A 72,089-nucleotide genomic window follows, 5' to 3' on the forward strand; every position below is an offset into this window, starting at 1 on the left:
GCTATTATAATGGGGAAGAGACAAATATGAACGACATTCGAGGTGACATCGTGTGTACGAACACTCAGGCAGGGTGTGCAAGGAATTACACACTTCAAAGCGAAACCCAATAGCATGAATGGCAACGATGCTTCACTGCCAGGTGGACTCAACTCCTTATCTGTCTGCTTTGAAAGGGAGAAGTTCACTGTTGCATCTTATAATCCAGTGATCTCTGTCTCACAGACGGATGATACGCTGCCTTTAAAGAGAGTGAACCCTCGCACGGCGAAAGGACGCAATGGAGTACCTGGTAAGGCTCTGGAAACCTGAGCTGACCAATTCCCGGGTGATTTGAAGGACAATATCAAACTCTCACTTTTAGAGGAAGAAGTTTCCACGTTTTTTTCAAAATGGCAATAATTATACCAGTGCCTATGAGGAATAATGTGAGCAGCTTTAATGATTATTGCTCAGTAGTACTAATATCTACAGTAATGAAATGTTTAGAGAGGTTGCTCATGACCAAACCGAACTCCTGTCTCAGCAAGGACCTGGCCCCATTGCAATTTGCCTACTGCCGCAATAGGTCAACGGCAGATGCAATTTCAATGGCTCTTCGCACAGTTTTATAATTCCTGGACAACGCAAACGCATATGTCAGGATGAAGTTCATCGACTATTGTTCCGAATTCAATTCCATCATTCCCATAATTCTGATTGAGAAATTGCAGAGGCCTCTGTACCTCTTTTTGCAATTGGATCCTCAACTTCCTAACCGGAAGACCACAATCTGTGTGGATTGCTTATAGCATCTCCTTCACGCTGACGATCAACACTGGTGCACCTCAGCGGTGTGTGCTTAGTCCACTGATATACTCTCTATATGCTCAACTCTGTGTAACTAGCCTCAGCTGAGATGCCATCTATAAATTTGCTGATGATACCAAGATTGTTGAAAGAATCTCAGGTGTTGACAAATGTGCGTGCAGGAGTGAGATATGCTAACTAGTCGAGTGGTGTCGCAGCAACAACCTGGCACTCGTCGTCAGTAAGAAGAAAGAGCTGATTGTGGACTTCCAGAAGAGTAAGACGAAGGAACACATACCAATCCTCGTAAGTGGAGCAAGTGACCAGTTTCAAGTTCATGTATGTTAAGATCTCTGAAGATCTAGCCTGGTCCCAAAATACCCATGTAGTAACATAAAAGGCAAGACAGCAGCTGTACCTCAATAGGTGTTGGAAGAAATTTGTTATGTCAACAAAACCACTCAGCCTTCTATAGAAGTAGCATGGAGAGCATTCCTACAGTCTAAATCACTGTCTGGAATTGGGGTGCTACTGCACGGGACTGAAAGAAATTTCAGAGGATTGTAAATCTCGTCGGCCCCATCTTGGCTACTAATCAGGACATCTTCAAGTAGGGTTGTCTCAGAGAGGCAGCGTCCATTATTTTAGATCACCAGAGCCCTGGGCATGCCCGTTTCTCACATTTACCATCTGGTAGGATGCACAGAAGCCTGAAGGCGCACACTCAGCGATTCGTGAAAAGCTTGTTCCCCTCTGCCGTCCGATTCCTAATGGACATTGAACCCTTGGACACTTTTTAAACGCATTTGGAGACTTTTTAAATGTATAACACTTTTTAATATAATTTAATCTATTTAGTATACGTATACTCTATTTGATATGCTTATTTGTTATTATTTTTCTTCTTCTTTTTGTATTATGTATTGCATTGAATTGCTGCTGCTAAGTTAACAAATTTTACATCACATGCCGGTGATAATCAACCCGATTCTGAATCTGATAATAAGGATAATGACATACTTGTAGTGGGGAACTTCAATACGCAACGGTATTGGGAAAATCAGGTTGATGTTGAACCGCAAGGGAATGAATTTGTTGAATGTCTAGAGATGGCTTTTTCAGAAGCGTGTGCTTGAGCCTGCTCGGGAAAATGCTGTCTTTAGGGAGGGAGAAAGTCAAAAGAAAGTGTGGGATTTCTTCTTTTATTTTACCTCTAAGGCTAATAAAATGGATTCTCTGTACTGATAACTGCTGAGACAGTGGTTCTCTAAAGTAGCTTGTTTGGGTTATACTTGCTGGCAACTGGAATTGTATTCATTTGCTAAAAAATTTGGATACATATTATTCTTTATTGTGTGTACAAGCTATTGTTTTTCGCGGGCTTCGGGGAGAAGGCGCGATGGGGAGAGAGAGGAGACGCGAACAGAGAGATGCTGTGTAAGCTGGGCGAGGATCGGACCCCGAGCGGGAGCATTAGGCCCAGGGTCTTTGGCGAGGAGAGGAAACACGGACAGACACGAGTAGAGCGTTTCGTCGAGCACCGGGGGTGGTCCCATTCGAGCGTTGGCGGAGTTCGGAGGACACCGACTGTAGGAAGGGGGACCCGGTTCAGTAAGAGCTCCAACGATGTGAGCACAAACTGAATAAAAATAGAGGTGAACACGAGGAAATCTGCAGATGCTGGAAATTCAAGCAACACACAAAAAATGCTGGTGGAACACAGCAGGCCATGCAGCATCGATAGGGAGAAGCAATGTCGACGTTTCGGGCCGAGACCCATCATCAGTCCGATAGATGCTGCCTGGCCTGCTCTGTTCCACCAGCATTCTGTGTGTGCTGCTAATAATAGAGGTGCCTTTTTCTTTTTGTTAAACAGTTCTTATTTAGTTCCTTCACTATTTACATAGTCAAAGTAAGAGTTATAAAGGGTAAACATTTAATCGCATATGGTGTACTTTCTGTTATTTGACCTGGTGGGGTACCTCACACAGCATCAACACAAACTCAATTACACTGTTTAGCGGGACCGAAGGCTGCTCCCCCTAGACGAAAGGGATCTGAGCGAGCTTCAGGCTGCCAGGAGACTACATTGTGTGGGCCATCGCCCGGATTTCACAGATTCTGTGGAAGCTGTGTGATCACCCTTTTTAAATTATGTATGCTGTGTAGGCGGAAAGATAGTGTACCTCTGTGGGATTTCCGGCTATCACTGCATACGTGTTGGATGGAGTGGCTGTTTGTACACTGGAGGTCTTTGCTCTAGTTCAGACTAGCGCAGACAAGATGGTGGTGGGACTGCCAGTGTCTATTGGTGCCCCAGGTGAGAAGGGGCCATGAGCTGTCCATACTGTCATTAGAGAGAGGAAAGCGTGGTCTGATTCGGATTTATGTCTACGAATAAATGTCCCAGCTATGGCAGGCTCCGCCTGGTTTTTTGGGATAATGTCCACTCCTAAAGGGGCGGAGGCGTACGGAGGCGTACGGAGGAACGGATCTCGCAGTAGTTTGATGAGTTAAAGGGCTTCTTTGAAGGAGCGCGGCAGGGATTGGTTGAAAGTTTGAGTAGGCGGGCTGATGACGGTGTCAGAACTGTCAAGATCACTTAGTGACAGCTGCCAGCTATCTGAAAGCCGGGGAAATGCTTTTGGCTTGTTTGGAAGTAAAATGCAGCACCTGGGGGGGGGGGGGGGTTCATTTCGTACCTGTGTCAGGAGATTGGTGAAAAGTTTTCAGGGTATCTTCTCTGGCTAGGGGGGCAGATAAATTGCTTGCGGTACCAGCGAGATCAGTTAAGGTGATAAGCCCCTCCCTCAGCTGTTCAGCTGATCAGAGAGGGGTCGGGGAAATTAGTGAAGGCCCAGTGGGAGAACGGCTTGGGGTCTCTGGCGGAGCACGTTTCCAGTAATGTATCAAGGACCTCCCGAAAGGAAAATACATTTTTCCTGAAGGTTTAGAGGGACCACGCCCTCGGGTGTCGTTACGGATAGATAGAAGCTATGTTAAGGCCATCCTCGACACAGGTGCGCAGGGCAAGTTGCTGTACAGTTCGTTTTACAACCGGTATTTGAAGCAATTACCCTTGACGACATTATTGGCACTGGAGATTTGGGGTACCAATGCCGTTGATTATCCAGACGACGGTTATTAGTCAGTGAAACTAGAATTCTTGGAGGTTAATGTGTGGGTGTCAGAGGGTCGTGAATCGCTAATGTTAGTGTGTCCATACCCTGGTGCGACGGGCGGTGTTTCGATTCTGGAGGGGACCAACACCCCACTGGTGAGGAGACGCATAGGGACCTGCCAGGAGGAGGCGGATGAAAGCTGTTTGAGGGGCATTGTCTGTGCACCCATTGTGTCGAGCTGCTTGTGAGGACGTATGTAGCAGCATTGGGCCGGTACCGAATTTACACGAGAGCCGATGGTGGTACGGCCTTGGGGAAATATCTGAGGCTGAGACCTTGTAAGTGGACGCTCCGAAATACCACGAGGGAGGGTGAAGACACCTCGGTGATAGAGAGGTCGCAGCGACTGGACCCTGCAATTGAGCAAGACTGTGTGATTGGATTATAGGACTCTGAACAGGAGCACCGTCCCTGAACAGTATATGGTCCTGAAGGCCGAAGACGCGATGGTCTGTCTGAGTGGTGCAAAGTGGTTTAATGTGCCGGATCTGAGGAGTGGGTGTTTGTCAGATCCCGATGAGTGTGGCCAACAAGGACAAGACGGCCGTTATAGGTATCCAGGGATTCTTTCGGTCCAAAAAGATGCCACAGGGCATATCCGGAGCCCATGCAAACATTCCGCGGGGCATGGGGAACACCATTGGGGTCGTGGAAGTGTTTAGAGTTTTGGCGTAAGTGGATAATCGCCTAGGGTCAGGATTCGCCTTGGGGGTCTATGATGTGTGGCGAGTGCCGGTGCCCGGGTGTCAAAGAATCAACGAAGTAAAACTTTCTTTGGACGAGTGATAGGTCTAAAGAAGGACGCAGATCCTGAGTGTTTGGCACAGATAACAAATGGACCACGAGCCAAAAAGCGTATAAAGCAAGCTGTAGTCGCGCTGATACGCAACGAGTGAAAGCAACACCCTGAGTCGAGCAGGGTCTGTTTGACCTGTTTAATCTTTAAATTTGCGCGCTCTTAAGTGCCCGCTCCCAATATTCCCTGCTCTTTGAGGGGCGGAAGTGACGTCAGCTTCCAGGCCGAGGTCTGCCCCGCACTCAGAGCCCTCTTGGTTGCCGCTGGCTGCGGACCCGTCCGCTACTACTGGGACTGGTTCGATTGCCGCGTGGGTCGCTGCAGGGGTGGTCTGTGCGCGCCTCGGCGAACGAAAACATATTTGCTCTGATGTTGGTCCTTGGGCACGAAAGAGGGTGTTGTTCCGTGATGGGACGTCGGGACTGGGGCAAGTGTTCTAAGCTGCTCCCGGAGTTTAATTAGGACCTCCTAACCACGGGGTACTGGCACAAACATACCGGGAACTGTGAGCGGGGCACCCTAAACAAGTTTGGCCGATGATGCGGCCTGGTCCTCCTTGGGTGCCGTGTTGATGCCAAGCAGCACCCAGGGGTGTTCGTCAACACTGTCTAGCCGGAGGAGTGCCATTAGGACTGATTTCAAGTGCCTGTGGAAATGTTACCACTGCGGGTGGTAAGCAGTCGTTCGGTGGAGCTGGGTTCCGATGAGTTCCTTTAGATATTTACTCTCATTCTAAAGCTACGATCTCTCGTTTTGGAATTCACTACACCGAAAAGAAGCTATTCACGACCCAGTCGGACTCTATCATGAATATACACCTCTCCCCAAGGAAACTTACATATCAGGGAATAAAATGTCTTCGCCCATTCAACTATTTATTTCGAGGAGAATAGGATATAAAATAAAATATATAATGTTCAGACTTAAAAAATAATAATATTGTTATGTCCACATCAGGAGTAATCTGAGCAGTTCCGGTCCCCAGTGGGAATAAAGAACAACATAAGACAGGATAGGAAAATCCGCACACTATGCTGTTGCGACACTTTATGCTTTCCAATGCATGTATCCTGTCAGCAACATGTAAGCGTCTGAGGAACAAATATCTCCCCCATCCTCACCCCCGCTCCATGGTCGGTATTTCAGGAACCGATGTTTAAAATTCAATTACATCTTCAGATAGGATGCTTTCTTACACGGAGAGCGAATAATATCAGGAACGTCCTGCCAGTGGAGGTGGTAGCAGGAGCTCAAACTAGTTTAAACATGTACTGGATTCGTTTTTATTAGGTCATGCGGGGGTGGGGGGAGGGGAAGTAAGGTTTTATTGTACGAACAGGTAGAAATGTTTGCTGAAGTTTGTGATAGGGAAATTTGTGTTTCAGATTGTAGTGAGGATAAACTCCACCGTTCGCGTATCCAATAGTCTCGGGCAACCAATTTCGGCTCCTGACAACATCTGGCTTCGCTACTAAAGAGAACAGACGAAGGCAGGTTACGAGAGCCTTAACACTAGTCACTTCGGACAAGTGGCTCGTCAGCCGAGGTTGGTAGCTCATCTCGGAGGAAGGATGCTCTCAAACCTATGCTGTTTTGCGGCTATACTGACTTTGGAGCGGCTTTGGAACTAAGCCCCGACGGGAAATCCGGAGCTGGAGACCCTAGGGCAGTCTTAAATTGAGTTGAACGCTGAAGCCTCGTAACGGTCTCTGCCGTTCCTCTGCGTGATGGGCGGGGAGTGTGATGTGGTGGCTGCTACATGGGTAACAGCTTTGTAACCACAGCGTACTGTTATGCCTACTGGTTTGCATGATATGTAGTCAGCTGGCAGGCAACTTCACTGGTCACTCCTGGCCAACGGAGGGAATCTGAATTTATCGCTCATCTCTCTTCAGTCGCCTGTAGTAAAAGAACAAGTGGGTGTTTTTGGCTTTAGCTTTCCGCCCTTTCTTCAAACGCCTCGTCGTTTGCTTCAGTAATCACTACGATGAAGGATCTTGGCGTTTGCACAGATGACTAACAGCGGACTGATAAGCTTGAGTATATAGATATTAAGAAAGAGAATGTTCTGGAGCTTTTGAAAAGCATCAAGTTGGATTAGTCACCGGGACCGGACTAGATGAACCATAGGCTACTGTGTGAGGCGAGGGAGGAGATTGCTGAGCCTCTGGCGATGATCTTTGCATCATCAATGGGGACGAGAAAGGTTCCAGAGGATTGGAGGGTCGCGGCTTTATTTCCTTTATTCAAGAAAAGCGGAAGAAAGCCCAGGAAATTATAGGCCAGTGAATCTTACTTCAGTGAGTCAGGATTTATGAGCATTTGGAAAGGCATAATATGTTTAGGAATAGTCAGCATAGCTTTGTCAAAGGCAGGTAGTGCAATACGAACCTGATTGAATTTTTTGAGGATGTGACTAAACACATTGAATAAGGTGGAACAGTAAATTTAGTGTATGTGGATTTCAGCAAGGAATTTGATAAGATACACCGTGCAAGACTTATTGAGAAATTAGAAAGGCTTGGGATCCAAGGGGACATTGCTTTCTGGATCCAGAATTGGCTTGCCACGGAAAGCGAAGTGTGGTTGTAGACGGGTCATATTCTGCATGGAGGTCGGCGAACTGTGGTATGACTCAAGGATCTGTACTGGGACCCCTACTCTTCGTACTTTTTTTTATAAATGCCCGGCATGAGGAAGTGGAAGTATGGGTTAGTAAGTTTGCTGATGACACAAAGGTTGAAGTTGTCGTGGATAGTATGAAGGGCTGTCAGAGGTCACCGCGGGACACCAAACAAGGTTGAGTAGTGGCAGATGGAGTTCAACCCAGATAAGGGTGAGATAGTTCGTTTTAGCATTTCACGTATTGTGGTAGAATATATTACTAATGATAAGACCTGGCAGTGTGGAGGATCAGAGCGATTTTGGGGTCCGAACTCATAGGAAACTCAAATCAGCTGTGGTTAATAAGGAATACGGTGCATTGTCCTTCCTCATCCGTGGAATTGAGTTTAATAGCCGAGAGGTAATGTTGCAGCCATATAGGAACTTGGTCAGTCCGCACTTGGAGTACTGTGCTCAGTTCTGATCGCCTCACTACAGGAAAGGATGGGGAAACCATAGAAATGGTGCTGAGGAGAATTACAAGGATGCTCCCTGGGTTGCGGAGCATGCCTTATGAGAACAGTTTGAGTGAACTCGGCCTTTTCTCCTTGGATCGACGGAGGTTGAGAGATGACTTGATAAAAGGGTATAAGATGACGAGAGGTATTGATCGTTTGGATAGTCTGCGGCGTTTTGCCATGTCTGAAATGGCTAGCACGAGAGGGCATAGATTGAAGGTACTTTGAAGTAGGTACAGAGGCGATTCCAGTTTTAAGTTTTACTTTGCACAGAGTGGTGAGTTCATGGAATAGGCTGCCAGCGACAATAGTGAAGGCGAATACGATAGGGTCTTATAAGATACTCATGGATAGGTGCATGGAGCTTAGTAAAAATGAGGGCAATGGGTAACACTAGGTAAATTCTAAGGTATGGTCATGCGCGTCACAGATTTGTGGGCCGAAGGGGTTTAAGTTGTTTTAGCAGTAGATCCTAATTCGTACCAGGTGAAGATTACTGCGAAGGGCTCTGGGCCGAAACCACATCGCCCAGGTTCAATGCTCTTCTGTCCCATATATCATCACCCAGCCCGACGGCCGTCTGAAACATTTCTAATCAGCTCGGTGCCCAGAGCATTCCAAACTCGCACCCAGCCCAATTGTACGGGCCTCGAACTCCACCGGCCCAACCCCGAGCTCTCCTCTCCTAATAGCTCACTCCATCTGCATGGATTCTACAGCACAATATCGCTCGCCTCTTTAGTATTTGTAACAATAATTTAACACAGCTTCCATCAGATAAGGAGTTTTTACTGATTTTAGTCGTATTTCTTAACGTTCTTATTACCAGTGAGCTGTCTCATGTGCTCGGTAGCACCCCCTTAATCACAATCAACCTAAGGAATCTCCTGATTCTTGATATACCGATAAAATTCACTGTTACCAGAGGTTGTATACTAGTAATTGTACCAGGGTCCCTATATATATGAGGCCTTCGCTCTGCATCGAGGGGCTACGTTTTGGCAAATTATGTTGAATCTTTTTTTTTAATCGATTTGAGCATGGAAAACTGCCTATCCCCTCCGCTCCGCTTTGGGAACAGATGGAGTGCCGTTACTGCGGTCACATACCACCGACCAATGCACTTTAAGACAAACTCAAGAACAGTTTTTGTTTTAATTACAATCAGAGTCAGAAAATCGTTTAATGCCAACAGTAAAAGTAGTGGAATTTAACTTAGTAGCAGCATCATACTGCAATACATGACAATACAGAAACGATAATTCAATAAGTAGTGAGCAATTAAAAAATGTAGGGAGGTCGTGTTCATGAGTTTAATGTCCATTCAGAAATCTGATGGCAGAGGGGAATAAGTTGTTCCTGAACCGTTGCGTGTATGTCCTCAGGCTTCTGTACTTCCTTCCTGATGGTAGCAATGAGAAGAGAGCATGCCCTGGGTGGCTGGGGTCCTTAATGATGGAGACCCGTTACCATAATAGAGTTGACTAAAACTACAACTCTCTGTATCTTACTTCGATCCAGTGAACCAGCCAGCTACAACGTCTGTTCCCCGCATAGCAGTACATCTGCCGAAATTTGCGAGTATTATTTTCAATTTCAGAGCGACCGTGAGCATAAAACGTGAGGGAAATGCGGATGAAGATTATATCACCCTAATGATAAGACTACACGTCAGTCAAACATCGGAATACTCGGTCGAAGATTTCCATCATTAATGAAAATGTGTCATATCGACGGTAATTTGTCACATTCTTCCAGAGTTACTCTGAATGAGTAAGATCACCACAAAGTAATCGTGTACTCTGCAGTCAGGAATCCCGGTGATTCAGGAGCACTTCAAGTTGAAACTTTTCTCAACAAGCACTTCGGCACAACGAGAAGACGAGCATGCGTATCCGGGAAATGTCAGCGACACATCTAATGTTCTCAGTGAAGTATCGACCTGCAACCAGCTGGCACTAAGGTACTGGGTAAGTTTCACAGAATCTTCTCGCCATGGGCAATGGGGTCTATATCATGCTTTGCAGTGACATGACGCCAGAGGAACTGGTTCCTGCATACAGCCGCAGAATACCCCACAAGCATTTACTAACGGGGAATATAATGGTATAGACTCTCTCTCTCCTTCTCTCTCTCCATCTCACTCCCTGCATCTCTCCCTCTCCCTCTCCTCCCCCTCGCTTTCCCACTACCCATCACAACTTTAATACCCCTCCCCTCCCCCTCTCCTTTTCCCTCTTTTTTTAGATCCATTGAGGACCACGACATCTGACTGTTCACCCTTTGTGTTGCCTGCTCGGATTTATGCAATGAAATTCTTTTTGAACAGTTAACGACTCATGCTTTCGGCTGAAGCAAGAACGGCTCTGGAAAGACAAGACTGCGACTAATCCGTCCACTCCCAAGGTCGCTTATCGCATAGTCCACGTACATTGAACACGCTTCATCTTACTGATCCACCTGTTATGATCAGTGTTATAAGGAGCGGTAGCTGAAGGAGAGAGCGTTTTGTTTTCTAGAAATTAAAAAAATAGATAAGCACAATGATAGAAAGTTAAAAGTTTCAGACATTGCGAAACAGAATTGCACTGACTTTCTTCATTGAAACTGCTCATACCAACATCAAATGAAATTCCTAATTCTCCTCGAAGAGTTACAATGACATAATGAGTAAAACTTGTTGACACTGCGTTTTTGTTCAGTGGATTTGGTCTAATGTGGCCAATGGGAACGCTACTGATTTAATAGTGGTTCCGACTGGTGTAGAACATTTTAAATCAGTGCATGCAGGTAATTGGGACAATTTGTACAAATGTTCGCTGCTCAGGTTGAAAATGGAATATTTCGCAATTTACAAATTCATCAGAGTTTACTGCCCGGTTCTTGCAGCCCTCCGTGTTTCAGGTAACGTTACGTCTTTGTATTACGGTGGCGGCATCGCAGATTAACTGCATCTTGATGCCCAAGGTGCCTGTGCTGTCCAGTGCATCTTGTTCGGTTATTGGGCGATGAAAAGTCCTTCGGCATACATTTAGAATCTGAATGTAATTCGCGTTTAATTTGAATCGTTTGATTTTACATTGGGACATAATTGAATTATTTGATATATTTATATATAATAGTGTGATATTACCTAAGCATATATTACGACGAAATACTATTGACACAAATATTTGCAGAAATGTTTAAATGTCCTTACAAAATGGACAAACAGGAAAATATCACAGATACAATGCTAGCCGAACTCAATAGGTCAGGCAGCATCTACGGAGAAGAATAAATATTCGACGTTTCTTGTTACGATCATTCACGAGGACTACATCAGGATAGATCACAAAAAATATTGCTTCACATACCATCCTAACAGTGACAGCAATGAATCACCAGGTCCGTTCACCGAAGAGTCCACTCTGGGCTGTGATATCTCTCTCTGACCTCGGGCAGTCCCGTCACAATTGCGCACTTACTACCCTGAAAATTTACTGGAGGTTCGAGGAGACTCGATAACTCACAGGTATTAATTAGATCACGAAGTGTTATCAGCTGTTCTCCTCTGTCTCCACGTGAAATTGATTTTTTGTCTGCCGTCTTTACAAACTGAGGGAATTTAAAAAATATATCATCTCTACGCGATCCACCTTTTTTAGGTTTAAATGGCAAAGAAATATATAATCTGTGCTGTGTTTTACACAGAAATAATTTAATGGTAATATCAGTTCACACTGTTTTATAATTGTAACATAATTACATAACATGAGGACAAACTTCCAAGGTACCTCGGTATTGAATATTTCAGATGATTTACCTTGGTATGTTCCATCTGATGTTCAATCAGCAAACATGACTCTTTCTCATAGGTCCTCCCGGGAAACTGCAGTCATACAAATGAAACGTGATTTTTAAGAGCAATCGGTCTGTCAATTATTTACCTGTGTCTCCGAACAAGAATAGGTTTTCCCTCAAGGCAGCGAGTGCTGCCATTACTCCAAAATGTTGTCCTTTACGGCGAAACGTGTACTGAAGTGAGAGGTATAATGTGTATCTATAATAACCTTCCAGGTCATTAGCTGCTCCCTCTCTCATGCTCCTTTTATGTATTTAACCAACTATTTCTTGAATGTACGGAACTTACTGTCCGGTCATTAATTTTAAATTCATGATGAACGGGCATTGATTTTCCATGAGCATGTTCATGTCCCAAATTGTTTCACTGATTACGACTGTCTCGGCAAAGCTGTTTTTGCGGTACCCGTTCCCAACTTTGGTGTCCCGTCCTTCGTGGGGCACCTAACATTTTGAACGCCTCGCTAGTATCTCATTTCTTCTTGACGGAGAACGTAGAGTGTGGCATCTGACTTTAACTCTGATGATCGGTCAGTCTCTGTACTAGTTAGCCCTACGCGGTCAGAAGGCTTCCCCTGCCGTCTCCAAATATCTCCCGATTTACAATGAAATGCGCTCATGAGCTTTTTCCCTATGTAATTATTAATTATTTTCATTTAAAAGGATTTTTAAAACATAATCTCATTTAAAGAAGTTCGATTATATCATATGATCTGTAATTAAAACCAATCTCTCCAAAACCTGTGTCGTTGTCCGCAAGACGCCAGACAACTAGAGGCACGTCTTGATAACCTCGCCTGCAGTGGGATCCGGCACTTTGATCTCTACTTAACCAAGCCGCTTGAGGGCGCTCTGTTGTAAACCACAAGCTTTTCTTCTGATGGTTAACGTCGGTTTGTGAAACTGGCGAGATTTCAATTTTGCATTATAATGTAGTATCATGTTGGTCAGTATCCCAACTCGTTCAATACAAGTTAGACAGTTACTGTGACATAGGTTCCAGACCATGGCCCTATTGACTTACTCAGACTACACAAATAAATTCACAGTAACCATTCTTCTGTAACTTAATTCCTGTCTTACGACCCACACTGAACTGGGCGCTAAAAAGGCATAAGTGCCACCTAGCTGGAAGGAAGTGATAATCTCAGCTATACCGAAAGAAGGCAAGAATAAAATGGAATGTGGTCGTTTGGACCAATATCCGGTCTTAATGTAGATTATAGATTATTTACCTCCATCATGGCCAGATGATTAGAAAAGTTTCTACCCTTACTGATACAGGTGTTATACAACAACGCTAAACACAAGACAATATACGAAGGACACTTAACATTATGGATCATATGCAATAAAATAAATACGAAACAATAGTGATAAGCGTGGACGCGGAAAAGGCATTTGTTTCGATTAATTGGAATTTTTCTCTACAGAGTTTTCCATAGACCTGGTTTCCATGACACAATTATTAAAACTATACAGACACTATATGACAGCCCTACTGCTAGGATTGAAATCAATGAATATTTATCAAATAGTGTTACCCTAGAAAGGGGCTCAAGACAGGATTGTGCATGGCCACCGCAACTTTCCCTTTATATCTGGAACTATTAGCTCAATACATCAGACAAATTGAAGATATCAGGGGAATTACTAATAAAGAGACAGAGCATAATTTGGCTTGTTACGCGGATGACATTTTGATCTGTCTAGGGCAACCAACTTACTCTTTACCTAAATTGATGCAATCGCTTGAACAATATGGTCAATGATTATCAGGATACACGATCAACATAGATGAAACCCAATAACGTTCATATAAATAAGCAAAACGTTATCAAGATATATCTGGCACCAAATTTTCAAAATGTTTCATATTTATCTCTTAAATTAAAAGTATTTTTTTCTAATGGAATGCAGCCATAGATTTCATTCTTCCAACAATCTATACTTAAATATGTATCCGATTTCCAAGTAACTGCAATAGCCTTTTTGGCTACTGCTAAAGTTATTAAGAATTCCATGGAGCATGTGGAGAACTTTCAACAACCAGGCACTCTTCCTTTTTTTTTCTTTCTTACTTTCTCTTTTTTTTATAGGGAAGTTAGGGGGGAGGGGTTAAGGGGAGGGGGGAAGGGATATATACATTTTTTCCACACTTGTAATTAATTAAAAACGCAATTAAATATTTTTTTTTTAAAAAGATATATCTGTCAAGGTAAAAGACCTAGAGTTCGTCTCAAAACTTTACAATTAGCGAACAAAAAGGGGGTTGGGGCCTAACTTCTCTTAGAGATTATTATTTTGCAGCACGGTTGAGAGCTGTGATATGTTGATGCAACCCATCATATGGCAGTCAATGGAAAAAACATTCAGGAGAGGATACGTCCAATCCCCATACGGGGAATTTTGGCTGATAACAACTTGCAAAGTTACATAAATGCTGTTGATAACCCATGGGTGAAATCGACTCTTAAAACATGGAAAACTATTATAAAATAACATAAATTAGAGGGAGATTTTGTAATTCTTAAATAGTGTGCATATGACTCGGATTTTACGCCGAATATATTGGATGGTAGATTTAAGGACTGGACAGCTATATGAATAACAGTTCTTTGCAATATAATGTAAGAACGAATACTGTTCAGTATTGAAATGCTTAAAGAGAAACACTTATTAGAAAAAAAGATCGATCTTTATCGGTGTTTACAGATGCGACAATATATTAATAGGACGCTTAGAATGTAACCAAGGCAAGTACATGTTTGAAAGAGCTATTTAGAAAAAAAACCCAAATAATTCATATAACGGTAGTGGAATCATTTCAAACGTGTATAAAGGTTTGTCAAATCTTAAAACGCATTCCACTTCATACAGTAAAATGAAATGGGAGAAGGAAGGATGGATAATTATATCTGAGGAAGAATGGACAAAGGTATGGAGGTATCAATGGAAGTGCACCAGTTCACAGAAATGGAGGGATTTCGGATGGAAAAAAAAACTTGACAGGATATATTGATACACCGTCTCAGAAATCGCAGTTTGGTAGTAACCTCCCTGTTTGCTGGAGAAATTATGGAAATCAAAATGTAAACCATTATCATATATTCTGGGAATGCCCCGTTATCGAAGACGATTGGAAGACACAATGCCCTACAAGATATTTTAAAATGTGAAATACCCTTAGAAAGTGAGACAATATACTTTGGGTATATACCTCAAGAATGGTGGAAAAGAGATAAAAATTTAATGAATATACTGCTGGTGGCTGCTAAACAAAACCCAAAAACTCTTACTGGGAAATGGTTCTCGCAGGAGAGCCCAAACTTAAATGCATGTATGGAAATTACAATAGACATTTACAAAAAAGAGAAGATAAATGCATCTGTTAATCATAAGTTGGAACAATTTGATTCATGCTGGGAAAAATGGTTTAACTACATAACACCTCGTAGGCCTGATTTTATCCTCACAAATCAATGAATATGTAGTAAAAATACTGTCTACTTGCATATTGTTTTGTCCTTTCGCTTGTTCTTTCTATCCTCTCTTTTCTATATGTGTATACCTCTGATAAATATTATGTGGAGATTTGTTGCATATCTGACTATATGATATATGTGTACAATATCTGAAGTGAATCTTATGGAAATGTTTTTGATGGTGATCTTCAATAAAAATAAATTACAAAAAAACAAGTGAGTTCAGTGCTTGTGAATCATTTCAGTGTTGCAATGAGTGAAGTTATCAACAGAGCTTCAAAAGTGTAATGACACTTTTGACACTTCAGAAGTGTAATGATTGAAGTGTAATGACAGTTCCTGAAACTGTTGGAGTGGGACCTAAGGCTCCTGTACATCCTTTCTCATGGCAGGAGGGAGAAGAGGCCATGGCCTGGATAGTGTCGGTTTGCCTTGTTTTAATTTCTGTGTAATTTTGGTACACTCAGGAGTTGATGAATTTGGATTTTATATTGCAACTTTATAAAACTCTGGTATATATGGAAAATTGCAATCCGTTTTGGTCGCTGCAATTACAGGGAGAATGTTGAGGTTTTGCGTAGTGTAGGGTAGAGGCTCATCAGGATGCTGTCCGGTTTACAGTAAATGTCGAGCGGATGTCTCTATTAGTAGGTGAGCCAATAATCAGAACACTGAGCCTTAGCATATAAGCACACCCTCTTAGAACAGAGATGAGAAGGAATTACTTTCTTGTAGTTATGTTCAAATTGTCGGTCTGCTGCTGGACGTTGTTTCATACGCTCGCGTTCGCATACAACTCTGTGTCCAGTAAACTCGCTGTTGTAGGCAGGAGTGTGTGTGTGCGGCGATTCATCAGACGCTGGGCAGGACTCGTGCTGAGCCCTTGCGAACGTGTGTTGCGATGGTCCAGAACTGGGAGGTAGGGATCTGCTCGCGATTTGTCGCTCTTTGTGAGGATCCGCTTAGCTATTTTAACTGCTGATTCAGTTTTTCCGTCCGCTTTGCTATTTCCGGGACTGTTACACAAGTGCTCAAAATCACATTCTCGTGCAATTCTGTGAAACTCCGCTGACGTGAATTGGGGCCCATTATCACTAAGCACTTGTATTGGGCTACCGTATCTCGCCAAATGAGCTTTCAATTTGCGAATAACGGCTGCGCCGGTGTATCGCAAAGAAGATCTACCTCGAAGAAATTGCTGTAGTAATCAACGGTGACGAGGTACTCTTTTCCCTCGAATGTGAATAGGTCGGTACCTATCTTTTCCCACGGCTTAACAGGTGCCTCGTGACTCATAAGCAATTCTTTCTGCTGACTTATTTCATATGTGCGACAAACATCACATATAGCAATATATTGCTTGATGTCGCTGCTCATGCCTGGCATTCGCGTTCGCGTCTGAGGCATCCTTCTACGCCCAAGTGTGACGAATGAACTCTTTCCTTCATTTACCTTCGCTCACTTTGCGGTATGATGACACGCTCACCTTTAAGGATTAAGCTGTCTTGCACTGCGAGCTCATCCCTATAGCTATAGTAAATTGTCAGTTGCTCTGGTAGCGCGTTACGTTTGCTCGGCCATCCGCTGATGATTACGCATTTCTTCTTTCGCTGTTTCTCTGCGAATCTGCTCTAGACTCTCATCGAGGATTAGCAGGTGCGACAGCATTTGACTTCGTCGAAGCTATTCTCCTGGCTAGGAGTACCGCTAACTGCTCGCGATAGCGTATCCGCGAGATGTATGAACTTTCCTTGACAATAGGTGATGTCGAAATCATAGCTCTGCAGGCGAAGAAGCATTCCCTGCAGGCGCTTTGGTGCCGTCACCAACGGCTCCTTAACTATCAGTTTCAGCGGCTTGTGATAGCAGAGTCTTCTTGTGAAGCGGCCAAATCTGTATTGATGAAAACGTTCATGTGCGAAAACGATTGCCAGCACTTCCTTTTCGATCGTTGCGTAACGTGCTTCTGTGTCGGTTAGCGTTCTGCTTGCATATGCGATCGGACGCCTATTCTGGAGAATGGCTACCCCTAGGTTTTGTTGCTGGTGTCACATTGGATGGTTAGCTCTTCCTTAGAATTGTAGTATGCTAACACCGGTGCTTCGGATACCATCGCTTGATCTTGCAGAGTGCATTTTGCTGTTCAGCTGACCGCTCCCATGCTACACCTGGCTTTGTCAGCTGCCTTATTAGCTCAAGGGTATCTGAGAGACTTGGTAGAAAACGGCTCAGGTAGTTGACAAACCCGATCAATAGCTGCACTCCATGCACATTTGTGGGTGCTGGCATGTTATGAACGTCAGCGAAATTTTCAGCATCAGGCTGAAGACCCTCACTTGTGATGGGATGCACCAAAAGGGTATCCATGTCGTTATGAAAACAGATTTGATCTTGTTGAGCCTGATATGCTACACTGCACAACGCTGTAATAGCTGTTCAAGTTCACATCGTGATCGACGATTGCCTTTTCCTGCATTTCCCCTCTTCCGTACACCAGAATGTCGTCCGCGACGCAGATCACTCGCGGTAGCCCTTTCACAGCCTGATGCAGTCTGCGCTGGAAGATCTCTGATGAAACGCTCGTTCCGAACGGAAGTCTGAGCCATCTAAACCGCCCGAAAGGTGTGTTGAAGGTGTTGAGCACGCTTGATTCACTGTCCAATTTCATTTGCCAGAATGCAGAACTCATAGCAAACTTGCTGAAAGCCTTAGCCCGGTCAAGATCTGGCAAAATGCCCTCTTATCACCGGAAGGGTGTAGTGATCTCTCCACAGCTCTTTGTTCAATGGTCGAGAGTCAATGCATATACGAAGACTGCCGTTCTTCTTCTCTACAACCATTAACTGGCTAACTGACCTTGCAGGTTCATCGACTGGAACCATCACCTTGAGGCCTACCGGTTGATCAAGTTCATCTTTCACTTTCCGCTTCATAGCGTGAGGTAGACGTTGTGGGGGTAACACTGTGGGTTGAACTTCCTCATCTATCTGCAGGTGGCCTGCACCCGGAAGCTCCCCGAGAGCATCATCAAACTCCTCTGCATAGCGTTCTCCTGGTGAGCATTGTTTTTCTTTAAGTGTAGATGCACGCTCACTGCGAAAATTGCCATTGTTGACCGTAATCAGCTTCATTTGCTGGCTGGCCCTGTTTCACAGCAATCGTGTAAAGTCGACAGTGACCACGACAAATTCGACAGAATAGTTGCGGTTCGTCATGGTGTTACGCAATTTCACACTGTACATCCCTTCTGTATCCATAGTGGTTTTGTTCCACTTCTTCAGCTTTTTTTGTGCATTGTCTCAGTGTGTGATCTACTCCCTCCAAGTATTTGCGGGGTAAAATGTTAATGGTCGCCGCGCTGTCGACTTGGAAAACGATAGTCTTTCCATTGACGAGCATCTGTGCGACTAAGTCATCCTTTACCTTGAAACTGTTGACTACCAGTATGACACCGTCGATAAACTCGGTGCTGCTGTCACTTTCGGTTTGGTAATCGCTTTGTGCTCTCAAGCGATGCACGGGCTTCTGCTTGCATACCTTTGAAAAGTAATTACGAATGCAAAACACCACGCACACACATCTGTATGCTGGGCATTGTTGCTGGTCTCTCGCATGTTCCGCGCCACAGTACTTGCAAGGGTTCACTTTTCTTCTGTGGCTGTTCCACGTGCTTTTAGCTCTGACTCTACCACTAGCACTAGCCTTCTGTCCAGGATAATTTGAACCTTTCTTGTTAGAGCGTGGTTTAATCCCATGGGTATTAGCGGGCCTGCTATCTGCAGCTGTACTGAATGCCTGTAGGTGTGATTCGGACATTTCTGTGCTTTTACAGATGTCAATGCAGTTATTGAGCGATAGCTTTCTCTCTTGTAACAGACGTTTTCTGGTCTGAGAGTCGTTAATGCCCAGTACGATCTTGTCTCTCAGCAGATTGACATACAGGAGCAAAATTTACATGTCTATGCAAGAGATCTAATGCTAGCAAGAAACTATTCAAAAGTATCACCTTGTTCTTGCAGCCGCTTTTTGAACAAGTACCGTTCATATGTCTCATTTTTCTCACCGATAGCATATATGTCAAATGCAATTAAAATCTTTGTGAGGTCCTGGCTTGCAGCCTCATCCGCAAACACCAAACTGTTGTTGACCTCAATTCCTGACGGTCCAATTGCATACAAAAATAATGCCGCCTGGTATCCTGGAAGTTGTTTGTGCAGTTGTGCTACGACGCTGTAGTTAGTCCACATCTGCCGCCATGTCTTCCATCCGTCTGTCAGTCCGCGGTTGAAAGTCACGGCCAGTGGCGGGCGAATGTCGCTCTCTGGGGAAGGACTTCTGGCCTAACCATGGCTCCCTGGCATGGTGTCGTCGGCCGCGGGCGTTGGGCGCCGCTGAGATTCTGCTGTCTCATCTTTAGGCGTTGCTATTACTCCCGTCTCTATCTGAGGCCAGTTGCAGGTATCGGTTGATATTTTTTCTACTCTTACACTCACCCTCCGATGTTTCAGAGCTGCGCTATTATTATGCTGCCAAGTGCAAGATGCAAACATTGGACGCTGCGGTTGAGAAAAACAATTTTCTGGGCACCACCGCTGTCACCATGTTTCAAGACAGATATTTCAGATAAAAACAACGGCGCATGCGCACCAACTTTAGTCGTCTGCTCGTGTGCATGTACAAGTACATCATAACATTCAGCGACTTCAAGGGATATTCTTGTATCCATCTCTTGACTTGTGCTTTACAATAACCTTTTTACAGAATTGACTGTTCTAGTGGTTTTCTGTACTGTGTTCAAGGGAAATAGACAGAATTTAAATAAAAATGGAAAAGATGCCTTTCACTACGTTTCAATGTGCATGTGACAAATAACAATAATCTTTACTAAAGCAAGCAAGGGTTGAAGGCAGTAGACAGGAGTTCAACGTACATATATGTCACCACATAGAACCCTGCGATTAAATTTCTTGTTCGCTCAGCAAAGCTATAGAATAACAACTGTTATCTATTACACGTATAATAACTATAACAGAATCAGTGAAAAACCGGCGAACTAGCGCGCTTAACCAGAGTGAAGAAGGTAACAAACTGTGCGAATGTAAAAAGAAGATGCAGTAATTAAACAAGTAATACATATTGAGAATATGAAATGAGGTGTCCTTGAAAGTAATTTCATTGGTTGTAGTAACATTTCAAAGATGGGGCAAGTGAAGGCGAGTGAAGCTGACTGCTTTGGCTCAAAAGTAAATGTAAGCAGGCTGTTCATATTTTCTCAACCGCGGCCTCAGTATCTCTCACCACCAGGGTTCCTGAAACTTTCCAGCTTTACCTGTCCTTTGAAACAAATGCTAATGTTTGATCACCAACTCAAACTGCAGGTTACCCTTCCAACAGGAAGACTCCCAAAAGTCTTTGAAATTCTGTTTTTATTTGAATGTTGATATTGTTTTATGTTGAATGTTATAGTGTTCCCTGCACTATATTACATCTTCCATTTCATTGCCCATTCTCCCAATCTATCTGTCCTTCAGCAGAATCCTTGCTTCCTCAACACTACCTGTCCATCTATATTCGAATTGTCTGCAAACTTCACAACAAACCATTAATTCTGGTAACCAAATCATTGGCTTATACATAAAAGGAAGTGATCCAGCAGTTCCCAGAGCCAGTCACATCTGAGTTCATCCACCTTACCTGTCAAGAGACTTACACTGAAAAAAATGCAGTTTAAACCAATTGCCTTTCTTTAGCTTCGTCGGTGCTCCTGTCTATCCTTTTGATTAACTTTGCTGTCATTGTTAAAAGTATTGCATACTGCTCAGGGCCACCATTCTGAGCATCACTCGCAAATCTGCAGGATATTCGGCCCCCTCCAGTTCAGGAGCAATCCTTCTCTTGTGTACAAGTCTGCTAACTACAGAGGAAATTGCAGTGATCCAGCAACTTAAATCTTTCCCCCTGCCTAAGCCCCTCAGTCAAATATTCATCTGAAACATCATTGCATTTCTATCCTCATAAATATTTGTTGCAGGGTGTAATCCAAAGGTTACCGTTTTTGAAGTTGTGTTTTTTAAGTTCCTTCCTAATTCCATCTATTCACTGCGTACAAGCTCAACCCTCTTTTTACCATGTTATATGCAGCACGACCACTTGAGAATTTTCTCCAGCCGCTCTGACCCATTCCTGACTCTGGTACTCAAGAGGCAACACGCTATCCTGGGATATTTTTCACAGCCACAGAATCTTGAGTCTTCTCTCAAATGCTGTCCAGACTGATACCGTCCTCCCCTGTTGGGCATCTGAGACACTGTCAGTGTGACCTGAGAGGTCACACTAGTCATTTCCCGATCAGTATTCAAATGATACCTGAGAGGTCATCCTCCATCAGTACAAAGATCCCTGTGAAAGCCCCAACAATCTGTAATCTTGACCCATTCACTCAATAATCTGGAATTAATTCTATCCAGTCCTGTTAAGTCATCCACCTTCGTGTACTTTGAGAGTCCCAATCCTCTCAACAACTTGTTAGCAATGTGCGTGGAATATCAGCGTATACGTGCTGATACTTATTTCCCCCATCACTTTCAGTTTGGTGAATACTGACCTGAAATATTCATTTGTTGATGTGGTTACTTATTCCGGCTCCAGACATACTTTCACTCCTTCACCAGTAAGTTGTCTACATTCCTGCTTTCGCTGTAGTGCCCCTTTTGTTTTAGTGTATATACAAGTATACTGTCCAGCCTTGCTCAGCAAAATCATTCCCTCTCCCCTGCCAGCATTCAGAACTGCGGATTATCTGTTTAATTTGCATATTGCAGCATATTCATCGAAGGCATTGTCTAATTTCCACTTTCCAAACTTTCCTTATCGTTCTTTTTTTTTTCCTTTTTGACTGCATTTGCAATATCTCTGATCATGCAATGTTTTTAGATCTGGATTCTTGTGCTTTCCCCTCACATAAACCATTTGAATTTCGAACCACTCAGCTTTAAGGAACTCTCACAGGACAAGTGTGACTTACAAGTGAACGCAACGGCACTTTGTCTTCAATTGTAAGACAGGAAAATTCTCTTTTTCAAGTTGGCAGTGAAAAGGAAAACCTACAAGGAGGGAGAACAAAAACGAAGGTTAAAGGAAGGACGGGTTTTGATGGGAGCAGGAGTGGTTCATAGAGACGAAAATATACTACAAGGTCGACAGTTTTGTCAGAACCGGGTAGCAGGGGTTAAAGTTTCGCCTCAAACTTCAATTTAACAGGGCGGTTCGTCAGGCGCAAAAACGATTTCTCTGGGATGGAGAGGTCAGTGATGCCGTCGGGATCAGCTGTAAACAGCTGTTTTGTAACTCTAAGGCAAAACACACAAAATGGAAAAAGCGTAAACAATTGACAGGACTCTGATGAAAGGTCTCGGCCTGAAACGTCGAAAGGATATTCCTTTCCATATATGCTGCCTGGCCTAGCCGAGCCTTTCATCAGGACATGACTGCATGTGCGTTGTTTTGTATTTCGAGAAGATTCTGTCGTGTTTGTTTTGCCACTCTGATCATCACGATGTTTCCATTTACCCACAAATAGGGGATAGAATAGGGAGCATGAAGGCAACTGAATTATAAAACTTTACAGCATTTATTCTAATGTTTCATGAGTTTCAAAATCCGATTCAATGGGTATTTCACCGCATTCTTCAGCTCCTCTCGGAATTTGCTCTGAGTCAAGGCGTAAATACACGTGTTTGTGCAGGAACTGAGAATCTGCAGCAGGCCCGATGTCTTTACTGTGACGTAACGCGGATCCGTGAGAGAATAAAAAAAATCCTTTGAAATCCGTCTGTAGATATAAAATACCACTTGCGTTCCCCACAACAATACGAAAGTACCGGTTATGCTGAAGAGCAAAACGATGGATTTGCGTCGGTTCTCCATCTCCCGGTCTTTGTCATTCTCTCCACTCTTTTGTCCCCGGAGCCCCCTGCGGGCCCGACTGGCCACTAGAAAATGCCTGACAGTCTGAATATTGAACAGCAAAATCAGAATGAATGGGACACAAGGGGTTAAAATGAGGTGAAACATCTCAAATGCCGCCCAAGATGGAGAGTTTGTTTAGCTCAGTGTATAAGCACAATACCAGGGAACACCATCAATTATTTCTCCAGGCCCGTATATAAAGCCCCAGGGGACAGTCTCCAAAACAGGCCAGCACACCCACTGTCCCGATAACCACAGCCGCTGTTCTCTCGGTGCAATATTTTGTTTTCAACTTCTCACAGCAAATAGCCACAAATCGATCGACTGTGAAAGCGACAGTCAGCCAGACTGAGGCCGCAATGCTCGCATAAATAAACCATGTACGTAGTCTGCAGACAGGAGTGATTCGCACGAATGATCGGGGAAAATATATCTGAACAGTCACCCTCAGCAGCGGTTCCGAGATAACGACCAGGAGATCGGCCGCTGCCATTCCCACCAGGTAGCGAGTGACACATTTGGAGAGACCACATTTTCCCTGGGACAGGATCAGAATCGCCGGCAAGTTCGCTGGAAGAGAGAGAGGGAACAGCAATTTGAGAAAATACTGAGCAGAAGCCAATGCAACAGTTTGAGGACATCCTCTAATATTTCTATTTTATTGTTGCATTTAGCAGTGGGAAGGTCGAGGGAGGACGCAAAGCTGGCGGAAACAGAGAAGGAGTTTGCGCAGTAAAATAAAGTCAATATAATTTGAATACGGATTCCTTACTGATGAGCGAAATGTGAAGTGGCGGCGGAAAACTACAATTTGTAGCTACATTCTGAGGATCAGTACTGGATGGAACATTTTCTGCCGGCGCCTTTCACGTCTCGTCTGGATCAAGTGATTAAATCCGGAAGCTGATGGCGGGATTCTTCCATTAGACAATCATCAACTCCATGGCGATCCCTGTCAGCGACAGAACAGCCGAAGGACGGAACGAAAACAGGAAATGCTGGAAACACTCATCCAGGCAAAACAGTATAGGGAGACCCCTGACACGAGTGGTAACTGGTTTCTCTTTCCAGACAAGCTGTTTGGGATTTAGTGTTTCCAGCATTTCCCGAGATTGTTTCCTATACAGGCATTTGCCACCTCACTAACTTTACAACACAACATTGACTGATTCCAACAGATGCAGCGCAGTCTGACACAACCTCACAGACAGAGATGACACCTCCACTGAATCCGTCACAGAGAAGCAGGGGAGAGGAATTCAACGTCCAGCAGCAAACTCGGTGCCGTAGTCAGATGTCTGTAGATATAGTAGAAAACATTTCACAGTATTGATATCTATGAATCATCACGTCGGTTGTGTTAATTGACTCAGCATCGATTTCACTGAGTTGCCCATCATCTGTTTTATATTCAGTCATATCGCACACATTTACGAAAAGTCCTCAACAGTTTCGTGTTACAACACGGACCTCGTCACATTTGCTGAAGTGTTACTACAGTCGATGCTTAGATTGTTTCTCCGAAGTAGACAATGCAGGCTATCAACCAGCATAAACTCCACGGGCTACATAAACACAATATATGCAAATGATGTGCAGCTACTACAAGACCAAAAGCAGAGAGCCGAACATCTCATTATTCATCACAAACCGCTGGAAGAACGCTGCCTGACCCGCTCATCCCACAGAAATCAGCCGATTCGCTGAATTCTTGCAGCTGTTTGTTTTAGATAGAAATCCCAGCATCTGTATTCCCGGTGTTTCCACTCCATTCCTAAAATGTGGAAAACTAGGTCTGGAATGTGAGATTTTAAGGCAGCGGCAGAATCAATCACATCATTGGGATTAAACTTCAACAGCCTCCCACGTCAGCTGACACCGCGGCTTACCGGGAATTCCAAAGGCTGAAATAAAAGGATAGTAAACGGCTTCTATCCTCCAGATGACCGGATACACCATTTCAGTCTGAATCTGTGATTTCTGTTGCTCCTGCATTCACAGCTCCGGCAGACAGCTGATGCTTTCCAAGCGGCCCTGATTTATACAGAGGATCTGTCTCCAGAGATATGGTTACGCACCTCACTAACTTTCTTAGTTACAGTTGCGTGAACAAACACTTTAATTCAATACTATTGACTTTGTTGTAAATATTAAGGGGATTGGAGACAAATACATTAACATTTATTGGCATTACCTGAGCAGCGTCTTTGGTGGAAATAGGCTTGTAGATTTACTTTCAAAGACTGAGCTTTGTCATGAAGCAGCTACACTTAGATTTCATCTTTTTGTTGGCTAATCATTCATTTCTGAAAGGAAAAAAAGCGACACTAACCGATCCCGACCTCTGTCCCTGCAGTTTCTCATTTTCAACTGCCCTTCAGTCCTTCGGCTTCTTCCTGGTCACACACACACACACACACACACACACACACACACACACACACACACACACACACACACACACACACACGGAAACAATTGCACAAATGTATATCTATGTAATAATGACTCTCTTGTACACATTATGTATTATAAGTTACTATAAATTGCCCATTCCGCATTTAGACAGAGCCATAACGTAAGGATTTTTACTTCTGATGTATATGAAGGATGTAAGTAATGAAGTCAATACATTTTGAAATACGAACTAAGATACACTAGAGAGACGGAGATCAGGATGGAAACGGTAAAATGAGCACGTTGCTACTGTACAAGCAGGAGAGAATCTTAAGATGCTGGCAATCCAGGGCAGCACAAGGAACTCTGCTGAGCTCCTCCAGCGTTCTGTGTCTCATCTTGCTGGTGTATCTCAAATCCGTCAAAGGTCAAAAGAAATCGAGAATAAATATTTCAATCTGCAAAGGAATGGTCAGACTGTTGAATTTGAATAATACTAAAAAAAATGGAGATTAGCAGATAAATAGCCGCAAAGCGGCTGGAAATAAACGAGAGAAAGACAAGTGTGAGGTAAATTGTTAGAAGTGACATAGAGAGTGGGGAGGTAGAGGGAGATGGAGAGGGAGACAGAGAGAGAAAGAGAGAGAGTGTGTGTGTGTGAGAGAGAGAGAGAGAGAGAGAGAGAGAGAGAGAGAGAGAGAGAGAGAGAGAGAGAGAGAGAGAGAGAGAGAGAGAGAGAGAGAGAGAGAGAGAGGCGAGAGGGAGAGGGAAGCCAACAGTCAAACTGACGGATAGGTGAAGTAGGAAAAAAGACAGCAAAAATCAGATGCACAGATCGCAGGATTGCGGTATTCATCCTGTATCTCTTATCTCTGGGACAGTGTGAGAGTGTGGGGTTCATTTTGTACCTGTCAGTCTCTGGTACAGTGTGAGAGTGTGGGGTCATTCTGTACCTGTCAGTCCTTAAGACAGTGTGATACTGCACAGGACCGAAAGAAGTGCAGAAGGTTGTAAATCTCTTCAGCTCTATCTTGGGTACTAGCCTACAAATTATCCAGGACATATTTAGGGAGCGATGAGTCAGAAAGGGAACTTCCATTATTAAGGACCTCCAGCACTCAGGGCATGCCACTTTCTCACTGTTACCATCAGGTAGGAGGTACAGAAGTTCGATGTCACACATTCGGTCACTGAGGGACAGCTTCTTCCCCTCTGCCATTCTATTCCTAAACGGACATTAAATTTCTGGACAAAACTTCACTTTTTCTTAATATACGGTATTTCTGATTTTGCACGTTTTAGATCACTCAATATACTTATACTGTAATTGACTTACATTTTTATTTAGTATCATTATGATTTTCTACGTTCTTTATTATTTTCTTTTTGTTTTCTTTTCTCGATTATGTATTGCATTGAATTGCTGCTACTACGTTAAAAACTTCACGCCAAATGCCGGTGAAAATAACCCTGATTCTGAGAGTGTGGAGTTCATTCTGTAGCTGTCAGTCTATGCTTCTGTGTGTGAATGTTGAGATCATATTGTATCTGTCAAATTACTCTGTAAAGAATTGCTTTCTGATGTTTATCTGATATCTCCCTTTGGCCAGTCTCCACGTTTCCACGTTAATGGATTATTGTTGTTTTAGCAGTTTACATCCTACTTATCTCTAACCTTAATGATTCTGAATACTTCTATCATATCTCCTCTCATTATACGTCAACTTAGGCCAAATAGATATAATTCTCTCAATCTTTCTGCACAGCTCACATCCTGCAGTCATTCAATGAGAGTAGTCGCTCTTCTCTGATCTCTTTCTAGTGCCTTCACATCCCTTACAATATACACATTTCTGAAGACATGGCCTCACAAGTGCATGAAATAGCTTAAGGAGATGTCTCTAGCTCTGAACTCCTCTCAGCGCATTATATAGCCCAACATTATATTAGCCTTCCTAATTGCGTCAGTGCATTGCCGAGATGTTAATCGTAATGACTTCCAGGAGACTCAAATCCTTCTCATACAATGCACTGTCTTACGCAAGACCCCTATTGTACATTTATATCCAATATTTCTGCTTCCTATATGTATAATTTTACATTTACTTACATTAAATTTCACCTGTTATTTATCTGCCCACATCAGGATTTTGTTTAGATCTAACTGCATTGATTCTGCTGCCTGAATGTTATTAGCCCATCGCTCTAATTTTGAGTCATTTGCGAACTTAACTAGTTTATTAGTTCTGTGCTTATCCAAAGCATTAATGTGAATAAAAACAGCAGCGGCCCCAAAACCGATTCTTGTGGAACCCCCCTTTTAGCATCTTTCGGGTGAGAAAATTATCCTTTGACCATAACTCTTTACTTTCTGTTTTGAGCCAATTCTGCACACACTCACCTCCCATCGCCTGAATCCCAACCTCCTATAATTTGAACATTGAGGTCTTCTGGGGTACCTTCTCAAAATCCTTCTGAAACCCAAATAAATGTTATAAACTCATTATTGTTATTATAAATATTAGCTCCTTCTTCATAGACCTGCAACATATTAGTAAAGGATGATTTATCCTTTCTGAACCCGTGATGTCCTTCTGCTAACAGAAGAACATAAAAATATAAGACACAGGTGCAGAAGTAGGCTATTTGGCCCATCGAATCTGCTCAGACATTTAATTATGACTGGTATTTTATTTCTCCTGCTCAAACCCATTTCCAGGTGGTGAATTTCAATAAGTCACCACTATCTGGCTCAGGAAATTTCTCCACATCTTTGTTTTGCATTGACCACCCTCTATCCAGAGACTGTGCACTCTTGACTTGGACTCGCTCAACATGGGAAACATCCTTTCCACATCTGCTCTGTCTCGACCGTTTAACATTCGAAAGGTTTCAATGAGAGTATACCTCATGCTTCTAAATTCCAATGAGTACAGACCCAGAGTTATCAAATGTTTTTCGTATGACAACCCTTTCATTATTGATTGTCAAATGCATTTTCAAACATCACATTTCATTTGTCACTTCCTTGCCATTTCTCCTAATCTGTCTTAGCGTTTCTGCATCCTACCAGTTTCCTCAATACTACCTGGGCCTCCACCAATCTTCATGTTATCTGCACGTGGCTACAAATCCATCTAGTTCAGCACCTACATAATTTATACATCGCTGAAAGTAGTGATCCCAACACCAATCCCTGCGTAACGCCAGTAGCCACTGGCAGTCTTCCAGACAAGGATCCTTTTATTCCCACTTGCTGCATCCCTGTTCTTATCAGACGCCTTTGCAAATCGGTGTTTATTAATGTTTATCTCATCTTACCCACGATACGCTTACTGGTAAGTAGTTAAAAGGGTCAGTGCCATCATCCGCCTCATATATCAGGAAAATTTTAACGCATTTCAAGTCGTTAAAGTCTTCAACAATCTTCCCAGAGTTTTGAAAAAAAATTAAGTCTTGTTATGTGTTCAAAAGCAACACTAGTGAATCTGCAGATGCTGGAAATAAATTTTTAAAAAAAACACAAAATGCTGGCAGAACTCAGCAGGCCAGACAGCATCTATGGGAGGAGGTAGTGACGATGTTTCGGGCCGAAACCCTTCATCGGGTTCATCACTTCACTCCTCTGAGATCTTAAGTTCTAAGATCTCTGAATCATCTTAAGCAACTTTATTTTTAATATCTTTGCAGGTGAGCACAAGCAAAACAAGAGTTAAGAGTATGAGCGATGTCCCCCTTTGCATAATTTAAACCCCACTGTTACTTTTAATACACTTAAATTTGCACTTAACATTTATTTTATGACTGAAGTATTGACACAATCTCTTGGTCCATCTTAATTTTATCAGCAATATCCTTCTCAACCTATTTTTGGCAATCTGAATTCCCTACTTGACTATAGCTCTCATATTTTCATATGCCCTATGGTTAAAATATATCACAATTTTTTTTCTGTATTCCTTACTTAGCTGTTTTTTTGTCCAATATTGTTTATAAATCTTTGCTCATTCATGTAGTTGATCTATCGTTTTTCTTCCTTTCGCATCTCCTGAACTTTGATATGAACATTTTCTGCACGACATGTTTTACCTATTTAAATCGATGCAATTATCTCTCAACGGACACATGTCAAGCAATTTCTTCCAACTTGCCTTTTGAGATCTTTCCCATATCTGCACAAACTTTGTCTTTGTGAAATTTAACCTAAGCGCTTTAGTTTCTACTGGTATACTCCCCCAACGTACTTCGAGACAAACAATGTTATGATCACTTCTTCCTGGCGGCTCAACTACTTCCGTAGTCAAAACTGTCCCTTGAATGTTACAGCATATCAGATCTGGACTGCCATTTCCTCTTTTTGGTGGATTAGCATACTGAGTCAAAAATAATGCAGTGTATTGTGGTAGAGCAAGTTGAAACACTAACTAAATACAGAACAAAGTATAACAGCTGCAAAGAAAGGTAAATCTTAAGGTGCAAGATCATTTTGTGGCAGATTGCAAGGCCAACAATTCATCATATATTGCTATTCTCTTAGCAATGCGATAACTGATGTCATTATGCGCCGTGGTACATAATTTCAGGGTGATTTCTTAATGATTCCTGTGTTTTTGCAATGTAGTTCAGATAATGTCCATGTACTTGAGCTCTCCCATGGAAGGACATAACTGTCATGGATATGGCCCTGACCCTAACCATGGTATCTCCCTGTCTCACATCGTCTCTTTCCTTGTGTTATTCATTTACAAAATGGCAGTACCTTACAGCCAGTTAACTTACCATTCAGCTCGCCTTTGGTCTCTGGAAGGAAACCGGTGCGGTTACCTTCTATTTACACCAGCCATGACTTGGTCTCTGGGCCTGATTTCTGTGTTGTTCAATGTCTAGAACATAACAGTTTTTAACCGAAGTTCTCAGACAGTCAGCCTGAGTTCACGAACATTTTTTAGAAACCTTTGCTTGTATCTGATTCTACCAATTTCAAAACGAGATGAGGAACCCCTGGTGGTTGCTCTCTGGCAGGTAAGGGTAAAGTAAGGCAGTGAGATTATTACAGTTTACTCCCTAGTTAGTGGAGACAGGCAGGAGTTACTGTCGCCACAGAAGAGACACAAGGGAGGTGTGTTCCTTCACGGGTGCTAGCGTCCAGTGTGTATACGTGCAGAAGCAGGATATTGTTAAGAGCGAAAATCCAGAGGTCCTGGTGCAAATTGGCAACAATGTCATTGCCACAAAATGAGATGAGATCTTACATGTTGAGTGTATAGAGTTATGAAAGTGGCCTCTTTCCTTCTGTCACCCATGTACATATCGGTCTGTATTTTGTGGCCAAAGAACACGCCATTCGATTTGCCTTTGGTTTCTGAAAGGAAACCAGTGCACTCAGAAATAAGGTATAATACCAGTTCCACTCAGAGCTCCTCCCCAGACACAAGTCAGGACACAATGGCAGTACCTCAATTTCTGAGTATAATCACGTTTCCAGTAATGTATTCACACACTCTCACTATGTGACAACTTCAGTGGTCTTGGGATCGTTGAGAGATTTTCCCGGAATCAGGCATTGGCTCTAGCTGCTCGTCATCCTAGACCGATCTTGGATTCAGTCTCTGCAGGACATATCTGTCATGGATATGGCCCTGACCCTATCCACGGTAACTCCACTGTCTCCTATCGCCTCTTTAATCCTATCTCCCATGTACAGTAAGGACTATCTCACGGCCAGCGAATGAACCATCTAGTTCGCCTTTAGACTCTGGAAGAAAACAGTATGGTCAATTTCTATCCGGCAGTCAGACCGAGTCCACAAACACTTTTGGTAACTTTTGCCTGCTCCTGATTCCATTAATTTCTTTAAGCTCAAAATGAGATGAAAAAACCCTGGTGGTTCCTCTGTGGCAGGATAGAGTACAATTTGGCAGTGCGTGAGTGATAGGGGACTTGACAGTTAGGGGTACAAACGGGAGATACTGTGGCCGGAAAAGAGACTCCAGGATGCTGTTTTGCCTCCTGGGTGCTAGGGTCCAGATGTATCAGGATATTCCCAAAGGGAAGACTGAACCGCAAGAGGTCGTGGTGCATATTAGCACCAATATCATTGTCAAAAAGGGGTAGAGGTTCTACAGATTGAGTATATAAATTTAGGAAAGAGTGTGAAGACAGGGACCTGCAAGGTAGTGATTTCTGGATTACTCCCGCTGTCATGGGATTGTGAGCGTAGGAATTGGATGACAGCACAAATGAATGAGTGACAGAGGAGATTATGCATGGGACAGCGTTTTAAACTTGGACCATTAGAACATTTTTTCTGGGCCAGTGTTGAACTTTCCAAGGGGGTGGCTGTTGCACCTGAACTGGAGGGGAAGCAATATGGAGGCGGGGAGGTTTACTAATGCTAGTCAGGTGGGGGGGGGGGGGGGTTAATTTCGTTTTTGCAGGGGCGGGGAATCAAAGCATCAGGTCAGTAAGTGAAATATTATACGCGAAGGTAGACATCAGTGGAAGTATGGACATGCAAAATCATATTAAGAGGTATGATGAGGCATATAGTTTGAATGATGTGTAAATGAATGTCAGGAATATAATGGGTAAAGGTGATGAACACAGTACATGGATCAGTACATGGAACTGTAATGCTGTGTTCTTTACAGAGAATTTTTTTGAGAAATGGGCAGAGAGCGTGATTAATCTACCAGGTATTTTGAAGTTTTTGAAAGCCTAAAGAAGGAGGTAAAAGAGGTGTGAGTTGGACTATTAATCACGGACAATTTCGCAGCTACAACGGGTGGTACAATGGAGCGTTCAGACATTGAGTCCATTTGAAGGGAACTGATGAACAGGAAGTGTGCTATCAAACAAATCGGATTGTACTACTACTGTTGTGTAATTAGCATAATCAGGTAACTGCCAAGTGGGTGAGCAGCTAGGGGACTGACACCACAACTCCCTCACTTTCAAGATAGCTATAGATAGGGATGGGATATCTTTAAATGGGAGAAGGGTAAATTAGGAGGACATTAGGCAGGAACTAATAAGGGTTAATCGGAAATATTTTTTATTCTGGTAAATCCACATCAGGCATGGCGAGTGTGTTTAACGATTAATTGCACAGAATACAGGAAAAGTTTCTTCCCGTTAGAACGAAGGACAGGGATGGAAATGGAAGAAAAACTTGGATGCCCACAGAAGTGAAGAATTTTCTTAAGAATAAACAGGAAAAGTACGTCAAGATCTGGAAGTTTGGATCAAAAGGAGAATTTGAATGTTATACAGAATCGAAAATAACTTAAAAAAAAGAGAATTTACCAAAGCCAAGAGGGGCCATGAAAAGTCCTTGGCAAGTAGAATTAATGTGAATCCCAAGAAATTATATGCGTATATCTAGACAAGAGGATATCTGGTGAGAGGGTGGGACCTCTCAAGCATAAAGAGCGTAATATTTGCTTGAATCTAGAGAATATGTGAAATACATAATAATTACTTTGCTTCAGTATTTACCAAAGGGAAAGAAGATGTGGACTAGTAGACAGTGTTGTATGTATAAATATGTTAGGGAGTTTGGAGGTCAAGGGAGAGGAAGCATTCGGGTAACTGATGAGTTTTAAAGTAAATAGCATCTTGGAGTTGACGTATTTTATGCGAGGTTTTTGAGTGAAACAACAGACGAGATTGCTTTGACCTTGCCCAGTAGCTTGATATCTTTCCTGTACACAGACGAGTACGTAGAGGACGGGTGAGGGGCGAATGTTCAAACTGAATGTAATAAGAGAACAAGGGAAATCCAGATAACTGTAGACCGGTAGGTCTCACGTCAGTTGTACAAAAATTGCCGGGGAAACTTCTTCGGGATTGGATATATGAGCTTCTCGAAGCCAGGGCCTTATTAGGGGGAACCAGCATATAGTTTTCGTCTGGGACAGGTCCCATCTTCACTACTTGATTGTGTTTTCTGATAAAAGTAACGAAAGAACTAGATGAAGGTAGAGCTGATGATGTGGTCTACGTGGATTTTGTTAAAGCATTTAACAAAGTCCCTCTTGATTTACGAAATTGTTTGAAGAGACCTATTCGTGCTGGAAGTCTGTAATTCGTGGCGTTCCGCAGGGATCTGTGCTGGGTCCTCTGTTATTTGTGAAATATTAAAAAGACCGGGATAATAATGTAGATGGGTGGTTTAATCATTTTTTGAATGATACCAAGAGTGATACAGTTGTGGATAATGAGGAAGACTGGCAAAGTGTACAGCGCAATAAAGATTATTCGCAGATAAGGACAGTGAAATGGCAGATGAAGCTGAACAAAGATAAATGTGAACTGTTGCACCTTGGTAGGCCAATAACAAGTAGTAAAAGGTTAAGTGGAAGACCATTAGCAGTGTTGCTGAGCAGCCTTAAAAAGATTCCGGTTAGGACACACCTCCAGTGATGCATATAGAAACGGTTGACAGTATAGAAGGGATTTTTAGGCATTGGAGAAGGAGCCGAAGAAGCCTACCTGGACGCTTTCTGGCTGAAATGGCGTATTCTATCATAAGTGTCCTGACAGACTTGGGCTGTTTTCTTTGGAGCAGCAAAGGCTGAGGGGAGATCAGATAGAGGTTTATAACATTCTGCGAGGCGAAGTTCGAGCAGATATGGACAATATTCGCTTCATGTAAAGTGATATCCTTTATCTCTGATCAGGGAAAAATACCAATAGTGTAAAACATGTGTAAAGAATACGATTACTATTATTATAACGTTTTCACATCGGTTGATAAATTGCCTATTTTGTACTGATATCGACGAATGAAGTCTGTAAACGATGAAATTGTCCTCGTCAGAGGGAGAGGTAAACAACAATCAGGGCGATGGTACCATGACTTTCGAAGGACACAACTGCCTGAGGAAGTTGGTTGGCGAGAAAACCGAATTCTTCTCGGAAGCTCAAGTCCTTCTACCTTGGAGGGGTCTCAATGGACGTGATCTTTAACTTACAGTATTTGAGCCAGGTATATTAACAATGAAAAAAAAACACACACACACACAGACACACACACGCACACAAGTCTTGGACGGGGAAAACATTGGAAAGGTTGAAAGGATTGTGCTTTAATCATGGGGAAATGGGAGCAGCTTTGATCCGCATCTTACCCGCTATGAACCTTTTGGGCAGAAAAGCCGTTTTCTTTAATGAATTGTAGAATCTGATCTATAACCCTCATACACATTGCTGCTCAAATTTACTCATACCAATTTTGAAATTCTCAAAGGCATTCCTGGATCTGCAACAATGGAAGTTAACATTTAGATAAAAGTTACATTGTACAGTATTACCATGAAATCAACAACAATTAAATCTGCTATTGCCATGGCCACTCTGTTTGCGAGTATGCATTGGGTAATAAGGCATTTCCACGTGTCATGATCGCATTTGCATTTAAATTAACTGAAATAAAAAAGACAATAATGTGTTGGTTCCAATTGATCAGTGCGAGTTGATCTGCATAGCAAGAATATTTTTCCGGTTCCAGCCAATGCCGGTGTTGGCTTCAGGATAAAAGCACGTGCACAGGACTGTGTTAGGAAGCGGTTTTCCAATCTGACTGCTGCTCCACCGCCATGTCCGGCTGAGCAGCCGCAATTTCGTACCTTGAAGGTACACCACGGGGTCAATACTGCCAAGCTCAGTTTCATCTTGAATAAGTGCAGGCCGTATTCGGACATGTCTGCTATGCAATGAACAATGGGCCGGTGAGTTACTATCCACTCGTCAAGGCACGGAAATACAGCAGATTTCGGCCTGTTTTATGCAGATGGCAAACTCAGGGAAGGACTAAAACAGTTTTTCTGCATTCTATGTGACATCGTAAAACAGCTTTCTGTTAAATCATTTCAACTGGTGCATTCGAAAATGAATTTTATTAACTATTATGCAATTATATATTGTAAAAGAGTTTATCAGTTCAAAAATTCTCACTCAGTTTTTCTCCTGATCAGAAGAGATATATTTATCAGTAAAATGTAGTCTTTCTGAACTGTCGACATAGCAAATATTTTTTTCTGGTTATCCAGGGCAGCAAATCATGTCATCGTAGTTACTCTGAGCTGTCTGTCTCTGACCACCACGCCTCGAGGCAGAGCAAAGTGATCAATTTTAGTAGCGGGCTCCGTTCCAACTGTGAGCTGAGGGATTTGTCTGCTGAACAGCATCAAAGAACCCGCTGTAGAAATAAACCTGCTCAAATAAAAACTAAATCAAATTGAAAATCAAGACTAATTCCAAAGCTCAATGCACTCAGTAATAATTTAAAATTTAAGTAAAAGTGGAAGAGAAGAGGATTAGCATTTCCTAAATTGGAGCAGTAATATAATAGTACAGGAAATACACTTCCTCCCGAATGTCGCGATGAAAATCACAAAGAATCAGTGGTAGAGAAATGATGAAGACACTGCTTAGATGAGAACAGCATTTGTACCGATAAACTAGGGACACGCAGAAAAGAAACGCCAAAAGGAAGGACATTTGTTTAAATGAAGAAGACAGAGAATCTGACAATCATTAGTGGTTAAATAGATTGCTGCCAAACATAGCCACCCGTCTGGATTTAGGAATTAAAATGAGATAAAAGGGCCTGTTGAATCCTTTTTGGAACTTAGATATCGCGGGGCTGTTATTTTGCGTCAACAGTGCCGAATTTAAAAAAAAACATGCGTGACCCGTCGAACATTTGCCTAGTTTCAGATCCATTGGGTAATTAGCCATTGGCAAGGCAAGGAATGCAATTAGGTTACCGTCGACTTCCCATTCTGTGAGTGGGCCAGCGCAGGAGACTGAGATCTGAAGGTTTGGCTGGAGATCCTACTGCAAGCAGACACGGGAGAGCAGTAGGTAAGTTATTTTTATTGTAATTCTCTAAAAATATACCAAATAACATCTAACTAAATAAAGGAATATTCAGGACCAGGTGATGTGTTGCAGCTGTTAGACCCCGCTGTGCTTCAGGGTGTCCATATTTGCAGCAGGTGTTGGCTGTTTAGGAAGCTCAGGTCCAAGATGATGACCTGTAACCCAAGGTTCAAACAATGCGATAAAGAAGCGAAGAGATAAAAAATTACCTAGGCATTGTGCTTCAGGAGGCAGTCGCAACTAAACAATTAACGAGGAAGTTTGACTGTGGGTGAGGCGAGTAGGGGATCCCAGTTGTAGAACTGCAGGACCCGCAGTATTTGAGTTTCCCAATAGGTTTCAGAGAGCTGCTCTCTGTGAGGATGAGTTGAGGGAGGGGCCTTAGAAAGGTTAAGCAAACAAAACTGTATTACCTTGCCTCAGGATCCATTCTGCGGCTGGTGGAATGGGTAGAAGAAGGGAAATGGAAATGTAATTGGGGATAAAATCGTCAGGGAATAGTCAAAATCTGTGTCGTAAGAATGGAGAGCCATGGAGACGTCGTCTGCCTTGTGTCCGGATTTGAGTCATATCGTCTGACCTGCAGATGAATTTGCTGTGTTGGGAGGTTGTTGAAAGATCCATGAGGTGGTCCATATTACTACCGATAATTAAGGAAAAGTAAGATAAGAGGTTCCGCTGAGGGAATTTGAGGAGTTCGGGACTACAATAAAACAGCGAATAGAAGAGTTAATCATCTGGGGATTGGCGCAGGGTTAATAAGATCCGAGAGTTATGTGGCTGAACCACCGGTGTTTGAATTTGTGGGTCACTGGCACCAGCATTGGGAAGGGAAGAACCTGCTGCAATGAGATGGGCTAAACTGCAAACTATGCTGTGACGATGGTCCTGGCGGTGGAAAATAAATAAATAAATAAGGAAGTAAGCAAGTAAGCAAACAAGCAAGCAATCAAGTAAATAAATAAATAAATAGATAAACAAACAAGCAAATAAATGAATGAATGAATAAACAAACAAACAAACAATTAAATGGATAAATAATAAATAAATTAATTGATAGATAGATCGATAGATAGATAGATAAATGAATGAATGAATGAATGAATGAATGAATGAATAAATGAATAAAGGAATGAAATAAATATAATCTTCAGAAGGAAGTAACATGCGATGAGAAGATATAGAAACTTTGACTGTAAAGTTAAGAAATTGTAAGCATTTAGCGAACATCCTGATAATAGTTAAACTGTAGCCATGATGTTATTTACACATAACGACGGGAGATAGAAACGGAATGCAAAAGCGGCAATACTGTGATAGTGGTCGAGCTACTTCAATATCCAGGTCAAAGGGAAACTATGGTTTGTGTTGAGCTGCTTAGTCAACCCGCATTCATCAGGAACCTGGAGACAAAGGGACCATTACGAAACAGTGGTCAAAATGTGAAAGAATTTGCATTGCAGTGAATCAGAACATATACGTTCGGTCCATCCCAAAGAACAAGAAACATTAGCAAAGGAAGATAAGGCAAAGAGATGTCAAAAAACAATATAAAAACAAAAAAGTGGAAAGCTTGAATTTCTGGAAGCTTTTAAAAACAGCGGAAGGCAACTAAAAAGCAACAAGGATAGAACAGATGAAATACGAAGGTATGCTAGCAGTAATAAAGCAATCATAAAACGGTCTTCTTTTTTCAATTTTAAATATATAAAAAATAAAAGTGAGAGGTGAATGGATATTGGACCTCTGAATAAAGGGCTGGAAACAGTGTAACTGAGGACCAAGAAATGCTAGAGTAATTGAAATAGTATTTTGCGTAAGTCTTTACTGTAGAGGACACCAGTAACATGCCAGAATGGAAGGAAATCAAGGGTCAGAAGTTTGTAATCAATCATAAAGTGGAGTTCCTTTGGAAAGTGATAGTTCTAAAGTTTGATATGTCACCTCAACCAGATAGACTGTATTCCTGGGTTCTGGAAAAATGTATCTGAAGAGATCGAGGAGTCATTAGAAGTGATCTATCCAGAATCACTAGATTTTAGAATGGTTTTAGAGTTCAAGATAATCGTAAATGTCACTCTGCTTTGTAGGAGTGGAAGGAGGCAATTGATTAGAATTTGAAGATCAGTTCGCTTAATTTCAATGGATGGCAAGATGACCATTATCCTAATGGAGCAGTAGTTGTTGCTTCTTTTGTCGTTGCTCTGCTGACTATTGCGGACATGCTCTGTTGGTGGTGGAATATGTGGTGAAACATACGGGCTGCCACCAGTAGATCCTCAGTTTGTCTTGATACTTAATGTAACAGAAACATTTCACTGTTGGTTTTGATCTACCTTAGATAACTAAATAATTCTGCGACTGAATGTGATTCAAAAAAAAACAAAACTCCCCTCTGCTACACACAGTATAATCATTGTAAGGGCATGGTACATACCCAACTGTAGTACCCAACTGTTTCTTTCCGTTATGTCTTTTTCCTCTAACACTCCTCATTTTATGAATGTCACAGATTTTATCTCGCAGAACCTGAAACTCCCTGCTTCAACCCTTGTCTCACAGTAACTATCGCTCTCCCCTGCTGCCGTCACGTATTACCCACCTCTGCTTTTGTCTCTCTGCGTGTCGCATCTTGAATCTCTGCTTTAGGTACAATTTTCATAGCCGTGGGCAGCAGAAACATTTTTAAACAGAGGACACGAAAACCACTCTACAAATAGCAAAACAATGGCCACAACAAAAAGAATGATTGTAACACAGATTTTTGATACGTAATCCTTATACGCACACCCCCTCCAAAGTCCGAACGAAGTTCCCGTCTGAACGGTCATAACCACAGGAAAAGTTCTGAACTAGAAAAATACAGAATGGAAGTGAAATCCGACGGAAAATGGAGATTCGGTTTGTGGCGTGAAGAGACAAGAGCGGATAGGCAATACCGCAGAGCAGCAGGACAGAGCGAGAGTAACAGTGCGACAAAGAAAGCAGCAGAGTTGGGAAATCCCTGGAGGCAGCAGGGGAGAGCGATGATAACTCTGATTTAGTAGAAGGTTGAATCATCTGCGAGATAAACATCTGTGAAACCCGACAAGATCCGGCGACTAAGAGGAAAGAGGCAGAGCAGAAACGAACAGCAAAACAGGGAAAGAGAGAGGAAAATAGTTTGAAAAAGGAAAAGTAGGATGATATATCAGAAATGATGGGGAGGAGGAAGAAGGATACATCAGAGAGAACTAAGTAGCAAATCAGTTGAACTGACAGAGCGTGGCAACAAACGAGGAACTGAGAAGAGAGAAAAAAGAAAGAAGAACAGGACACAGATAGATGTGTGCAGGCGTGGCTGTCGGTGAACCAGTAAGAAGGGCAAGAGGAGGCATGAAAGAATAAAATGCAAGACGCCAGTCTGCAGCCCCATATTATTAACAGAAAACAAAGAACAAAGAGCAATGTCAAGATTCAAGATTCAAATAAATTATTGCCATTCTAACCGTACATCTGCTCTTCAGGGCCGAATTGGGCAGGGTTTCCCAGGAGCAGTGCAATCACAACATAACAAACGCAACACTAAATAATAAACATAACAATAAAGAGCAAAACACAACAGCCACATGGCAGTTAAAAACAAGTTATAAGTGTTCAGTGCAAGTTAAAAGTGTCCAAAGCAGAGTCAGGTTGAGCAGCTGTTCAGCAGTCTGACGGCCTGTGGGAGGAAGCTGTTTAGTAGCCTTGTGGTTTTAGTTTTGATGCTCCTCTAACGTTTACCTGATGGCAGAAGAACAAACAGTTTATGGAGAGGGTGTGAGGGGTCTTTAATGATGTACCGTGTCTTCCGGAGGCATCGACTCTGAAAGAGATCTTGGACAGAAGGTAGGGAGGCCCCGTTAACCTTCTCTGTTCCCCTACACACCCTGTGCAAGGTATTTTTTTGTCGGTAGCACTGCAGCTGGAGTACCAGGTTGTGATGCAAAAGGTCAGCACACTCTCAACCACGCCTCTGTAGAATGTAGTTAAGATGTTAATGGGGAGTGATGCTTGTTTAAGCTTCCTCAGAAAGTGCAATCTCTGCTGGGCTCGTTTCACAATCCCAGTGGTGTTCCTGGACCAGGTGAGATTGTCCGAGATCTGCACCCCAAGGAACTTGATGTTTTCCACTCTCTCCACTGTGGAGCCGCTGATGCTGAGGGGTGTGTGCTCAGGCTGAGACCGTCTGAAATCAACGATCATCGCCTTGGTTGTGGTGACAATAAGCATCAAGTTGTTGTCACTGCATCAACTCTCAAGGTGTTTGACCTCCTCCCTGTACATTGTTTCATGATTTTTGCTGATGAGCCCCAACACTGTGGTAACATCAGCAAATTTATTGATCAGGTTCTCCTTGAATCTGGCTGCACAGTCATGTGTTAGCAGTGTAAACAGCAATGGGCTAAGCACACAGCCTTGTGCAGAGGAAGGAAGAGCAACGGAGAATATGCTAGATGTACACGGACAGAAAGAGTGAGAATCGGGTCAAGAAAAAATCTGCAGTTGCTGGAAATCCAAGCAACACAAAACATAATGCTGGAGGAACTCAGCAGGTCAGGCAGAATTGATGGAAAATAGTACCGTCGACGTTTACGGCCTATAGATACTTCCCGGCCTAATGAGATCCTCCTGCGTTTTGGGAGATAACGGGGGGTGGGGGGGGGGGGCGGTGATTTCAAGGCGGACCGAAAGAATCAGTGAGAAAGACACGAGCCGACAAGACATGGAAGGCAGGAATTATTACTACTTATGTGACTGTTACACATCTAACTGTACCTACTGATGTTATATCAATATCTTTAATACCATATCAAAGCAAAGCACACGTTTCTGTCACGGGTGTAAGAGATTCTATTTCTCCCAACAGTTTCCCATTGCAGAACGATAAACAACAATCACACCCGCGGTCACCACACGCTACATCAGAAACATCACCCTGAACCGAGAGTGAGCGAGTAACCGAGCATCGCAAGTGAGAAAGTACAGATTTAACGGGAACAAAATTGTGTCTCAGAGCCGAGAGCAAAAGACCGGTCCTGCGTGGGTTCTGGACAGAAGAGATATACTGAGCTAACCTCTTTCGTCAGTGAAGTTCTCTCCCGCTTGGACCGCTCACAGGGTGCTGAAACCGCTGGAAACCGTCAACACTCTGTATTAGCACAGAGAAAATGCTGGATGAACTCGGCAGGTCGGTAGCAACAATGAAGTGGAATGAAGAGCACCATTCGAACGAGACTCAACATCAGGACTCATCGATGTTACCGTTCATTTGGTCCCAAGTCTCATTGAGGTACGGGGCACTTGGAATCAGCGACGGTTGAACATTTCACCGGAGTCTAGGCTGCACACAAAGGATAAGCAGTTAACATCTTGCTGCTTTCTGTCTCCCTTGACAACAATACGTCACCAGGTGATTTAGAGTTGCGGCGTTACTGGGTGGGCTGCAGATGGTACGGCATATGTCGGGCTCAGAATGAATAATTGAAAGCAAACAAGGAAACTATTTTATATATATATACAGAATTGTACTCAATGACTAGAATTTCACAACAATAATATATAATATTAAGGACTACATATGAGCAGATTTGATTCGCTTATGAGCGGCAATGAAATGATAAATTGGTTCAGGAAAATGATCTTTGGAATTAAATGAATAACCTCCTTTTGAGATTCAAGCCGGGTACAGGAATCGATTATAAGGGACGTTTCAATGACAAACTCAGTCTTCTTCCTGGGATATCCCTGAAGTGAACGGTACAGTTTGACATCAAAAAGTCGGTTATAATCAATATCTGAACCCTGCTTGAATCCGCCGTAGAGTTTATTCGTCATTTACGTCATATACGCTGGGAAAGGACGACATTCTCTTCTCCTGGAATTAAGTGTTTAATATATGATGACAGTTTGATGACCCTCCGTCTGTACTCGCTAGGAGACCGGTTCTCATCGAATATCACACGACCGAGATATTGGAAAGGATGTTTCTTGTAGATGGGGAGTACACGAACAGGAGCACGACTTCAGAATACGAGGACATGGATGGCTGCGGAGGTAAATAATTCTATATTTCTAAAACCATGTGGCTAAAATTTTTCCTCTCCACTTTAGTTCTAAATGGATGTCTATGTAATATTCACTATTCTTTTAATTCCTCTGTTCATTCTCGTAATGAACAATATCATCAAATTGCCGCAAATAAGCGACCCATAGCTGCTTGTATGTAGTCTTTAATGTTATATATTATGATTATTGTGATACTGTAGTCATTTCCTCGTTTGCCTTCAATTGTTAATCCTGAGCCCGACATATGCCGCTCCATCTCCAGCCCACCCAGTAACTCCCCAAATCTAAATCACCTACTGACGTGTAATTCTCAAGAGAGACAGAGAACAGCGAGAGGAAAACTGAGAGATTCACTGCTCATCCTTTGTGTGCAGCTTAGAGTCCGGTAAAATATTCACCCGCCGCCGCCGCCTCCCGTTTCTCAATGAGCCTGGGTACGATTCAACGGTAATATCGATGGTTCCTGATGTAGAATCTCGTCTCGAACGTCGCTCTGCATTTCACTTCATTCTTGCTACCGACCTGCCGAGTTCATCCAGCGTTTTGTCTGTGCTAATATAGATTGGTGTCTGTTTCCAGCGGGTTCATCATCCAGTGAACGGTTAGTGCGCGATAGAACTTCACTGATGGAAGAAGTTTGCTCAGAATCGCTGTTTCGTTTAAAACTCCCGCAGGATGGGTCTCTTGTTCTCCGTACTGAGACTCAGCTTTGTTCCCGGTAAACCCGTAATTTCGGACCTGTGATTCTTGGTTCCTCGCTCTCTCGGTCCAGGGTGATGTTTCTGATGTACTCTGTGTTGACCGCTAGTGTGATTGTTGTTTTGCGTTCAGCAATGGGAAACTGTTGGGAGAATTAGTATCTCTTACACCGGTGACACAAACGTGTGCTTGGCTTTGATAATGATGTCATGGGGTATTGGTATAACTTCGGTAGGTACAGTTAGATGGGTAATAGTCACATAAGTAGTAAGAGTTCCTGCCTCCTATCTCATGTCCGCTCATGTTTTTCTCACTGATTCTTTCAGTCCTCCTTGAAATAACCCCCCGATTATCTCACATAAAACAAGAGGAACTCAGTAAACCGAGGAGCATCTGTGAGCCCTAAACGTCGGCTGTCCTCGTTTCCATAGATGTTGCCTTGCCTGCTGAGATTTTCCAGCATTTTTTTTTTGTTTTGCTTGGATTTGCAGTGTCGGCGGATTTTCATTTGTCAGTGATTTTCGCTCTTTCTGGCACGGTCTCAGTTGTCTCTTCCTCTCTACATATATATTGCTCTTTGATAATTGTTTTCTGTTAATAACATGGGACTGCAGAATGCCGACTTCCATTCTATGCTTTCATGCGTCCTCTTACCCCTTTCACTGGTCCACCGACAGCCCCGACTGCACACATCTATCTGTGTGCTGCTCTTTCGTTCTTTTTTAACTCTCTAAGTTGCTCGTTTGTTGCTACCTACTCTCAGTTTAACGATTTTCTACTTTGTTCTCTCTGATGTTCCCTCATTCCTCCTCCCCACCTTTTCCAATGCATCATATTGTTTTTCCATTTCTAGAACTATTTACTTCTATTTTTGTGCTTTGCTGTTCGTTTGCGTGCTGCCCCTTTCCTCTCAGTCATCGGATCCTGTCAGATTTCACAGATTTTTATCTCGCAGATGATTCAACCTTCTGCTCAATCCATGTCTCAGAGTTAACGTCACTCTCTCCTGCAGCCCCCAGGGATTTCCCAATTCTGCTGCAATCTTTGTCGCACTGTTACTGCCGCTCTGTCCTGCTGCTCTCGGGTATTTTCCATCCTCTCTTCGTCTCTCTACACGCTACAACACGAATCTCCATTTTCCGTCCGATTTTCAGTTCTATTCTGCATTTACTTCACAACTTTTCATGTGGTTATCCCGATAAGACTGTAACTTAGTTCAGACTTTGGAGAGCGTGTGGGTGTGGGGGTTATGTATGAGATATCTGTGTTGAAATCACTCTCTTTGTTGTGACCTTTGGGGAGGGTGTGGGTGTGGGGGTTATGTATCAGTTATCTGTGTTGCAAACACTCTGTTTGTTGTGGACTTCGCTGTGCTGTTTGTAGATTGTTTTTCATATCCTCTGTTTAAAAATATTTCTGCTGCCCATGTCTATGAAAATTGTTCGGAAAACGGAGATACAAGTTGCGGCATGCAGAGAGACAAAGAGACAGCTGAGTAGTCCGTGAGGGAATCAGGGGAGAGCGACAGTTATTGTGAGAGAAGGATCAAAACAGGGAGTTTAATGTTTTGCGAGATAATCTGTGAAATTCAAATATAGAGAATCTTAGAGGAAAAAGGACACAACGGAATTGAACAGTAAACCTGCGATAGAGAAGAAAATTGCTACTTCAAAATGTGGGAAAGGGAAGAGGATGTTGTAGAGTGAAGGGGAGGGGATCGAGAGGAGAAGGGAAAACACATTGGCGAAAGGAGGGGACAAAACAAAATAAACTATAGGCCAATTGGACTGACGAAAGTGATTGGTAAGATGTTGATGCCCATTATTAAGATTGGATTTAAGGGTCCTTAGAGGCACAATAGACCATGACGTAATAGAAGACCATGGCCATCTCTTCCATAGAATCTCCTTCACCATTGTATCATTGTTGACTTATCTTCCGGCTAAAACCATCGTCCTGGCGTCTCCAATTACCTTTTATACGTTTACTAATCCGGAATCTATCAAACTCCAAATTAAATAAACACAGTAATATTGCCTGCACAGCCATCTATGACAATGAAGGTGAAAGATTTTCCATCCTCTGGCTGAATAAATTCCTCCTCTTTTCCGTCATAAAGGGGCGACGTTGTATTCTGAGGCCATGTCCTCGTTTCTTCTACTACCCCAGTGTAGAAAACATCCTCTTCTCTTCCAGCTCTATCTAGGTTTTTGAATATTTGATAGAGTTCACCCCAAATCATCACCACTTCTTACATTCTCCAACCAGTACAGACCTACAGTTATCAAATTTTCCTCACAAACTAACCATTTAACTCAAGAGATCATTTTCGTAAACCTTCTCATTGTCTCACTGCCGCACATCGACGGTCCAAAACTGCACACCATGTTTTAAATGTAGTCTTGAATATTGCACTTATATTTAAGTCATTGAATAAACTTCCGTACAGATAAAATGATTCCTTGTTCTGCCTTCAATTGTTCATCCTGTTCACAGACAAATACCGCCTATCCTCCAATTCTTCGAGCAACGCCCCAACTCTAAACAGCTGGTGACTTGTCGTTGTCAAGGGAGGCAGAGAACAGCGAGTGCTTAGTGCTCATCTTTTGTCTGCAAAAGAGGCTCCGGTGAAATGCTCGCCCGCCACAGCTCCAAGTTCCGTCCGCTTTCTCTATTTTTTTTTTTCGGTGAGAATATGGACTGTTTGAACGGTAATATAGAATGGACTTTATGTAGGGACTCAACGCGGAATTTTGCTCTTTATATCTCTCCAGGGTTATGGTCTGACCTGTTGATTTCCTGCAATATTTAGTGTCTGACAATTTAGATTGGTGACGGTTTCCAGCGGACTCAACAGCTCAACTGTGAGCTGTCATTGCGGATCGCTGAACAGACTTTCACTGAGAATGCAGGTCTGTTCAGAATCGATGCTCCGCCCGAATTGCTGCAGGAGTGGTCTTTTATTTTCTGTTCTCTGGCAGAATCTTGTTCCCGGTTCTATGTGATTTCTCGTTCTTTTCCATTTATGCTCTCCGTTACTCGCTCTCTCGGGTACAGGGTGATGGTTCTGATGTACCGTGTGGTGGTTGGTTGAGTGATTGTTTTTTTCTTCTACAATGCAGCAAAAAAAAATTCCGAGTAGAATTTCTTCCAACTGTGACATAGCGTGTGTTTTGTTTTGATTGTGATGCTTGGGTACTGTTGTAACACCGATAGGTATAGTTAGATTGCTATCGGTCACATTAATTGTGATAATTCTTCCCCCCGATCGGTTCTTGTTCGTCCGTGTCTTCCTCTCTGAAACTTTTGCTCCTTCTCGAAATAAGCTACCTATTTTCTCAGTTTTCCAGCCTGTGTACATTTGACATGGTCTCCTTCGTCTCTCCAATCCGCTTCCCCAATATTATTTTCTGCTGAGTTGCCCAGTGTGTTTTAAGATTTTCTGGCTTCTCTTACATGTCCCATTCCTACGCCGGCCACCCCACCTGCACCCATCTGTCTGTGTCCTGCTTTTATTTCTTTTTTTTTTCTCACTCGTACTTGCTCGTATGAGGCCACGCTTGCTCATCTTACTTGGTTCTCTACGTTGCTCTCTCTAATGTATCTTCTTTCCTCCTCTCTACATTCTCCCCTTTTCCACGGCACCATCCTCCTTTATTTTCCCGATACTTCAAGTGCACTATGTGACCTAGTGCAGAACCCGATTCCCACTGTGCAACACTTACGCACCCTCATCTTACATCTTAGCTCATCCTCCGTATTTCTCTTTCTCTTTTTCTCTCATCCCTCTGTCCTTCTGATTTTCTCCTATATTTTTTCCTCTCTTTCCTTATGCATCTCTCTCGACAGCTCTCTCCCCTTTTTACTCTCTCCTTCTTCGGAGTTGAACTTCACGTTTTCACTCTCTCCCGAGTTTTCCCTTTATACAGGATTGAAGGACGTCAGTTTAGAACTGACATGTGGAGAAAGTACTTTAGTCAGAGGGCGGTAAATCTGTGGAATTTGTTGCCACATCACTGGGTGTATTTAAGGCAGAGAGAGATAGATTCTTGATTAGCCAGGGCATCAAATAATATAGTTTGAAGGCAGGGGAACGGGGATGACTGGAAGAATGGAATCAGCCCCTGATTGAATAGCGGAGCAGACCTGATGGGCCGAATGGCCGATTTCTGTTCCTATATCTTATGGTGTTATGGTCTTTATTTATCTCTCTCTTCTTATTCTTTTCTCCCTCTTCCACCCTCGTATCCTCCAGCCCAGCCACGCTCTCGACATTATGTCTTTGTGTCTTCCCCCTTTCTCTTTCTCTCACGCTCACTGATTGTCCCGTCCTCCGTTGTATTAACCCCACTGTATATATGCCTGCCAGACAATCTCCACCGACTCCTTCTCTTCACCCCTCCTCTCTCCACATCTTTCTCCTAATTCCCCTCATTTACCCACTCCCATCTTCTATGCATGCACTTCTCTCCTTTACACAGCCTTCACGCCTCCATAGCCTTCTCTGCACCATTCTATTCTCCCCACCTTTCTTTCCCCATTCATGTTCGGCATGGCATCTCCTGATGCCTATTTCGCCATCTCCCTCCCTTTATTCACTGCTTCCTCCCATCATCCTTTCTCTGCACTCCTCACACTTTTGTACTTCTGGATCTCTCTCGTTCCCGTTATCTCTTGCCCCTCTTTCTGCCTCTTGCTCTGTTTTTCACTTATCATCCGTTCGATCACATTCTCTTGCTCTAACCCTCTCTCTTCCCGCTCCCCACACTCATTTCATTCCTTTTCTCCCCTCCTTCACTTCATCTACCCAATACTACCTCACACTCTCTCTCAAATAGCACGTGCACTTTTCCTCCCCTTTCCAATCTTAACTATATCCCGTTCATGCCCTCACAATTTCATCATACAGATTCTCTGGAAAAACTCCAACTTCAAATTTCTACAATAGCTTCCCATGCCCAAATCAACCAAAACCTATTTTCATCGTCAATCTTTCCTACACCCGTTTTATCCCCTTCCAATCTATCAAGACTCATCTCCTACAAATTCCGATCTCCCCTACACCCACTTCATTCAACTCTCCCCAATCCTCAACTCCTCCGCCTTCCAGTTCCATTTACCCTTGTGTACCCTATCTTAATCTCCGCAATACCCCATTCCGCCCCTTTCACTTTCCCCCTACCTATCTCCTCCCACTCCTAATATAGACTCTGTCAACAACCCATCCCAATTTATCTTCTACCCTAATACCTTAAAACTCTCCACTACACCTCTCTACACTACTTCCCACGTTCCTCTATTGCCTCTGCTCCTCTCCCAATCTCACCTATACCTCTTTCAACCGCCCTCTATGGTTTCGCCTATAACCTTCTTGTCCCCACCTCAATCTACCTTAAACTCTTAACCCATTGCTACTCTGCCCTTTAAACTTCGCCTCCCTTTCCCGTCATCCAGATACCATTATCTAAACATCAGAATTTCCACTGTACATATCTTGTCCCCTCGTACATCCCATTAGACCATTGTCTTCCCCTTCCTATCTCCTCTACACTACTCCTCCACTCCCGTTTCCCTATTCCCTCTCCTACCATTGTGTTCCTCATACCCTTTTCCTATGTCTACCAATCTCCCTTACACAAACAAATTACCGATCTTCCCAGATTCCCTCTCCTCCAGCTCACAATTCCTCATGCACCTTCCTTGCCCCTTGCAATCTATCTGCTCCGTCAATCGCTCCAGATCTTTCTTCCTCTTCCTAAATTCTCCTATACCCCTTTTCTACCCTCTCACATTCTCCCATAGCGCTCTAATAATCCTCCTAATCGTTCTCTAAAGCTCCAATTGAGAGTATTCTGACTGTCTGCATCACTGCCTTGTGTGGGAACTGTACCCCCTTAATCACAGGATTCTGCAGAGAGTGGTTCGGATAGCCCAGCGCATCTGAAATGTTCAACTTGCCCTGATTCAGGACAATTACAAAGACAGGTGTGAAAAAAGGGCCGGAAGGATCATTGGGGACCCAAGTCGCCCCAACAACAAACTATTCCAGCAGCAACCATCCCGGAAATGGTACCGAAACATAAAAACCAGGACCAACAGGCTCCGGGACAGCTCCTTCCCCAGGCTATCAGACTGATTAAATCGCGCTTGTTGAATTGTGTTTCTATGTTACTTTGGCTGTTCTATTTATTATAAATGTTTCTGATAGCACATTGTTTATTTAGACGGAGACGAACGTAAAGATATTTAATCTTCATGCATGTCAAGGATGTAAAAAACAATTCGTCAATTCAATTAGATTCTCTGTCCCAATTAGCCCTATACCCCTATTAACGTCCCAATCTCCCCTATATTTCTGTCCTTCCCTCATAATTCGCTATATACGTTTCATTTCTCATCCCTCTCTCAGCCTCCCCTTCTGCCCACGCCACCTCCAAATCGTGTGTGGACGCGTCGGTTTTTGAGACCCACGTACAAGCCGAGAGCGTCGGCTTGCTTTCCTTTGTTACAGATCCGTCTCCCGTAAAGCGTTCACGTGCTGTGCTGCTCCGAGATCGGTTCCGCCCGAATGTATCAGCCAGTGAGTGTTTGGTGAGAAACCACCCCTACCCCCCGGCGGTGAACAGGTTTGCCTTGTATGGACTTTCATCTCCGAACTCCCCGAGGAATGATCCTCTTCCATTGCTGTCCTTCCAAGTATCTTTCTGAGTTATTTGAGATATACAGTTGAATCTACATTTTTGTGAATTGTTAAAGTTAATTTAACTGTCATTCCATAAGATTTAGTCCCGGAACAGTTGGAAGAGAAATGGAAGGATAACCCTGGAAAATTTCAGCTGCTGTTCCTAACATCAACTATTTGCCTTTGTCCACTAACATTTATTCTTCAGTCTCGCCATCTGCATTATTGAATTGAAATCACAGATGTCGTAAACATAATAAGGATAGACAATTAAGAAATTTGAACTTCTTAATATCGACCTGGCCAATCATGAAGTTAAATTTGTGAAATCTGTCTTAGAATGTTTCGTTCATTAAGCTATAGAGGGCGATGCTGGAGAAGGAAAAACCCTGAGACTCCTTATGAGAATTGATGTAGTGTAAGTGACAGAATTGTCAGTCGGTGAGCACTTTGGCTGCAATAACCAGTATCCTATAGTTTTTTTAAAAAAATAGTTTAGTTGAGAAATGCAATCCATTAACAAATTATATTTCTGAACAGGACCAGTAAGCGGGATCTTACAGTAGTTGACCATATAACCATATAACAATTACAGATCGGAAACAGGCCATCTCTGCCCTTCTGGTCCGTGCCGAACACTTACTCTCACCTAGTCCCACTGACCCGCACACAACTCATAACCCTCCATTCTTTTCCTGTCCATATACCTATCCAATTTTACTTTAAATGACAATACCGAACCTGCCTCTACCACTTCTACTGGAAGCTCGTTACATACACTCTCTGAGTAAAGAAATCCCCCTCGTATTACCCTTAAACATTTGCTCCCTAACTCTCAAATTAAGTCCTCTTGTTTAAATCTCCTCTACTCTCAATGGAAAAAGCCTATCCGCATCAACTCTATCTATCCCCATAATTTAAAATACTTCTATCGTCCCCCCTCAACCTTCAACGCTCAAAAGAGTAAAGACCGAACTTGTTCAATCTTTCCCTGTAATTTAGGTGCTGAAACCCAGGTAACATTCTGGTAAATCTTCCCTGTACACTCTCTATTTTGTTGACATCTTTCCTATAATTCGGTGACCAAAACTGTACACAGTACTCTAAATTCGGCCTTACCAATGACTTGTACAATATTAACATTGCATACCAACTCCTCTACTCAATGCTCTGGTTTATAAAGGCCATCAAACCAAAAGCTTTCTTCACCACCCTATCCACATGAAATTCGACCTTCAGGGAACTATGTACCATTATTCCTAGATCACTCTGTTCTACTGCATTCTTCAATGCCCTACCATTTACCATGTATGTCCTATTTGGATTATTCCTACCAAAATGTAGCACCTCACACTTATCAGCATTAAACTGAGCAAGAGTATTTACAGTAAAGATGCATCTGCAAAATGGGAAGCCTTTAAAAATGAGATGTTAGGAGTACTTTTTTAGGGTAAATGAGAATGCTGGCAGTTTTCTGAAACTCTCGTTGATGAGAGATACAGAGATATTGAATTAAAATATTGGGAGTCATACACTGCATATAAATTACTTTGAACGAGGTAATCTCTTTATATCGACAAATACCGATCTGAAAGGCAAGATGAGACAAAGCCCAAGAGTTTCATAGACATATGAATTGTTAAAGGGACTTTGGGTAGATGCTAGCTGCTGGTAAAGATCAATAAAGCCACCTCTGTGTGGAACGGCTCCTATATTTTATCATCTAAATGAGTGGTAATGTTTTGGACCACATATGAATTATCAGGGAAGAGGTGTTACAACCCTTCAGTATATTGTGCTTGTTAAATCCCCAGGGCCTGACCAAGTGGGACTTAGTGTGAAAGTAAGGAATATTTGGCGGAAGACCTTCAGAGATTTTTGCCTCATACCTGTCCACAAATGAGGTTTCGGATAACTGTAGCGTGGCCAACTTGTTACTGCTCTTTCAAGTAGGAAGTAGAAAGAGGTGAGAGAAATATCAGTCAGTGTGTGATTAAGTCATGTCAACGATTATTTCAAGGAGGTAACTGGGATTGCAAATGACAGGGAAATTGCTTTCAAACCACTTAAGTGCTCATAGATGCATTTTGATACAGTGAAGGCTGAAGCATTAGGGAGTCCAATGGAAGAGAATAAGTTGGAAAAAATAGTTATTTTCTCAGGAACGATGTGCTCAAAAAGAAACAAAAAACACATTAATTTAACAACAGAGGGGAGAGATTTTGAATGTTAAGAGCTTCAACACTAGAGATTTAATTGGATTGCCTTAGTGCATAAGGATTGAAGGTGAACTTTTTAAAATGCATCGTTTTTTTTCCAGTGTATATATAGTCCAGTACATATCAGAGTGTTGGGCAGGGAGGGAGGCAAAATGTCAGTGGATGAGAACATTGGAACTCGTCAACACAAAACAGAATGTTTCAAATCATTCTGGTATATGGAGACATGTCTTGGATAGTTGGACATTAAGGCCCTTTTTGTTACCATGAAACACATATGAGTAGTGTGAGTGACAATTAGTTAAAACGCCTTGAAAAATTAATCAGCCCCAAACCTTTATTCAATTTAACACATTGTTTTGACAATTTAACTCTTGTTTTCCACAGAAGAACACAGACACATGGCAAAGGTAAAGCATAACAAACTAATTGTTCAAAAACTGAAATGTTGGCAGCTCATATGGATTCATATCCCTTTGTCAATCCTAAGTTGAATCAGTACCTCTATACCTCTATCCCCCACCAGAAAGGTCTCCAAGCTCTCCGTTTCTTCCTGGATTCCAGACTCAGTCAGTCACCTTCTACCACCACTCTTCTTCGCCGCGCTGAATTAGTCCTCACCCTTAACAATTTCTCCTTTGGCTCCTCCCACTTCCTCCAAACTAAAGGTGGAGCCATGGGCATCCGCATGGGTCCTAGCTACGCCTGCCCTTTTTCCGGCCATGTGGAGCAATCTGTGTTCCAAACCTACACTGGTATCTGTCCTCCTCTTTTCTTACGTTGTATCGACAACTGCATCGGTGCTGTTTCCTGCACACATGCTGAGCTCGTCGACTTCATTAACTTCGCCTCCAACTTTCACCCCGCCCTCAAATTCACCTGATCTATTTCCGAAACGTCCCTCCCCTTTCTAGATTTGTCTGTTTCTATCTCTGGAGACAGCCTATCCACCGACGTCTACTACAAGCCTACTAAATCCTACAGCCACCTATACTATTCCTCCTCCCACCCTGTCTCATGCAAAAATGCTGTTCCTTTCTCTCAATTCCTCCCCCTCCGCCGCATCTGCTCTCAGGATGAGGCCTTTCATTATAGGACAAAGGGGATGTCTTCCTTTTTTAAAGAAAGTGGCTTCCGTTCGTCCACTATCAACTCTGCCTTCCATCGCGTCTCCCGTATTTCACGCACCTCTGCCCTCACCCCATACCCCCGCCAGGCTACCAGGGATAGAGTCCCCCTGGTCCTCACCTATCACCCTACCAGTCTACAGACCAACGTATAATCCTCCGCAACTTCCGCCACCTCCTACGGGATCCCACCAACAGGCACATCTTCACCTCCCTCCCACTCTCGGCTTTCCGTAAGGATCGCTCCCTACGCGACTCCCTTGTCCATTCATTCCTCCTATCCCTCCCCACCGACCTCCCTCCGGGCACTCATCACTGCAAATGTAAGAAGTGTTACACCTGCCCCCACACTTCTTCACTCAACACCATCCCAGGCCACCGACAGTCCTTTCAGGTGAGGCACCACTTCACCTGTGAGTCAACTGTGGTAATATACTGTATCTGCTGCTCCCGATGTGGGCATTTATACATTGGGGAGACCCGCCGCAGACTGAGAGACCGTTCCGCCGAACACCGGCGCTCAGTCCTCCAGCAGTGGCGGGATCTCCCTGTGGAGAGAGTGGTGGTCTTCAATTCCACAGACCACTCCCACTCCGACATGTCTGTCCATGGCCTCCTCTACTGTCAAGATGAGGCCACACGCAGGTCGGTGGAGCAATACCTTATCTCCCGCCTAGGTAGCCTCCTACCTGCCGGCATGAACATCCAACTCACAGACCTCCGTTGATACCCCTGCCCCCCATACCCCCATCACTATCTATTATTTCATTCTGGTTCTCTTCCTCTCTCTTCCCCCCCCCCCCACTATAATCTCCACCCAGCCCTACCTTTCTTTCTCTTTTATTTCCCATAATTATCAACCTTCCCCCTAACCCATTTCCCTTTAGCCTATCACTTCACAGCTCTCCACTTTATCCCTCCCCCCACTTCTTATCCCCCCTTGAACCTCCCATGTTACTTCACTCCTGATGAAAGGTTTCGGCCCGAAACGTCGTCACTACCTCCTCTCATTTTTTTTTTCATTACAGCTAATCTATTAGTTTTGCACGACGTGGCAAATCAACATTTGCCGATTACCTCCTGTTAAATTGTTCAGGCTGTGCCAGATTAGTCAGATTACCAGAGATGTTCAGTTGGGCTAATGACAGGAATCTGGCTGGGCTATTCATGGACATAAATTTTCTTCATTTGAAGCCACTCCAAGGCTACTCTTTCAGAGAGCGTTGGGGTGTTCACCTGAATAATGTCAAATGTTCTCTCCAAGTTCTATCAGTATTTAGTAGTATTCATTTTCCCATCAATTCTCAGTAGATTTCTTTTCCCTGCAATCGAAATGATGCTACCTCCACCATTCTTTAAATAGGAATTATATTACTTGACTGTTTTCAGCATCCGATGTACACACCACTGGTAATGATTATTGTTGTGGCCAAAAATGTCCACTTCAGATTCATCTGACCAGCAGATGTTTATTTCACATGTTTAAAGCACCTTCTAAATACTATTTACAAGTTCTTTACAAACAACGATATGTTTTTGTTTTTAAACCAGACGTTGTACCTTTGCATTCGTCCATAAAAATGTGAAGGATATAGACTGTAGAGCGAGGAAATGCACAGCAACCTAATTTTCAAATGCCTTTCTCCTCCGGTAGCCAGGTTTAGAGGTGTTGGCCTGGCCTCAGTAGCGTGGCTGCTGTTTCATATGTTCCCCCTTTTACACAATGGACTGCACTGAACTCTGAGGATGTTCAGTAACATGACATGGTCTTGTATCCTTCCTCAGATTTGTGCTTCTCTATTATCATTTCACTGACTTGCGAATGTTCTTTTATCTTCAATTTTGATTCGTCAGTTGAAAATCTACCTTGGTTTTGGACATTAAAGAGAGAGAATACATTGATTCCTTTAGAATTCATTGAAAACAGATGATTTCTACATTTCTATATCGGCACATCTGGTGAGTTGGCAAGGTTATACAGAATTTTACATCAAAAGAAAGTTAGTATAATAATTGCACTTTACTTTGATAACCTCGGAATTTTGGTTTTAGCTTTTTTCGGAATTGTTGAGAGGTCTTTGGGTTTTAATTTTGATTTGACTTGATGGACAGTTTTGTAGATTAGCTCAAAAAAATCTTACTTCAATATATTGAGAAAATGGGACTGTAAAATGTGAAAGTACTTCTGCAGTCTGAATACATTTTCAACGCACTGTATCTACACACAGAAATTAGAATCTTTCCGGTGAAGTAATGAGAATTCAGGGTCATTGTAAGGAGGAAAGGCTAAAATGGTAGTCCTACGAACCCTCCGTGGATGGCAAGGACTGTTGACAGATTGATTGAAGTAATAGGAAACGTGGTAGGGAAAGAACATTGGATTAAACAGCAGCAAGAGTGTAAAGAGGTCGTTAAATAGCAGCAAGAATGTACAGAGTTCGAAAAAAATCTGAAGGGCAACAGCAAACACAAGTTATCAGTGGCAAATAAGGTTAAAGGAAAGATAAATAATCAGAATAATGCCAATATATTAAGAAATATGTGAAGAGTAAGAGGCTAAGCTGAATGAGAATAGGACCAATCAGGTGCGATAGTGGAAACGTGTGCATGGAGTTGGAGAAGGTAGCGGAGACACTTTATGAATATTTTGCATCAGAATTCGCCAGGGAGCAAGACCTTGGGATTTGTGTGGATAACCTACAGCGGACTGAAACGTTTTCAGGTTATATACATTAAGAAAAAGAATATGCTGGATATTTGAAAAGAATTAGGCTAGATTTGTTCCAAGGACAGTGTGGGATATACCCCAGTCTACTGTGGGAAGCAAGAAAGGAGACTGCTGTGCTTCTTGTGATGATCTTTATGTTATCAACATGGACAGGAGAATGACCGGAGAGATTGTATGGTTGTAAATGTTGTTCCCTTGTTCAAGAAACGGAGTAGAAATATCAGAGGAGATTACAGACCAGTGGTTCCGACTTCAGTGATGGACAAGTTGTTGGATAAGATCCTGAGAAGCGGAATTCATGAGCATTTGGAGAGATTTAAACTGCTTAGCGGTAGTCAGCATAGCTTCGTTAAACGCAGTTCTTGCCTTGCGAGACACATTGAATTCTATGAGGATGTAACAAAACATATTATTGAAGGTTGAACAGTGGATGTAGTGTATATGAATTTCAATAAAACATTTGATAAGGTTCCCCATATAAGGCTTTTTCAGAAAGTAAGAAGGCATGGGATCCTAGGAGACCTTGGTTTATGAGTCCGGAATTAGTTTGTCAAGAGAGGGCAAATCGTTGTAGATGATTCGTATTCTGCATGGAGGTCAGTGACCGGTGCTGTTCCGCAGGGATCTGTTCAGAGAATCCTTCCTCTTTGAACCTTTTATAAATGACCGGAATGAAGAAGTAGAAGGATGGATTAATAAGTTTTCTGATGACACAAAGGTCGGGGGTATTGTGGATAGGTTGGGGAGTTGTCAACTGTTAGAGCAGGACATCAATAAGATACCGTTTTGGGCTGAGAAGTGGCAGATAGACTTCCACCCAGTGTGAAGTGTGAAGTCGTTCATTTTTGTTGATCCAATTTGAAAACAGAATATAATATAAATGGTAAGACTATTAGTAGTGTGGAGGATCTGAGAGATCTTGGGGTCTGTGTCGGTAGGAATTCAATGTTGCTACGCAGGTAGTCCGTGTTGTTTAGATTGTGTGTTGTCATTCAATAGTCGTGGGATTGAGCTCAAGATCCATGAGGTATATGTTGCAGTTACAGAAGACGATGGCCCGACATTACTTAGAATACTGTGTTCATTCTTGATCACCTCACGGCAGGAAGGATATGGATACAGAAGAGATATGCAGAAGAGATTTACAAGGATGTTACCTGGATTGGAAGGCGTAACTTATGACAATAGGTTGGGTGTACTTGGCCTTTCCTCCTTGGAGCGATAGAAGATGAGAGGTGACCTGACAGATTTGTATAACATGATGAGGGGTATCGAAAGTGTGGATAGCAAGAGGTTTTTTCACAGGCCTGAAATGGCTATCACGAGCGTGAATATATCTTAAGGTGATTGGAAATATGTATTGACGAGATATCAGGCGTAAGTCTTTCCACGCAGAGAGTGGTGCGTGCATGGAATGCACTACAAGCCTCAGTGATGGAAACGGATGCAATAGAGCTCTTAGATACATGGAGCTCAGAAAACTAGAGGGCTATGCGCTAGGGAAATTCCAGGCAGTCTCCAGTGTAGGTTACATGGTCGGGAGAACACTGTGTGCCGAAGTGCTGTAAATTTCTATGAATCTGCTTCGCCATTCCCGACCTCCTTGGATCTGGCAAGTCCAACTGCTGGTGAGTCAGTGTCCTGAAAAGCTACACAATGAAGACAAAATATCACTCCAAGCAACTCCGTGAAAAAGTTTACTGAAAAGCAAGAATACTGGTGAAGCATTCGGGCAACAGTTGTTCCATGTACAGCTGTCCCATGACAGGCACTGAATCATGCAACTCTTTCCGAGATGTCATAGGTCTCTTAGTGGCCTTCCGTCACTCGTCCCCTTCTTGTATGATCTCTCAGTTTGAGAGGACGGCCTGCTCTTGGCAGATTTACAGCTGTATAATATTCTTTCCAACAACTGTTGGAACTGACCCCTGTGACACATCACAAAACTTAGCACTCCAGTCTGAGAAACGAAGTATGGAGTTATTTCTGGTGGTACTCATTTCATATCATTTGCAATCAGGTCTGTAGTGTCTTATCTACTTTGAATCCAGACAAGATGCCATTTAACAAATTGAAATCTATTTGCATTAGGAAAATGACACATCGGTTACACATTTATGATAAAAGCCGATGTACGGGATAGGCAGCGATCCTGTATTTGAGGTTAGCGGTGAAGCGGCAGGACAGTAACATTTGGAATAATTCTCCTCCAGGGTTGTTAGTTACGCAATAAAATGGAGCAGTAATGTCCACCATTTATAGTTGCCTTTGATCTAGGTAATCGCGATCAGCTGCTTGCAGCGAACTCTCATTTGATAATCCTCACATTGATTTCTACGCAGAGAGGAGTAATTTAAAACATGGGTGTCTTGGGCATGACCAGGACACGCAGTAACATTACCACTGTGGTGAGCGTTGAGGCTCCAGAGACAACAATATTATCATCTCGGTCAACGATGTGCGTGGAATAGTAATGACTTCGGCAGTTTGGCCTACATTGATATCATCATCTCAATCCTTTGGCAATCGTCCTCACTATCGACAACGTACCAAATCTTTGAGTCACCTATGTAGTTTCTTAGTTTGTCACTGTAGCACTTGTTAAAAGGGCGAATAATATTGGCTCATCTGCTGTTCTCTTCCGCAACATGTGCATATAGAAATAGACTGCAAAGTTCCCTGTGAAAGTCCCAGCAATCTGCAAACTTGCCTCATTCGCTCAATAACCTGGAATACATTCTATCCAGTCTTGATATGTTATCCACCTTCGTTTTCTTTAAGAGTCCCGGTGCTCCCAGCAACTTGTTAGCAATGTGCGAGGACTCATCAGCGTATATTTCCTGATGCTTATTTACCCCATCACATTTTGCGTGGTGAATACGGACCTGAAACATTCAGTTGGTGATATGGTCTCTTATTTCGGCTCCAGACATACTTTCACTCCTCCATCACTGAGTTGTCTACATTTTTGCTTTCACTGTAGTGCCCCATTTGTTTTTAATATATGTACAAGGTATTATCTCCAGGCTTCCTCAGCAAAATCATTCCCTCTCCCCTACAATCATTCAGCACTGCAAGTTAACTGTTTACTTTGCATATTGCTGCATATTCCTCAAAAGCATTGTCTAATTTTCATTTTCGGAGGTTTCCTTATCGTTACATTTCCCTTTTGACTCCATTTGCAACATCTCTGATCATGCAATGTTCTTAGATCTGGATTTTTGTATTGCTCCCTCACATACACCATTTGAATTTTGAACCACTCAACTTTAAATAACTCAATTTTCAGGTGTGAGTTAAAGATGATGCCGGTCTCTGCTGTTCCCTCTTCATGCCTATTACAGTTCTCATACGATTGCAACACACACAAAAAGCTGGAGGAACTCAGCATCTTTGGAAAATAGTAAACTGTCAACAATTCTGGTTGAGAAGAAGATAGTGGAAGGTGAGCATGAAGTAGGAGGTGGTAGGTGATCATTAACTTGCCCTTAGTTAATCAAATTCCCCCAAAGTTGTGTCCTTCTTTGCGGATTGTTACAAACTGGTCTCCCATTGAGATTCATCAACTGCAAGGGTCATCCAGTGCAAGTTCTCTTAATAGTCCCCATACATCTGCCCTTACCACGATCCCTAGAAGTAAACTCCACACATTTTCTGTGTTTAAAAGTTAACCTCTTACATTCCGAGCCCCTACACGTTTCTCCAATCAGCAAAGAATTATGCGTCCTTGTGTTAGTGACTTCCACTTTGGGAAACATTTCCTGGATGTCCCCTCATTTGATGCCTCCTATCATTTTGTATACCTCCATCAAATCACTTCTCATCCTGCTTCCTGTCAAAGAGAAAAGCTGAATCTTACTCGAACTATCCTCATAAGATATTTTCTGTGAAAATGAACGCTCAGAGTAAATTTATTGTATAAGTACAAATGTTACTATTTTTTGCGGGCATGCACAGTTAATACAAGGAAATACAAAGGAATCAATGAAAAACTGCACACATCAAAGACTGGAGAAACACCAAAGTAGAAAAGAGAACAAAGAGAATAAATTGTGTAAGTAAACAAAAAGCTAAACAAAATGATAATAAATATGTAGTAACTATCAAGAACATGAGTTGTAGATTCCCTGAACGTGAGTTCATCGTAGCGCTGAGTGACATTATCTCCTCCGCTTCCAAAGCCTGATCGTTAAGGGGTAATAACTATTCCTGAACCTAGTGCTGTGGAACCTGAGGCTCCTGTAACTTGTTCATGATGCAGCATCGAGAAGAGAGCATCGTCTGGATGATGGATGCTGCTTTCCTGTAACAGGTCTCCTTGTAGTTGTGTTCAGTGTTGAGGACGGCTTTACCTGTGAGGGGTGGTTGAATCCACAGTTTTTCAATTGTTATTGTATTGGAAGGTATTGGCGTTACTAATCCAGACCAGTCAGGCTATTCTCCGCTATTGATCTAGAGAACATCTTCAACGTTTTAGATCACATGCTAAATCTGCACAAACTGACATAGTATAGCCTGTAAATGCTGGGAAATATTTCCATGATGCCAACAAATTCCGCTTCTCGGAGCCTCTACACTAAGAAAATCTCAGCCAATGTTGGGGAAATTACAGTCACACACTACTCTGTTGTTTTCACTACTTTCCAAGACCTGTCTGCATTTATATTCCTCCTTCTGCTGCTGGAATTTCAAATACCTTTAGAAATTGAAGCACACACCATTCTAGGTTCCCCTTTGGCAATTATCTGTAACATCCTAAGAGATCTCCAGTGGGATTGAGGGGATAGATAGTGTCCATGAATTGTAGTCCATTATCACGGTTGTACAGCTCTCTGTTCCTGAAATGTTATGGTTGTCCCAGTATTTAACGGTGGTGTACAGTGTCAGTTGTGTACAGAACTGTGTGCTCACTTCACAAAGCTGTGAGTTTTATTGTTCTGTGTCCTGGTAGTGAAGGTCTAAATATTGTAAAGTTCCCTGTCCGTGCAGTCAAACGTTGATTTTTTCTTGAGCAGTCACATATGCAGAGCATGTTTATTCCAGTGATAGACCACTTCCTTCCTTACAGTACGACCCAGATGGTGTTCGGTTCCATGCTCTTACAGTACGGTGCCGACAGTTTAAACATCATATTTAACTGTATGTGATTTGTGTTTCCCAATGTACTAAATTCCCCCAAAGGGACTTACCCATCAAAATGGTTTCAGAGACCCAACAGCTCTTTAGTATGAACACGCCAGAGAATATCACCATACCGCCTTTCTTGTCACGATTTCATCCTTGTCCTTTTCCTTCGTGAACACCTGTATTCATTTTTTTTTTACCTCGCATGCTAACTCTGCCTCTAGGCATAAACGCCCACCTTTGGCCTAGGGTGGTCCTGTCCTCTCTCCACTATACTGTTTGTTTTCTGTGTTTGCAGAAGATGCCTTGGGATTCTCAGTGATCCTCCTGGATGATGACATTTCCTGGTAACTCTTCATTCTCCTTATTCACTGTCTGACTTGTTGCTTGCTTCCTGTATGTTTCCTCCATGACCCTGTCCAATACCATGTTCCTCGTCCTTACATATGACTCTGCTTACATTTTAAACAAATACAATATTTCTCATCACCAGGAGTTCCTGACCATCCGTGTCCTTCTCTACCCTCCTCACAGGGACAGGGAAATACTAAATCTGATCGGCTGGGCTGTTACGTGACTCCCACATGACAGACATCAGCTAACATCAGCTCCACCCAGTAATAACCAGTGACATCAGCTCCCAGACAACTTTCTATGATATCTGGTCATTTCTTCCACAAATTTAGAAACATCCACCTGCAGATCCAAACATATTCTTATTAATAACCATCTGAAACCCTCCGGAATAATCCATATATCGTTCCCAATTATACTCCAATCATTTTGCTAGGTTTCATGTTCCAATACCATACCAAGTATGTCTCCCTCCCTGGTGTACAATCTACATACTGTTTCTGGAAACCTTCCTGAACACACCAAACAAGTAATGTCCATCCGCTCAATGTTACTAACTGACCTGTATCTCTGGATCCAGTCACCCCTTCCATAATGCCATTCTGTCTCTACCCCTTCTCCCTCTCTCCCTCTCTCCCCCTCGCCAACTCCCCTCTCACTTTCTCCCGCTCCCTCTCCCACTCTCTCTTTCTCATTCTCCTTCTCTCTCTCTCATTTTTTTCTGCCATCCCACACACCGATTCCATCGCGCTCACTCTCGCGACAAAGGCCTCGTGTCATATCCCTCGCGCGCTCTCCCTCACGCCAACTCCCTCGTGTGCTCTCCCTTTCGCGATGTGTCCTTCTGTCGCTCTCCCTCGCGCTCACCATCGTTCGCACCCTCTCTCTCACGCCCTCTACGTCACGTTCAAGCCAGCGTCATCTCCATGCACCTTATGCTTCGCGCCCGTTCCCTCGCGTGCTCTCCCGCACGCCCTTTCCTCGCCACGTTTCTTTCGTTCTCTCCTTTGTGCACTCAGCCCTCGCGCTTTCTCCTGCTTCCACTCACTTTCTCTATCTCTATATCTCTCACAGAGAAACAAGTGAAAGTAATTGTTACTTTTTTGGTTAATTGTAAAACAGGAAAATCTCTTACAGGAAGATAGTTCAAGTTCGCAGTGAGAAGGAAAACCTGCAGGGAGAGTAGGAGGGAAAAAAAACGGCGAAAGGAAGGATGGGTTTTGACGGGAGAAGCAGTGGTTGTTAGAGACGGAAATATACTCCAAGATCAGGCAGTTTTGTCCGAAGGGAAGTAGAGGTAACAGCTTCGCCTCAAGCTTCAATTTAACAGGGCGAGACGGGAGGCGCAAAAGGATGGAGATGGGATGGTGAGGGCAGTGATGCCGTCGGAATCAGCTATAAACAGCTGTGTTTTAAACTCCAAGACAACGCAACGTAAAATGGGAAAGAGTGAAGAGTTGACAGGATTCTGGTAAAGGGCCCCGGCCCTAAATCGGCAGTTTCTTATTTTCCATAAATTGTGCCTGGCCTGCTGAGTTCGTGCAGCATTTTGTGTGAGGAAAAGAGTAAACAACCGACGTTTCGTGGCGACACCGTTCATCAGGATCTGATTTTGCGCGTGTTGTTCTGTATTTCGAGCGAATGCAGATTTTCTCATGTTTGTTTGTAACTCTGTTCATCACATTGTTTCCATTTACCCACAAGTGGGGAGATAGAATAGAGAGCATGAAGGCAGCTGAGTTGTAATACTTCACAGCATTTATTTCTAACGTTTCCTGAGTTTCAAAATCCGATTCACTGGTATTTCACCGCATTCTTTAATTCTTCTCGGAACTTGCTCTGAGTTAGGGCGTAAATACACATGTTGGTGCAGGAAACTGAGAATCTGCAGCATTGGCCGATGTGTGTTGTGTGATGTAACGGGGATCTGTGACAGAATTAGTATAACTCATTGAAATCCGTCTGTAGATAAAAAATACCACCAGTGTTCCCCACAACAATATGAAAGTACCGGTTATGCTGAAGAGCAAAACGATGGATTTGTGTCGGTTCTTCATCTCCCGGTCCTTGTCATTCTCTCCACTCTTTTGTCCTCGGAGCCCCCTGCGGGCTCGACTGGCTGCTAGAATACGCCTGACAGTCAGAATAATGAACAGTAAAATCATAAAGAATGGGAAACAAGGGGTTACTATGAGGTGAAACATGTCAAATGCCGCCCATGAGCGAGAAATTCTGAAGCTCGGTGTAATAACACAGTCCCAGGAAACACCATCGATTATTTCTCTAGGCCCGTATATAAAGCCCCAGGGGACAGTCTCCAAACAGGCCAGCACACTCACTGCCCCGATAACCACAGCCGCCGTTCTCTCGGTGCAATATTTTGTTTTAAGCTTCTCACAGCAAATCGCCACAAATCGATCAACGGTGAAAGCGACAGTCAGCCAGACTGAGGACACAGTGCTCGCAGCAGCCAACCATTCACCGAATCTGCACACAGGAGTGATTCGCAAGAATGAATGAGGAGAATAAATCTTAGCAGTCCACCCCAGTAGCGGATCGGATATAACGACCAGGAGATCGGGCCGCTGCCATTCCACCAGATAGCGAGTGACACATTTGGAGAGACCGCACTTTCCCCGGGACAGGATCATAATCGCTACGAAGTTCGCTGGAAGAGAGACAGGGAACAGCAAATTGAGAAATTCTGAGCAGAAGGCAATGCAACAGTTTGGGGGGATGATTTAATATTTCAACCTTATTGTTGCATTTAGTGGTCGGAGAGTCGAGAGAGGCCGCACAGCAGGCGGAGACAGAGAAAGAGTTTACAGAGTGAAATAAAGTCAATATGATCTGAAACGGAATACCTACAGATGACCGAAATGTGAAGCGGCAGCGGAAAGCTAAAACTGGGTAACTACCGCCTCAGAGGTCAATACTAGATGGAACATTTTCTATCAGCGCTTCCCGTCTGGATGAAATGAATAAATCGGAAGCTGATTGCGGGATTCTTCCATCAGACAATCATCAACTTCCATGGCGATCCCTGTCAGAGACAGAACGGCCGATACACGAACAAAAATCAGGAAATGCTGGAAACACTCCTCCAGTCAAAGCAGAATATGTGAAAAGCAATCAAAGTATTTTTCCACAGAACTCCTCTCAGAGAGACCCCTGACACGACTGTTAACAGGTTTCTCGTTCCATACAAGCTGCTTGGGGTTAGTGTTTCCAGCATTCCCCGAGTTTGTTCCTTATATCCAGCATTTGCCACCTCACTGACTTTGCAACAGCACACTGACTGATTCCAACAGATACAGCACAGTCTGACACAACTTCACAAACAGACCTGAACCCTCCCACTGAATCCATCACAGGGAAGCAGGGGAAAGGAGTTTAATGTCGAGCAAAACACCCGGTGCCATAGTCAGATGTCTGTTAATGTGTCAGGTGTAGATATAATATGAAACATTTCACAGTATTGATAACGTCGGTTGTGCTAATTAACTCACCATCGACTTCATTGTGTTGTCCATCATCTGCTTTATATTCAGTCACATCGCACACATTTATTAAAAATTCACAACAGTTTCGTGTTACAACATGGAACTCCTCACATTTGCTAAAGTGTTACTACATTCGATAGTCTGATTGTTGCTCCCAAGTAGACAATCACTCACATTCAAATGCTGACAATCAATTGGAAGAAGTTCCGCGTGCTGTATGAACACAACATTTGCAAAATGCAGTGCAGCTACTACAAGACCAAAAGCAGAGACCCGAACATCTCATTATTAATCACAAACCTCTGGAGGAATCCGCTCAGTACCACGGAAATTGGCCGATTTGCTGAGTTCCTACAGCAGTTAGTTTTGGATAGAAATCCCAGCATCTATAGTCCCGATGTTTGCAATCCATTCCGGAAATGCGGAGTACTGGGACTGGAATGTGAGAGTTTAAACCAAGGGAGAATCAATCACAACATTGGAATTAAACTTCAATATCCACCCACGGCAGCTGACACTGCGGCTTACCGGGAATTCCAAAGGCTGAATAAAAGGATAGTAAACGTCTTCTATCTGCCAGATGACTGGATACACCATTTCAGTGCAATCTGTGATTTCTGTTGTTCCTGTATTCACAGCTCCGGCAGACAACTGACGTATTCCAAGCGGGCCCTGATTTATAGAGAGGATCTGTCTCCAGAGACACATCTCTGACTTTCTTAGTTACAGTTGCTTGAACAAACACTTTAATTAAATACTATTGTCTCTATTTTAAATAATGCTGCGATTGGAGGCATTACCTCAGCAGTGTCCCTGGTGGAAACAGGCCAGTAGATTACTTTCAAAGACTGAGGTTTGTCACGAAATAGCTGCAGTTACAGATTTCATCTTTTTGTTGGCTAATTATTCATCTCTGAAAGGAGACAAGCGACACTGACCGACCCCTAACTACTGTCCCTGCAACTTCCCATTTTGAACTGTCCTTCAGTGCTTCAGCTTCTTCCTGGTGACACTCAACAATCACACTCACACAGACACCCACAAATCTGTGTTATACTGACTGTCCTGTTGTACATACTATTTATTATAAGTTACTGCAAATTGTGCATTGCACTTTTAGTCAGAGACATAACGTAAGGAGTTTTACTTTCATGGATATGGATGTAAGTAATGAAGTCAATACAATTCGAAATACGCAGATATACAATTCGAAATACGCAGATACAGATTCGAACAAAAATACAATAGAGAGATCAATATCAAGATAGAAATTGTAAAATGAGCACATGTACAAACACGAGAAAATCTGAAGACATTGGCAATCCGGAGCAACACAAGAACTCTGCTGAGTTCCTGCAGCATTGTTTGTGTCATGTTGCTGATGTAATAGTCTGATGTATGTTGATGTATGAGCATCATAAGTCTGTCAAAGGTCGAAAGATATCGAGAAGAAATATTTCAATATGCAAAGGAATCGGCCGACTGTTAAATAATACAAATAATACTAGAAATATTGACAGATGAATAAGTGATGGCTGTTGGAAATGAACGAGAAAAAGACAAGCGTGATGTAAATTGTTAGGGGTTGTTAGGGGGTGGAGAGAGAGAGAGAGAGAGAGAGAGAGAGAGAGAGAGAGAGAAGAGAGAGAGAGAGAGAGAGAGAGAGAGGGAGAGAGAGATAGATAGAGAGAGAGAGAGAGAGAGAGAGAGAGAGAGAGAGAGAGAGAGAGAGAGAGAGAGAGAGAGAGAGAGAGAGAGGGAGAGAGAGAGAGAGAGAGGGAGAGAGAGAGAGGCCGATAGGCTAACTGACAAATAGGCAGGCAGAAAGACAGCCAGAAACAGATGAACAGATGCATAGATTGCAGGATAGTGGGGTTCCTCCTATTCTGCGATACAGAGCGAGACATGGGGTTCATTATGTTCCTGTCAGTCTATGATGCAGTGAGAAAGTTTGGGGTTCACTCTGTACCTGTCAGTCTCTGGTACAGTGTGGGAGTGTGGGGTTCACTCTGTACCTACAGTCTATGATATAGTCTGATAGTGCACAGGACCGAAAAAAGAGCAGAAGGTTGTAAATATTGTCAGCTCTATCTTGGGTACTATCCTACGAAGTACCCAGAGCATTTTTAAGGAGCAGTGTCACAGAAAGGCAACGTCCATTATTAAGTACGTCCAGCACCCAGAACATGCCCCTTTCTCACTGTTAGCATCAGGTAGGAGGTACAGAAGGCCCGAGGTCACGCATTCAATGATTGAGGATGTGTGCTATCAAACGAATGGGATTATACTACTACCTGGTGTTGGGTGATGAGTCCATTCAGGTAACTGCCCACTCTGGGTGAGCAGCTCGGTGACTGAGATGACAACTCCCTCACTTTCAAGTTAGCTCTACATAAGGATGCGATATTTTTAAGTACGAGAAGGGCAAATTAGGAGGGCATTAGGTATGATCTGAAAAGTGTTGATCTGAAATAATTTTAATTCTGGTAAATCCACATCAGACATGTTGAGAGTGTTTAAAGATTAGTTGCACAGAGTACAGAAAATATATCTTCCTTGTAAAACGAAGGAGAGTGATGGAAATAGAAGAGAAAATTGGATGTCCACAGAAGTGAAGAACTTAGGTCAAGAATAAAAAGTAAAGTTTTGGAAGTTCGGTTCAAATACAGTTGTTGAAGGTAATATAGAATCAAGTAAAGAACTAAAAAAATGAATATATGTAATCGAAGAGGGGAAATGAAAAAACATTTTCAAGTAGAATTGAGGTGAATTGAGGTGAATCCCAAGGCACTCTATACATGTATCAAGACAAGAGTATAACTGGGGAGAGGGTAGGACACCTCAAGGATAAAGAGGGAAACCCTTTCTTGGATCCGAAGAATATGAGTGTGTTACGGATTCAAGCAACAATAAATGTATGAGTGAGGCAGGGGTTTTTATAACAAATAACACGTTTATTAAACACTGAAAACAAACCCCCAAAAGTAAACAAGTCACTAACGTAACCAGAAATTAGCTGCTGTGCGGCAGCTTAAACAGTTCTTAAAGCGAGGTTGCAAAAACAGTTCTTCAAAGTAATTTTGCGAAAGGTCAAAATGCTTACAGTCCATTAAAGGGAGAGATTTTTAAAGACGATTTAAATTCTCTTTCATGTCGTGTTGTTGCAGTTGCCCGTCGAACCACACTTTTCCCACGAAGAATTTAGGAAGATGAAGAATGAAACGGCTTAAAGGCACTGAGATTTCCTTTACAAAACTGTTGCCAATCCTTTCTGCTATTTCGCCGGGATTAACACGAGAACAGTCAACGAATTCCTTCCGATTGAGGATCAAACAAGGTCGAACCTGTTTCACCGTCGAAATCGATTTTCCTCGATCTTTTAACTCCCAAACTCCAATGTTCACTCTCCACTGATTCTCAACTAGCAGTATTATAAAGAAACTGCTGGCAATGACCTTTTAAACTTTAGGCATTAAATAAAACTTCATCTTCCAACTAAACTGCGTCATAACATTAAATCACACAGTGGCATGAAGTCAACATGGCAAATCCAGCCACGGACTGCCCCTCCTCACAGGGAGGCGTCCTCCTTTTATGCCTGTTGACATGTCACGTGAACTGTCACACGATCTCTACTGGCGGGAAAATGACCTCACTCCACCATCACAAGACCATTACCTCAAGTCCAGTATAGCATCAAAACCTGTCACTTGACAAATACACCACTGTCACGTGTCACGGGTACGTAACAAGTGAAATACATAATAATTACTTTACTTCAATATTCACCAAAGGTAAATTAAGTGCACTAGTAGACAGTGCTGCTTGTATAATTATGTTGCTTGTTTTAGCCTTGACCAGTGGCTTCATGAGTTTCCTAGGCACAGCCGAATATCCAGAGGAGGGGTGAGTGGCGTATGTTAAACTTGTATGTAAGAATGGAACAAGGGAATGTCCAGAGAGATGTAGACCGGTAGGTTTCACGTCAGGTGCACACAAAATGCCGGGGAATCTTCTTCGAGATTGGATATATGATCGTTTGAAAGCCTATGCCTAATTAGAGAGAGCCATCATGCCTTCGTCTGAGGCAGGTGCTATCTTCTGAACTAGACTGAGTTTTCTGACAATGCGACGATAGATATAGATGATGGAAAAGATGATGATGTCGTCTACATGGATTTTACTAAAGAATTTAATAAAGTCCCCCTTGACATAGGAAGTGTTTGAAGAGACTTAATCGAGCTGGAGATCTGTAATTCATGGCGTTCTGCATGGATCTCTGCTGGGACCTCTGCTGTTTGTTAAATCTTAAAATGACCGGGATGCAAAGATAGTTCGGTGGTTTAATATGTTTTTCAATTATACCGAGTGGTGCTGTTGTGGATAGTGACGAAGACTGGCAAAGAATACAGCTCAGTGTAGACCATTCGCAGATAATGACAGTGAAATGACAGATGGAGCTGAACACAGATAAATATGAAGTGTTGTACCTTGGTAGGTTAACAGTGTTGCTGAGCAGAGAGATTTGAGGTCCAATTTTACAGCTCCTTGAAAGTGACTGCTTAGGTCAATCTACAGTTAAGACGCTTATCAAATGCTTGTTCTTGTTAGCTGAGTTATTGAGCTCAAAGTTCAATAGGTGATGTTGCAGCTTTAAAAGGACTCCGGTTAGGCCACATCTCCAGTACCGCATATAGTTCTGGTTGACTCAGTAAAGGAAGTATTTTGAGGCACTGGGGAAGCAGCAGAAGAAGCTAACAGGATGCTTTCTGCTAGAAATGGAGTGTGATAACATAAGTGTCCTGGAAAAACTTGGGGTGTTTTCTTTGGAGCAGCAGAGGCTGAGAGAAGATCAGATAGAGGTTTATAACATTATGTGAGGAGCAGATCTAGTAGACATGGAGTGTCTTTATCACATGGTAGAAATGTCCAATACATTGAAGGTGAGAGGGAGTAGTTTGAAAGGAGATGTGAGTGGCATGTGCTTTTGTTTTGCTCATTTTGCTGGAGTGATGGAGATAAATACATTAGGAAATTTTACAGAATGGTTAGATAGGTACATGAGCGTGAGGTGAATGGAGGAGGTGGACTTTGTGTTGGTCGGATTAGCTTTTGCGGGTTTGCTGATATTCTTTTCAATTTTTTTGTCACTATATTATGGGCCGAATGGTCTGCTGTTGTGCTGTTCTGTTCAATGATGTAATCTATATGCTGGAAACTAGTACGGCAGGGCTGAGAATAACCCAGCAGGTTTACAAGTAGATGATGTGTATAATATGAACGTAAGGAACAACAAGCCAATAACTGGTTACAAATTCAAACACAACGAAGTGTTAAATTGTACCACAGAGGTAACTTTTAATAGGAAAAAGAATACAGGACTAAAGGACTGCATGTCGTCTGCTGAATGCTAGATCTGTGGCATTCAACTCTGGCGACCTAGGCCTGGGCCTAAAAAACAGCTATGATTTGCGAAGGCCTATTTCAAAGGCGAAGAGACAAATTCGAATGAGTTTGGAGGTGATATCACATGTACAACATCTCAGGCAGGGTTATGCAAGACATGACATCCTGCAGAGCGAAACCCGATACAATGAATGGCAGTGATAATACACTATCAAATTAACTCAATGCCTTCTATGCCTGCTTTGAAAGGGAGAAATTCCCTGCTGCATCTGATGACCCAGTGATCTCTGTCTGAGAGACCGATGCTAGGTCTTTAAAGAAATGGAACCCTCGCAAGTCGGAAGATCCAGGTGGAGTACTTGGTAAGGCTCTGAAAACCGGTGCCAACCAGTTCGCGGGAGTATTGATGGACATTTTCAACCTCTCACTGTTACAGGCAGAAGTTCATACTTGTTTCAAAAAGGAAACCATTATACCAGTGCCTAAGAAGAAGATGCTTGTGGCATCAGTGCTGGACTTCGGGGCAAGTGATCCCGAGTTCGAAACTACCCCGCTCCCGTTAAGAGCTGGAAACCTACCCGGCAGACGGCAAATGGCAAACCACTTCTGTAACTTGCCTAGTACGCGATTTCCCAATACTTGAGAGCAGCTGGAAGGAAAACGTCCGCTAACCGGAAATAATTCCGCGTAGGACATACCTACTTACTAAGAAGAAGAATGTGAGCAGCTTTAATGATTATTGCTCGGTGGCACTAACATCAACAGTAATGTAATGTTTTGAGAGGTTGTTCATAACCAAATTGTATTCCTGCCTCAGCAAGGACACATTGCAATTTGCCTATTGCCACAATACATCAAAGGCGGATGCAGTCCCATGGTTCTTCACATGGATTTAGACCACCTGGACAACAGAAACACTTATGTCAGGCTGCAGTTCATCGACTATTGCTCAGAATTTAATGCCATCATCCCCATAATTCTGATTGAGAAGTTGCAGAACCTGGGCCTCTGTACCTCCCTCTGCAATTGGATCATCTACTTCCTAACCGGAAGACAACAATCTGTGTGGATTGATTATAACATCTCCTCCTCGTTGACGATCAACACTGGTGCACCTCAGCAGTGTATGTTTAGCCCACTGTTCTACTCTCTGTGTATCCATGTCTGCGTGACTAGGCACAGCTGAGATGCCATCTAAAAAGTTGTTAATGTCACAACTATTGTTGAAAGAATGTTGACAAAAGTGCGGCAGGAGTGAGATATGCTGATTAGTGCAGTGGTGTCACAGCAACAACCAGTAAGACGGAAGAGCTGATTGTGGATTTCCAGAAGGGTAAGGCAATGGAACACATACCAATCCTCATATGTGGAGCGAGTGAGCAGATTCAAGTTTTGGTCCCAACATATCGATGTTGCTACAGAGAATGCAAGACAGCAGCTATGCCAAATTAGGTGTTTGAAGAAATTTGTTATGTCGACAAACACACTCAAAAACTCTATAGAGGTACGATGGAGAGCATTCCTATAGGCCACATCACTATCTGGAATGAGAGTGCTATTGAACCGGACTGAAATAAATCGCTGAGGTTTATAAATTTGGTGGCCCATCCTGGGTACTAACCAGGACATCTTCAAGGAGCGTTGTCTCAGAAAGGCAGCGTCCATTATTTAAGACCACCAGCGCCCTGGGC

This window comes from Hemitrygon akajei, chromosome 28, assembly GCF_048418815.1.
Source record: "Hemitrygon akajei chromosome 28, sHemAka1.3, whole genome shotgun sequence".
Lineage (NCBI taxonomy): Eukaryota > Metazoa > Chordata > Chondrichthyes > Myliobatiformes > Dasyatidae > Hemitrygon > Hemitrygon akajei.